Source organism: Anomaloglossus baeobatrachus, chromosome 1 (genome assembly GCF_048569485.1).
Source record: "Anomaloglossus baeobatrachus isolate aAnoBae1 chromosome 1, aAnoBae1.hap1, whole genome shotgun sequence".
NCBI lineage: Eukaryota > Metazoa > Chordata > Amphibia > Anura > Aromobatidae > Anomaloglossus > Anomaloglossus baeobatrachus.
The window spans coordinates 509,429,051-509,501,139 of NC_134353.1; the positions used below are offsets into that span (position 1 = coordinate 509,429,051).

Below are 72,089 nucleotides of genomic sequence, written 5' to 3' on the forward strand. Positions count from 1 at the left end.
TGAATCTCCTATGAAGAGTGGCATCATGGGCTCCTCAAAACAACTCTCAAATGATCTGAAAACAAAGCTTATTCAACATAGTTGTTCAGGGGAAGGATGCAAAAAGTTGTCTCAGAAATTTAAACTGTCAGTTTCCACTGTGAGGAACATAGTAAGGAAATGGAAGAACACATGTACAGTTCTTGTTAAGCCCAGAAGTTGCAGGTCAAGAAAAATATCAGAAAGGCAGAGAAGAAGAATAGTGAGAACAGTCAAGGACAATCCACAGTCGACCTCCAAAGACCTGCAGCATCATCTTGCTGCAGATGGTGTCAATGTGCATCGGTCAACAATACAGCGCACGTTGCACAAGGAGAAGCTGTATGGGAGAGTGATGCGTAAGAAGCCGTTTCTGCAAGCACGCCACAAACAGAGTCGCCTGAGGTATGCAAAAGCACATTTGGACAAGCCAGTTCCATTTTGGAAGAAGGTCCTGTGGACTGATGAAACAAAGATTGAGTTGTTTGGTCATACAAAAAGGTGTTATGCATGGAGGCAAAAAACCACAGCATTCCAAGAAAAGCACTTGCTACCCACAGTAAAATTTGGTGAGGTTCCATCATGCTTTGGGGTTGTGTGGTCAATGCCGACACCGGGAATCTTGTTAAAGTTGAGGGTCACATGGATTCAACTCAGTATCAGCAGATTCTTGACAATAATGTGCAAGAATCAGAGACGAAGTTGAAGTTACGCAGGGGATGGATATTTCAGCAAGAAAATTATCCAAAACACCGCTCCACGTCTACTCAGGCATTCATGCAGAGGAACAATTACAATGTTCTGGAATTGCCATCCCAGTCCCCAGACCTGAATATCATTGAAAATCTGTGGGATGATTTGAAGCGTGCTGTCCATGCTCGGCGACCATCAAACTTAACTGAACTGGAATTGTTTTGTAAACAGGAATGGTCAAATATACCTTCATCCAGGATCCAGGAACTCATTAAAAGCTACAGGAAGCGACTAGAGGCTGTTATTTTTGCAAAAGGAGGATCTACAAAATATTAATGTCACTTTTATGTTGAGGTGCCCATACTTTTGCACCGGTCAAATTTTGTTTAAATGCGGATTGCACATTTTCTGTTAGTACAATAAACCTCATTTCAATCCAGAAATATTACTCAGTCCATCAGTTATTAGATATATGAAACTGAAATAGCTGTTGCAAAAACCCAAATTGTTATAAAGAAAAAAGGTTAACATTAATAAGGGTGCCCAAACTTTTTCATATGACTGTATATGTGTTGCTTCAATATGGGTCTTGTTTTAATGAATTTAGGAGGCCGCATGGCACAATGTAAATATTAAATATAGAGTAGGACCACCCTATCGAGATTTGCCGTGATGTGGCAGGGGTGGCTCAAAAAATTGATCAATTATTTGCTAAAAATCTCATTTTGCATAATAGTACAGTTGGAATAATATGTGAATTTTCACTTTTAATTGTTTGCATGCCATTCTCAAGCTCCCCCTCTTTTTGTTGACAATTGTACTCAGTATACAGGGCAGGAGAAGTGCCATTGTGAATTCTAAGGACAGCAGAATAAAACATGTTTTTTTTGTTTGTCAGTAAATTTACAGATGGTTGGCCACCCAAGTGTACGCCTATCCAAGTAAAATTTAGTATGTCCAACCTGGATGTGATACATGGCTAGAATAGCAGAAGCTTATAGATTTTACATTTAATATAGTATTTTATCAAGTTACTTTAATTCTGTATCTTTACAGCTGTTATATAAATTGGTTTGTATACTTTTAGTGTCATTTACTGGGCACAGATGTATAATAAATGTCATAGTTTCCCTTTACCATATTATTTATCTTTATTTCACTAAATTTTCACTTTGGCAAACATATTTTTTAGTGTGGCATATAGACCTGCTAAAACATGATAAATGTGGAATGACTGTGCTAAAAATAAGACCATATGACTTATAATACGGTAGTAAACTGATAACAAGTTCTTGACCCTGCATCGCTTTTTTAGAGGCCGTTGATGCAAAGTCAGCTCAACATTTTCAATAGCTAGGGTGACTGAAATGCAACATTGTTAAAGCTAAAATTCAATTTGATTTATTTTAAATGGAAACTTTATTAAATGGAATTTTTATTTTAATTACTGTGTTCCTGAACTATAATTTTGTCCATTTCACCTAGCTATATAATACAAATATTGATTTGTATATAAATACACAGAGAAAAGTATAACTTACAAAATATATATCCGATTAGAAAATAAAAATGAATCTGCAAAACATGTGAAAACAAAATGATAGCAGATTTCTAATCAATGTAAGATATAATTTGGTTGCTAAGATGGAAATATTCATATAAAAATAAAATACTTTACATGAGGTGTCCTTGTTTTTTTCTCAACACTATTTACACGCTACGAGATCGCTACAGCAATCTCGTTGGGGTCACGGATTTTGTGACGCACATCCGGCCGCTGTAGCGATCTCGTTGTGTGTGACTGCTAGGAGCGATTTTGGATCGTTGCAAAATTGTCCAAAATCGCTCCTTGTTGACATGGGGGTCCTCTCCCAATTATCGCTGCTGTCGCTTGGGCGAAGTTGATCCTCGTCCCTGCGGCAGCACACATCGCTACGTGTGACGCCGCAGGAACGAGGAACCTCTCCTTACCTGCCACACGCCAGCAATAAGGAAGGAAGAAGGTGGGCAGGATGTTCGTCTCGCTCATCTCCGCCCCTCTACTTTGATTGGGCGGCCGCTTAGTGACGTCTCTGTGACGCCGATCGAACCGCCCCCTTAGAAAGGAGGCAGTTCGCCGATCACAGCGACGTTGCCGAGCATGTAAGTTCGTGTGACGCTGCCGTAGCGATAATGTTCGCTACGGCAGCGATCTTCACATATCGGCATAACGATAGGGGCGGGTGCTATCATGCTCGCCATCGCTAGCATCGGCTAGCGATCTCGTAGCGTGTAAAGCCACCCTATGCCTTATGACTATTTATATAAAGTACTGTGAAAAAAATCTTAGGCAGGTGTGCCAAAAATATTGCATAGTAAGAATGCTGTAAAACATATATGTTTATTTATTTTATAAAATGCAAAGCAAAATATTGAAAGAAAAATCTAAATGGAATCCAATATTTCGTGTAATCACACTTTGCTTTCAAATCAGCAATAAAGCATCAATTCATCTAGATATTCTTGAACAGAGTTGTTGAAGAAACTTAGCAGGGAGGTTATTCCACACATCTTAAAAAACTAACCACAGATCTGTGTGATGTATATTTGTGCAAGTCTTTTTGTCTCTTCATGGATACCCATGCACACGCGATGAATTTGATTTCAGGGCTCTGTGTAACCATATCATCACTTGGCTATTTTCACACTTGCGTTGAACGGCATCCGTCGCAATGCGTTGTGTAACGCATGTGACGGATGCCTTGCAAAAAGTGTTATAATAAAGGGTACGGATTCCAGTGAAATAACGCATTGCGTTAAGTTTTCTTTAGCTGAGAGAGCCCTCATCTTCACCGCACACATCCCGACATTACCGCCCACATCATCACCGCACACTTCCCGACACTACAGCCCTCATCTTCACCGCACACATTCCCGACACTACAGCCCTCATCTTCACCGCACACATCCCGACACTACAGCCCTCATCTTCACCGCACACATTCCCAACACTACAGCCCTCATCTTCACCGCACACATCCCGACACTACAGCCCTCATCTTCACCGCACACATCCCGACACTACAGCCCTCATCATCACCGCACATTTCCCGACACTACAGCCCTCATCTTCACCGCACACATTCCCAACACTACAGCCCTCATCTTCACCGCACACATCCCGACACTACAGCCCTCATCTTCACCGCACACATTCCCGACACTACAGCCCTCATCTTCACCGCACACATCCCGACACTACAGCCCTCATCTTCACCGCACACATCCCGACACTACAGCCCTCATCGTCACCGCACACATCCCGACACTACAGCCCTCATCTTCACCGCACACATCCCGACACTACCGCCCACATCATTACTGCACACATCCCGACACTACAACCCTCATCTTCATCGCACACATCCCGACATTATCGTCCACATCATCACCGCACACATCCCGACACTACAGCCCTCATCTTCACCGCGTACACACTGGCACTACCTCACCCATCATCACCGCACACGCAGGCACTAACCGCTGACAGCGCGACTCCCTTTCAGTCTCTGCGTGGAGCTGACAGTGAGCGGCGGTGTTCTACTGCCACTCCTGTCAGTTCATGTAGCAGAGCTGGATGCATCGCGGGACCTCGTGTAGTTTACGCTGGACCTGGAGGGGTATTTGTGGATTTTAATAAAGTGGTGAAAGAGGGTTTCTTTGTCTTTTATTCCAGATAAAGGATTTTTTCGGGTGTATGTGTTTATTTACTTTCACTTACAGGTTAATCATGGAATGTGTCCCATAGACGTCTGCCATGATTACCTAGGACTTAGTGGCAGCTATGGGATGCTGCCATTAACTCCTTATTACCTCGATTGCCACCGCACCAGGGCAATTCAGGATGAGCCGGGTAGAGTCCCGGGACTGTCGCATCTAATGGATGCGGAAATTCCAGGTGGCTGCTGGTTGATATTTTTAGGCTGGGGGGCTCCCCATAACGTGGGGCTCCCCATCCTGAGAATACCAGCCTTCAGCCGTGTGGCTTTACCTTGGCTGGTATCAAAATTGGGGGGGACCGCACGCCGTTTTTTTTCATTATTTATTGTACTGCACGATATAGACACGCCCACCGGCGGCTGTGATTGGTTGCAGTGAGACAGCTGTCACTCAGCGTGGGGGCAGGTCTGACTGCAACCAATCATAGGCGCCAGTGGGCGGGGGAAGCAGTGAATATGAGATTGAATAATGGGCGGCCGGCTTTTTCAAAAGAGAAGACGCCAAAGCTTTGTGACAACTGTGCAGCGTCGCACCCGTGATCGGTGAGTATGAGAGAGGGGGGAGAGAGACCAGGAGTGATTTTAAACGATTTTGATCGTTCGGCTGGCCATGCTGAGCATGCGCAGTAGAACGTGACGAAATCCGTCAGCAGATTCCGCCGCTTAGTACATAGCGTCGGAAACCGCCACCATAGACAATCATTAGACACTGTGGCAGATTCTAACGGAATCCGTCAAGGTGCGCTATTTTAACGACGCAAAAAACGCTATATGCAGCGTTCCTTCCGTCCGACGCAGCGTCAAAATAACGACGCTGCGTCATGCAGCGGATGCAACGCAAGACCATCCGTTGCTATCCGTAGCTAATAGAAGTCTATGAGGAATATAACGATTTCCTGCAACAGTTACCGTAAATCCTCAAGGCTGCGGATAGCAATGGAAACCATCCAACGCAAGTGTGAAAGTAGCCTTACAGAACTCCTTGCTTTTCTACGATTCTCAACATTGCCTGGCCTGTTTCTTGGTGTCCTCAATGTTGAGTAATACAGTCAGATACTTATTGTAACGCCGATGTTCCTGCAGGGATATACTCAACACCGTGGCCAGCCTGCAACCTCCCCCGCCTCTCTGCAGCCGTTCATGTGCTCTCCTGCTGCCTCCAGCTCCTGGGGTCTGCGCACGCTTTCCATGCTGTTAAAGGGCCAGTGCATTATTACCAATGGCTGAGAGGCACTAGGCACTTAAGGGATCCTACCACTAAAGGAGATGCCTGAGCAAAGTGTTCAGTTAGTTAGTTGCATGCTTGCTACCTAGTTGTCAATTCCAGTGTTTCCTGTCCCTGTGTTTGCTTTCTCATACCTGTCATTTCCTGCTATACCCTCCATACCTTCATACACCAGCTATTCTGTCTGCACCAGCTTCACTTGCCTGAGCAAGGACGTCGCCAGGATCCTCGAGGCCATGCAGCTCCAGCCAAAGACCAAGCCGGTGGCGAAGATCCAGCTCGCTGAGAGCCCTGAGGATGTCCCCTTGATGCAAAGAAGGAGCAGCAACCGGTATGGACAACCCGTTTGTTACAAGTGAAACAAGACCGGCCATTACGCCCGGCAGTGTCCTTTAAACGGGCAACCCCTGAGGCTAAGGGTCAATCCTCAGGAATAGACCAACAAGGCCCAGCTTATTGGCGTGAGCAGTATGCCGGAGGACGCCCCATCATCTCCCTCACCGTCCACGGGATTCCGACATTTGCTCTTCTGGACACCGCCTCGCAGGTAATGACTATACCCTATGTACTGTATAAGTGTTACTGGTCTGATGATGACCTTACCACGCCAGATTCTGGCATCACCATTATTGCAGCCAATGGACTCCCTATGACCCAAGTGGGGTATAAAGAAGTAACTCTTAAGGTGGGGCGAGTAGAGTTAGAGCATCAAGGACTTATAGTGGTGCAGAATGACCCTAGTGATCGTAACCCGAAAATGGTCCTAGGAATTAATGTATTGAAAATTGTATGGGGGAAGTATTGTACTTCAACAGCTGTCTGTAATGGCAGGAGTGGGGTGGCAGAGAGTCCTGCAACGTGAGATGCGAGCCCTCCTGCAGCGGCAACAGGTGAATCTGTCTGGTGGAGAGATTAATGGTGTGCGAGTGATGGATGTAGCTCCCCTTGTAGTGCTCCGCGAAGTGAGATGATGATTTGGTGTAGGGCAGCAGTAGGTTCCCGTGGACAAGATTATCAGGCAGTGGTGGAGCCCCTGCCTTCAGAACACTGGCCCACAGTTTTGACGGCCAGAGGGGTGATTGATGTCTGGAAGGGGAAAGTGCCCGTGAGGGTGATGAATTGCAGAGAGGAAGAGGTTAAGCTACCCAGATATGCCACTATTGCCAAGCTGTTCACAGTAGATACACATGCCATCCAAGCAGCAACATCCACCAACACTGCACCCCAACCAGTCAGTGACAGCTCACCAAGTCAGTCAGAGGAGTGGTGTCAAGAAATACGAACAAGTCTTCAGTAAACACCCGCTAGACTTTGGGAGAATGAAAGGGGTCCAACACTACATCCCCACAGGTGCACACCCACCCATCAAAGAGAGGTATAGGCCAATACCACCTGCACATTACCAGTGTGCCAAGGACATGTTGAGGAAGATGAAGGAGGCTGGGGTTATCCGTGACAGTTGTAGCTCCTGGGCAGCTCCGTTGGTCCTGGAAAAGAAGAAGGATGGCACCATGAGAATGTGTGTGGACTACCAAAAAATTAATCAGATCACCCACAAGGATGCATATTCACTCCCTCGTATTGAGGAATCGTTAGCTGCATTGAGAACGGCAAATTACTTTTCTACCCTTGATCTCACTAGTGGCAAGATAGAGATCCTGCCGTCAGATTGATCAAGACGCTGATTTCCCAGGGTGATTCCAGGTTGGAGCCCACTGCCCCGGCAGAAGCACAAAGACTGTGGAAAGAGAGAAGCCAGTTGTATCTACAGCGAGGCAAGTTGTGCAGAGGACTGATCAATCCCAAGACGCATGAGAGGATCTGCCAGATAGTCATACCTTAAGCATACGTGCCAGTGGTCCTGGAAGCCTATCATGATGGAGCTGGACACTTTGGCTGGAAGAAGCTGGAAATACTACTGAGGGACCGCTTTTACTGGGCTGGGATGAGAGAATCCATTGAAGCATGGTGTAGGGATTGTGGTCCCTGTGTGCTAAGAAGAAAGGATGGTACCAGCCAGAGAGCCCATTACAGCTGATCATCACCCGCCAGCCATTGGAACTCATTGCTCTAGATCATCTCAAACTCACACCAAGCAGGTGCGGATATACGTATGCGCTCACAATGGTAGACCACTACTCAAGATTTATGGTTGTGGTACCCGTCAAGGATCTAACAGCCGTACTGCAGCGAAGGTCTTCCAAGCACACTTCTGCAGACCTCATGGCTTGCTTCCCAGAGAGGGTCCTCACGAATCAAGGTCCTGCCTTCGAAGCGGAAATCTTCAAGGAGTTCTGCAGCCTGTACGGATGCAGGAAGATACGTACTACACCCTACCATGCCCAAACCAATGGGATGTGTGAGAAGATGAATCATTTAGTCATCAACCTGCTTAAGACTAGAGTTGAGCGATGTTCGATTCGAATGGTTCGCCAATTTCAAATTCGAATGATATTGGTCGGTGTTCGAGTCGTTCGACGAACTCGAACGATTTGCTTCAAGTTCGGATGTTCGAGTTACGTTCGATAACGGTTCAATCACCAAAAGCGTGGCTTTTCACAGTAAGGCTATGTGCGAACGTTGTGTATTTGCATGCACCCTGTATCCCCAGAACAATCCCTCTCTCTTTCCTACTCACCGATCATGGGCGCGGCGCTGCCAGGCTGTAACAAAGCTCTGGCGGCTTTTCCTCTTTTGAAAATGTCTGCCGCTTCATTATTCAATCTGGTATTCCCTGCTTTCCCCGCCCACCAGCGCCCATGATTCGTTGCAGTCAGACACGCCCCCACGATGAGTGACAGCTGTCTCACTGCAACCAATCACAGCCACCGGCGGGCTGGTCTATTTCGTGCAGTAAAATAAATAAATAATAATTAAAAAAAAACAAAAAACTGCTGTTCCCCCCAATTTTGATACCAGCCAGGATAAAGCCACACGACTGGAGGCTGGTATTGTCAGGATGGGGAGCGCCACGTTATGGGGAGCCCACCACCCTAACAATATCAGCAGGCAGCCGCCCGGAATTGCCGCATCCATTATATGCGACAGTCCCGGGACTCTACCCAGCTCATCCCGAATTGCCCTGGTGCGGTGGCAATCGGGGTAATAAGGGGTTAATCATGGCAGGCGTCTCCCCGAGATACCTTCCATGATTAACGTGTAAGGGAAAGTAAATAAACACACAACGAAAAATCCTTTATTTGGAATAAAAGACAAAAAAACACCCTCTTTCACCATTTTATTAAAATCCCCAAATACCCCTCCAGGTCCGACATAATCCACAGAGGTTCCGCGACGCATCCAGCTCTGCTACATGAAGCTGACAGGAGCGCAGTAGAACATAAGCGCTCTGTGTCAGATCCACGCAGCAGCTGAAGTGAGCCGCGCTGTCAGCGGGGACATCACTGAGGTAATGCCTGCGTGTGCGATGATGATGGGGGTTATAGTGCCTGCGTGTGTGCGAGAATGATGCGTGCGGTAGTGACTGCATGTGTGCGAGGATGAGTGCGGTAGTGCCGGTGTTTGCTCTTCCATCCATCCATCCCTCCATCCCTCCCTCCATCCATTCATCCCTCTCTCCATCCCTCCCTCCATCTCTCCATCCAGTCATCCCTCCCTTCATCCCTCCCTTCATCCCTCACTCCATTCCTCCCTCCATCCATCCATTCATCCTTCCCTCCATCCCTCCCTCCATCCATTCATCCCTCCCTCCATCCATTCATCCCTCCATCCCTCCCTCCATCTCTCCATCCATTCATCCCTCCCTTCATCCCTCCCTCCATCCCTCCATCCATACATCCCTCCATCCATTCATCCCATCCTCCATCCCTCCCTCCATCTCTCCATCCATTTCTCGATCCATTCATCCCTCCCTTCATCCCTCCCTTCATCCCTCCATCCATCCCTCCATCCATCCCTCCCTCCATCCATTCATCCCTCCCTCCATCCCTCTCTCCCTCCATCTCTCCATCCATCTCTCCATCCATTCATCCCACCCTTCATCCCTCCCTCCATCCATCCATCCATCCCTCCATCCCTCCCTCCCTCCATTCCTCCCTCCAGCTCTCCATCCATTCATCCCTCCCTTCATCCCTCCCTTCATCCCTCCCTCCATCCCTCCCTCCATCCCTCTATCCCTCCCTTCATCCCTCCCTCCATCCCTCCATCCATCCCTCTCTCCATCCATCCATTCATCCATCCTTGTAGCTGAATAATCTACTTCTGGATTCTCTACTAATCTAACCAAATCTTCCTATGCTTTTCATTACAGACAGTGGCTCAATGGATAGAGCTACTGCCTAAGAAGAGTTAGTTCACGAGTTCGAGTCCCGGCCGTCCCGGTAAAGAATTTAATTTTAAATTATAATTATTCTTTATTTATAATTATAATTTAATTTAATTATGCACAGAGGGGAGGAGCCAGATATCAGCTGTGAGCCGCGGGACACACCTCTAAAATTGGAGCAGTTCATGGAATGAGGCTGCATTGCTCTCTCCTCTCTCTCTCTCTTCTCTCTCTCTCCTCTCTCTCCTCTCTCTCTTTCCTCTCTCCTCTCTCCCTTCTCTCTCTTTCCTCTCTCCTCTCTCCCTTCTCTCCTCTCTCCCTTCTCTCCTCTCTCTCTCCTCTCTCTCCTCTCTCTCTTCCTCTCCTCTCTCTCTTCCTCTCCTCTCTCTCTTCTCTCTCTCCTCTCTCTGCTCTCTCTCCCTCTCCTCCCTCTCTCCTCCCCTCTTCTCTCTCTCCTCTCTCTCCTCTCTCTCTTTCCTCTCTCCTCTCTCCTCCCTCTCTTTTCTCTCTCCTTTCTCTCTCCTCTCTCCTCTCTCACTTCTCCCTCCTCTCTCTCCTCTCTCTCTTTCCTCTCTCCTCTCTGTCCTCTCTTTCCTCTCTCCTCTCTCTCTTTCCTCTCCCCTCTCTTCTCTCTTTCTCCTCTCCTGCTCTCTCTCCTCTCTCTTCTCTCTCTCTCCTCCCTCTCTCCTCCCTCTCTTCTCTCTCTCTTCTCTCTCTCTCCTCTCTCTCTCCTTTCTATCTTCTCTCACCTTACTCTCTTGTCTCTCTCCTCTCTCTTTTCGTTCTCTCTCTTTCTCCCTCTCTTTCTCTCTTTCTTTTTCTCTTTCTCTCTCTCCTCTCTCTCTTTCTTTCTCTCTCTTTCTCTCTCTCCTTCTCTCTCTCTTTTTATCTCTCTCTTTTTCTCTCTCTCTTTCTCTCTCTCTTTCTCTCTCTCCTTCTTTCTCTCGCTCTTTCTCTCTCTCTTTCTCGCTCTCCTCTCTCTCTTTCTCTCTTTATCTCTCTCTTTCTTTCCCTCTCTCTTTTTCTCTCTCTCTCTTTCTCGCTCTCTCTTTTTCTCTCTTTTTCCCTCTCTCTCTATCTCTCCTTTTTGTAGCTGAATAATCCACTTCTGGATTCTCTACTGCACTACAGAGGTCAAGATTACCAAATCTTCCTATACTTTTCATTACAGGCAGTGGCTCAATGGATAGAGCTGCTGCCTAAAGGGAGTTAGTTCACAAGTTCGAGTCCCGGCCGTCCCGGTAAAGAATTTCTTTATTTATAATTTTAAATTATAATTACTATTTATTTATAATTATAATTTAATTTAATTATGCACCGAGGGGAGGAGCCGGACATCAGCTGTCAGCTGCGGGACACACCTCTAAAATCGGAGCAGTTCAGGAAAAGAGGCTGCATTGCTCTCTCTCTCTCTTCTCTCTCTTCTTTCTCTCTTTCTCTTTCTCTCTTTTCTCTCTCTCTCTCTTTTCTCTATCTTTTCTCTCTCTCAGACCTGGCGATGATCAGCTGATGCGGTCACCTGACGGAATCAGCTGACACTATAAGTCGAGCGGTGAGGCCGGCTTTTTACCGCCTGGCCGGCTAAACTATCAGATGCTGCTGTCGGACAGGAGTCTGCACAGAAGTGTGTAGTTTTTTGGTTTTTTTTTGCACTGATGCATTAGCTGATTGTATAAAAGCCGTTTATACAATCAGCTGCTGTGTCATGTGATTCAGTCCCTTGAACCTGACACATCATCTCATCGCTTTGCCTTGCAGCAAACCGATCAGATGATATTGGATCCGGATTGGACGGCGCGGCACCCTTGACCCAGGATTACTGTGGAGGGTTTTTTTTTATTTCAATAAAGATGGAGTCACTAATTGTGTTGTGTTTTATTTCTAATAAAAATATTTTTCTGTGTGTTGTGTTTTTTTTTCTCTGTACTAGAAATTCATGGTGGCCATGTCTAATATTGGCGTGACACTATGAATTTCGGGCTTAGGGCCAGTTGATAATGTACAGCTAGCCCTAACCCCATTATTACCCAACGAGCCACCTGTCACCAGGCAGCTGGAAGAGTTGGATACAGCACCAGAAGATGGCGCTTCTATGAAAGCGCCATTTTCTGGGGCGGCTGTGGACTGCAATTTGCAGCGGGGGTGCCCTCAAAGCTTGGGCACCCTGCGCTGCGGATTCCAATCCCCAGCTGCCTAGTTGCACCTGGCTGGACACAAAAATTTTGCGAAGGCCACGTCATTTTTTTTTAATTATTTCATGAAATTCATGAAATACTTAAAAAAAAAGGCTTCCCTATATTTTTGGTTCCCAGCCGGGTACAAATAGGCAGCTGGGGGTTGGGGGAAGCCCGTAGCTGCCTGCTGTACCTGGCTAGCATACAAAAACATGGCGAAGCCCACGTAATTTTTTGAGGGGACAAAAAACTCCTGCATACAGTCCTGGATGGAGTATGCTGAGCCTTGTAGTTCTGCAGCTGCTGTCTGCTGTCTGTCTGTATGAAGGAGAGCAGACACCATCTGCATAACTACAAGGATCAGCATCCTCCATCCAGGACTGTATGCTGGAGGGAGAGGCAGGGGGAACAGAACTGCAAGGCTTAGCATACTTCATCCACTAGTGTATGCAGGAAAGCAGACAGCAACTGCAGAACTACAAGGCTCAGCATGCTGCATCCAGGACTGTATGCTGGAGGGAGAGACAGGGGGAGCAGAACTACAAGGCTCAGCATGCTCCATTCACTAGTGTATGCAGGAGAGCAGACAGCAGCTGCAGAACTACAAGGGTCAGCATACTCCATCCAAGTCTGTATGCAGGAGTTTTCTGCCCACCAAAAAAATGACGTGAGCTTCACCATATTTTTGTATGCTAGCCAGGTACAGCAGGCAGGTACGGCTGCCCCCAACCCCCAGCTGCCTATTTGTACCCGGCTGGGAACTAAAAATATAGGGAAGCCCTTTTTTAATTATTTCATGAATTTCATGAAATAATTAAAAAAAAAATGACATGGGCTTCGCCCTATTTTTGTGTCCAGCCAGGTACAACTAGGCAGCTGGGGATTGGAATCCACAGCACAGGTGTGCCCGAGCTTTCTGGGCCCCTCTGCTGCGAATTGCAGTCCGCAGCCGCCCCAGAAAATGGTGCTTTCATAGAAGCGCCATCATCTGGCGCTGTATCCAACTCTTTCAGCTGCCCTGGTGACGGTGGCTTGCTGGGTAATAATGGGTTAATACTAGCTTTGTTTTACTAGCTAGTATTAAGCCAGAGATTCTTAATGTCAGGCAAGTTTGACCCGGCCATTAAGAATCTCCAATAAAGGGTTAAAATAAAGACACCACACAGAGAAAAAATACTTTAATAGAAATAAATACACAGACACACTTAGAGACTCCATGTTTATTACTCCCTCTCACCCCTCCACGATCCTGTTCTTCTGTCTTCTTTCTCCTTCAACCCATGCAGCTCTGCTACATCAGACAGCACTGCATGGGAGGAAGACGCTGCTGCTCCCGTGCAGTCTAATTACTCAGTGAGTGAGCAGAGACTGCAGGTTGTAAGCTTTGATGTCACTGCTGCCACCGTTGCTATAGTAACTGACTGTGGCATCTAGTCCTTGCATATGGGCTGACTCTGTAAAGAGCGCTGACATGCAGGAACGAGGAGCCATGCATGTGCCCAAGCGTTTTGCCGGTACACGGAGATGCTCAAACGAGCACCGCATACCAGAGAGATGCACTGACAGGACCTAGCATGATGTCTAGCCATGTGACCAGTCTGTAACCAATGAGATAATACAGACGTGACTGGTCACATGCTTTGACGACGTCACGGAAGGTCCTATCATCAGTGCTGGTTACCGGGAGAGTGCAGCGATGATCGGAAGGAAAAGCGGCGGGAGACAGAGTGCAGGATGCGTCGCGGGGACCTGTAAGTGTAATGGCAATGTTTATTAACTGCATGTGTACATGTATAATGTGTTTGTATGTGTTTGTGTTTTCAATGGGGTTCGAAGGTGTTCGTCGAACGTTCGTTGAACGTTCACCGAACTAAGCTGCCGTTCAACGAACTGAACCGAACTCGAACACTAGGGGGGTGGCTCATCTCTACTTAAGATTCCACCCCTTGAAGAATGGAACCAGTGGCCTGAGAGATTGCCCGATCTCGTTAATATATATAACAACATTCCCGTCAGTTCCACTAAGTGTACGCCTGCTTATCTTATGAGGGCGAGGCCTGGAAGATTGCCGGTGGACTTGGACATGGACGTTGAAGTACCTGAGACCATCTCCCCAACCACTGATTGGGACTCCAAATGTCAGATGCAGTACAAACAAATTCAGAAGTATGTGGAAAGGAACCTGAACCAAAGCAGAGAAAAGCAAGAGCAGCACTTCAACAAACAGGCAAAAGCTGCCCCCTTTGCACCAGGAGAGATGGTGCTAAAGAGAAAAAGGAAGCTGCATAAATTGGACCAGTGGAAAAGATCCCCTATGTCATACAACCCTCTGACTTTGATAATCAGAAGACATGTCTTATCAGCAAAGACCAAGGAAGAACTATGGCTACAGTCTCCAGGGACCACTTGAAAAGGTGCCTGGAACCTCTGAAGATCTTGGAAGAAGTTCCCACTCCAGCCCTGGGTGTCGAGAAATGGAAGGAGGTGATCCACACTGTCCTAGGTGACTTCCCAGCAGATTGTCCTATGCAAAATGGATCAGTGATTGTTCCTGTTCTAACATTCCCACAACCCGTGGAAGAGCCAGAACCAGAGAGGCTTGCTGACATCACACCAATACACACACACCTAGAGTTACACTTGAACCCATGCCATGCCCCCGTAGGTCTCTACCTATGGTACCCATCACAAGGAGTGAGGAACCCTTTGACTTTAATCTCCTCACCTGCATACACATTTAAAGTCCCTTTGCTTTTGGTATGCTAACCTGCTGTTTTACTGTTGTATAATTAGTTAAATCCTGTCTGTATTTTTTTTTTTTTTTTTTCTTTGAGTGCTTCCTACCTGTTTGTAATTCTTTCATGTGCCTCACCCCTGCTGGTCAGCTGATGTTCATCTGGGTCAATGAGACATGTATATAAGTACTGCACTAGGTCTATGACCGTGGTCTGTGTGCTTGCCTCTGGATAAGTGCCTCATAAGTGTCAGAAATATACCAGAAATGAACCAGACATGACCAGAAGGTAAACTTCAGCTCTTTCTAACCAAGATTTCCACTGACACAACTTACTTGTTAAATCATATACTTACCACACTACCCCCACCATGTTCACCTATGCCCTCACAGTCTTTGCCCCTCTCCTCCTCACTCTCCTTCACTATCCCCACACCCCAGCACCCTATAAGCAAATATTCATCTCCCCCTCCCTCCTGCCTTCTCATCTGTCCTCATCTGCTGGCCTACTCCTGAACCTCAGGTCGCTCCTAATATCGCGCAGACCATGCCGTCCACTCTCCTTCTCCCACCTGCTCTCCCTTTCTCTACTCCTTCTCACTGCTGGTGACATAGCCCCCAATCCTGGCCCCCCGTGGATGGTACACCCCTCTTTATCACCCACCCACCACTCTCCACATAATAGTAACTACCGCAATCTATCCAACATAAAAACTATTCCCCTCTCACCCACTCTGCCGCCCCCTCTCTCAGGAGCGCTCTGGAATGTCCGTTCAGTGTGTAATAAACTGCACATCATTCATGATCTCTTTACCTCCAGCAATCTATCCTTTCTAGGCATCACCGAAACATGGCTGACACCATCCAACTCTGCCTCCCCAGCTGCACTATGCTACGGTGGCCTGCACTTCTCCCACACTCCTCGCCCTGGCAATAGACAAGGTGGAGGAGTGGGCCTCCTTCTTTCTAACAACTACAACTTCACCATAATCCCACCTCTACCCTCCATCCACCTGCCTTCCTTTGAAGTGCACTCTGTCCGAATCTATTCTCCCTCCAACCTCCAAGTGGCTGTCATATACAGACCCCCGGGCGCAACCACTGCCTTCCTCGACCACTTCTCTGCCTGGCTTCTACACTTTCTCTCTGCTGACATTCCCACCATCATCATGGGTGACTTCAACATCCCCACTGACACTCGCCAACAAGCTGCTTCCAAACTCCTCTCCCTTGCTTCGTCTTTTGGCTTAACTCAGTGGTCCACCTCTGCCACCCACAAAGATGGACACACACTAGACCTCATCTTCACCCGCCTCTGTCCCCTTTCTGACTTCACAACTTCCCCCCTCCCCCTATCTGACCACCATCTTCTGACCTTTTCAGCCCTGTCCTCCTCACCTACCCCCCCTGTCCAGCACCTAGCACATCCCCGCAGAAACCTTGCACACCTCAACATGCACACCCTCGCCGACTCTATCCTCCCACTGTCCTCCATATCGTCCCTCCACGACACAGACAGCGCCACCACTTTCTACAACACCACCCTCACATCAGCTATTGATTCAGTCGCTCCCCTTGTGCATGGCAGAGTGAGACGAATCAATAGACAACCCTGGCACAACAGCCTCACTAAAAAACTTAGGCAAAGGTCTAGGGCTGCAGAGCGGCGGTGGAAGAAAACGCACTCCCAGGAAGACTTCACCACATTCAAAAATGCAATTCACACATTTCGTTCAGTCCTCACCTCCGCTAAACACGATTACTTCAGAAACCTCATATCCTCTCTAACACACAACCCCAAACAGTTATTCAACACTTTCAACTCCCTCCTTCGCCCACCACTGCCCCCTCCAACCTCCCTCATTTCTGCAGAAGACTTTGCCACCTATTTCCAAGAAAAAATCGACCTAATAAGGCAAGTCTTCTCTGCTCAGCCACCACAACCCCTTCATGTAGCTGACCACTGCCCCTCCCCCATAAACTTCCTCCCCACCATCACCGAAGGAGAGCTTGCACGTCTGCTCTCAAAAGCGCACCTCACCACCTGCGCACTTGACCCCATGCCATCCCACCTCCTTCCCAACCTCACCACCATCCTTATTCCAGCCTTAACCCATCTCTTCAACCTATCTTTAACGACTGGAACCTTCCCCTCTGCCTTTAAACATGCAACAGTCACACCTATCCTAAAGAAACCTTCCCTCGATCCAACCTCTACTACCAGCTACCGCCCCATATCACTACTCCCACTTGCCTCAAAACTCCTGGAACAGCATGTCCATGCTGAACTTTCCTCCCACCTCTCCTCTAACGCTCTCTTTGACAACCTACAGTCCGGCTTCCGTCCACATCACTCCACCGAAACTGCCCTGACTAAAATCACAAATGACTTGCTTACTGCCAAAGCGAACAAGCACTTCTCTATACTCCTACTCCTAGACCTGTCCTCAGCCTTCGATACCGTTGACCACTCCCTCCTATTACAGACCCTCTCTTCCCTTGGTGTCAGAGATCTTGCCCTCTCTTGGATCTCTTCATACCTCTCAAATCGCACTTTTAGTGTCTCCCACTCCCACACAACCTCTTCATCCCACCATCTCTCTGTTGGCGTCCCTCAAGGCTCTGTCCTAGGACCCCTACTTTTCTCTATCTACACATTTGGCCTGGGACAACTCATAAAGTCCCACGGCTTCCAATACCACCTATATGCCGACGACACCCAGATCTACCTCTCTGGCCCAGATGCCACATCTCTGCTGTCCAAAATCCCGAAATGTCTATCTGCTATATCCTCCTTCTTCTCCTCTCGCTTCCTAAAGCTCAATGTGGCCAAAACTGAACTAATCATCTTTCCTCCGTCTCACCTACACTCTCCACCTGATCTATCTATTACAATAAATAACACCACGCTCTCGCCAGTACCCAAAGTTCGCTGCCTCGGAGTGACCTTTGACTCTGCCTTATCCTTCATACCACACATCCAATCCCTCACCACCTCCTGCCGTCTTCAACTCAAAAATATTTCCAGAATCCGCCCTTTCCTCAATTTGCAATCTACTAAAATGCTAGTGCATGCCCTCATAATCTCCCGCCTCGACTACTGTAACATCCTCCTCTGTGGCCTCCCTGCCAACACGCTTGCCCCTCTCCAGTCCATCCTTAACTCTGCTGCCCGACTTATCCACCTCTCTCCTCAATACCACCCCGCTTCTCCTCTCTGCATGTCCCTCCATTGGCTTCCAATCTTCCACCGTATCCAATTCAAACTTCTAACACTGACCTACAAAGCTGTGCATAATCTTTCCCCTCCGTACATCTCCGAACTACTCTCCCACTACACTCCAACACGTCACCTCCGGTCCTCCCAAGATCTCCTCCTCTCCTCCTCTCTCATTCGCTCCTCACGCAACCGACTCCAAGACTTCTCCCGAGCATCCCCAGTCTCCTGGAACTCGCTGCCTCAACACGTCAGACTATCCCCTACCCTTGCAAACTTCAAACGGAACCTGAAAACGCACCTGTTCAGAAATGCCTACAATCTACAATGAACTCGCTGCCGCCCGACCACCGTGCGGAGCTGCCGCCCGACCACCGTGCGGAGCTGCCGCCCGACCACCGTGCGGAGCTGCCGCCCGACCACCGTGCGGAGCTGCCGCCCGACCACCGTGCGGAGCTGCCGCCCGACCACCGTGCGGAGCTGCCGCCCGACCACCGTGCGGAGCTGCCGCCCGACCACTGTGCGGAGCTGCCGCCCGACCTACACCCCACCTATTGTCTCCTCCCCATAATCCTATAGAATGTAAGCCCGCAAGGGTAGGGCCCTCTTCCCTCTGTACTAGTCTGTCTACTGTAACTTGTATACGTATTTTGTATGTAATCCCCTTCTCATGTACAGCACCATGGAATTAATGGTGCTCTATAAATAAATAATAATAATAATAATAATAATAACCCGTAGACAGTACAGCACCACAGGGCCTAGAAGAGAACATAGGGCTAAGGAGGTCTACATGCCCTAACCTAGGTCAGCCACCACTCAGATACATGGAATGAGTGATGCCCGTATGTACTTGTATATAGCACAATGTATGTATATAAACAAACTGTGAATGTTGACTAGTTGTTAATGTTAAATTTCAATTAACCGTGTACCTCACCTGATTCACTTACATGAAAAGGAGTAACAGGTAGCGGAACCCAGCTACCCCCTTTCCCTGTTTTAACCCAGCCTTACCCCTTTTGTTGCTTATGGACCATGGACTCAGGACTGGCAGAGGCCACCCAAAGACTTTCTTGGGTTCTTGTAAATACTCCCCATTTTCCTTCTTGTTCCTCTGCCCACCAGGACTGTAACACCCACTGGAAAGAACGGGTTGGAGGAAGGGCATGCGGTGGAGTCGGTCGAGGCCCAGTCACTAATGAAACCAGTGGCTAATTTCCAGGCCAGAGGGTTCTGGACTTTGGGACTCTTTGGGGTGGACTGGTGGGAAAGGGACTCTGTTTTTGCAACGTTCAAGAAAAGTGCCTCCCTGTCAAGGAATGAAATGTCTAATGTTTTATATGTTGCTTTTATCTTCTTATATTTTTACAGAAGCAGTTAAAATAAAAACCGGTGCCGGACAGCCCAAGGACGGGCTGTGTTCTACCAAGGGGGAGTGTGACGCCCTGACAAAATAAGGTTGTCACAGGAGACTGCATCCATCTTCCAGATGCAGGATTCTCTCCTCCTTGGCCTTCCAATACAACCCCACACAGGTACATACACCAGCCACGAATGCCTAGTCACCCCCCCAGGACAATAGGGACACACCAGTGGGCGGGGCCAGGCAGATGGTGATGCCCACCTAGGAGTCCTTGGGTGTCAAGGGGAGGGAACAAGACAGTTCAGTCAAGGAGAGGAGTTGAGTGGAAGTGAGAGAAGTGAAGTGGTAGTTGGGGGTTGTAGCTCCCGGACTACCTGACTACTTGAGCTGACTAGGTGGCAGACGACAGAGCAGGGCCACAGGTGATGGAGATCCGGTTGCGGGAGACCTTAAGTGGACCGGGGCAGGGTTGTAGCCAGTCGGTGCCAACAGCGTGAATCCGGTCCAGAGGCCGTGCACAGTCGGGATACCTGGACCCTATATTGAGGACAGCTGCAAGCACCTTTCCAATTAACCAGCAGGGGACAAGATTCCACTTGGTTTACTACCTGGACTCACCCGGTCCATCTCTGCAGACTGCGTCCCAGCATTCCACTCCACCTACACCTGGGCCCCGGGACTACACCTCCCCTACCCGTGGAAGGGATACCATCCTACTGTTCCACTCCACAGGCCCGGGCATCCCATACAAAGGCAGCGGCAGTGTTACCAACAATCACCGCAACCCATGGGTGGCGTCACTGGCAAACTCTCCCCTGTAAATAACCCCTTTATTGAGTTGTGGTCGATGGGCTGCTGCACGAGCCCAGTATCCGGCTGCCACTCGAGCCACAGCCAAGATCCCGGATCTGAGCGTCTTGAGTAGCCCCCCTACCGTGGTCTGTGCCCCCGTCCGCTACAACTTTTCTTGGCGTCACAAACAGGATACTTACCCCATCCACTAACCTGGGTGAAGTGCGCCTTTCCTGGACTGTTAACTTGTGAAACGCTGACATTTTTCGGACGGCCGCCATCTTGCCCGCCATTTTGGCGCCAAAAACAACTTCACCATCTTCATCCCCGAAAAGAGCACGAGTCTGAAGCTCCGCCCACCTTCCTGTGAACGCAGCCAGAACCCGGTGATCTCCAGAGCAGGAAGCTGCAAAGGACAGTGAGTCCCACGAGACTGCTGTTGAAAACCAAGGGGGAAGCACCAGAAAGATGTCAGCGCCTGATGATGGTAGCGGAGCCGTGGCTCCCGCAGCAGTGCAAGAAGACGGAGAAGCAGCAGGTCCCGCTCCGGTCTCAAGAGCAGCGGACCCTCACACAAGTTATGCCGCCTCTCTGTCTATGACAGCCGCTGCTGCTGAGACACTGCCCGCAGTAACGGCAGTGGGTCCTTTGACTTTAGATGTAGGTGACCAGCCTGCGGCCTCTGACCAGGATGACCAGGCTGCCGAGGACTCAGAACCGGAGGAGCTGGAAGATGGTGATTCGGGTTCCAGTACCCCAGAAGCTGCATGGGTGCTACGTTTTGGAGGAAACGGCTATAGAATGTCCCTGTCGTCACAGGCAATACGTGAATGGGAAATGTTTGAAATGGAAACGGAGTCCACTTCTGAGGAGGAGCTCCCGGCCGCCGCTATTGATGTGGTGGTGCCTGTATGCCGTCGCTGTGGTCTACCCGGGCACTTTTCCAGAGTGTGTACGGGAGGAGCCTGACATTAAAGGGACCGGAACCTGCAAGTTTTCAAGTTATGTTTGGACTGTTACCCTTGTTAAATGTCCTCGTGTTCTGTGAGGAGGCCATCTAGATCCCAGGTGGAGGGTGGCAGGAGAGATAAAAAGTTGAAGTTCTTGTTGAACTTTTTACCCTGTCCGTTAAAGATAAAAAGGCCATCAGGGTCCGGAGCAGCGTGCCACGAGGAGTTGGTACCAGGGGCCCTCGGTGGAGGATGGTGCAGTATGTAACCAGTTAAAAATTGAAAAAAGGAAGGCAGCTACACCCGCTACCGCAGGCAACTTGAGGGGGTCCAGGACAGTGTGGCACCATGAGTGAAGGTGGCACTGGGGATCTGTGTTGTTTGGGTGGCGGGTTGTGAAGGGAGAAAAGCTGCAACAGGAGGCTGCCCCGGAAGCGTGGTAAAATGTTGTTGTTGATGGAGCATGGCCTCAGGGCTGGCAGAGGCCGCCCAAAAACTTTCTTGGGTTATTGTACATACCCCCATTTGCCTTCTTGTTCCTCTAACCACCAGGACGGTGACATCCACTGGAGAGGACTGGTTGGAGGAAGGGCCTGCGGTAGAGCCGGCAGAGGTCCAATCAGTAACAAAACTGGTGGCTAACCTCCAGGCCAGAGGGTTCTGGACTTTTTGACTTTTTGGGGTGGACTGTGTTATGCAACGTTTAAGAAATGTGCCTCCCTGTAAAGGGACGAAATGTTTTAAAGTTTAAAATGTTATGTTTTTACCTTTTACAGAAGCAGAAAAATAAAAACCGGTGCCAGACAGCCCAAGGATAGGCTGTGTTTTACCAAGGGGGAGTGTGACGCCCTGACAAAATCAGGTTGTCACAGGAGACTGCATCCATCTTCCAGATGCAAGACTCTCTCCTCCTTATCTTACCAACACAACCCCACACAGGTACATACACCAGCCACAAAACCCTAGTCACCCCTCCAAGGACAATAGGGACACACCAGTGGGCGGGGCCAGACAGATGGTAACGCCCACATAGGGGTTCTGAGGTGTTAAGGGGAGGGAACAGAGAGACAAGACAGTAAAGGGTACTTTACACATAACGATATCGCTAATGATATATCGTCGGAGTCACGTGTTCAAGACGCACATCTGTCGCCGTTAGCGATATCGTTGTGTGTGACTAAAAGGAGCGACGATCAACGATCGCAAAAACATCCAAAATTGTTGATAGTTGACACGTCGCTCCTTTTCATAATATCGTTGGTGGTTGTTCGTCGTTCCTGCGGCACCACACATCGCTGTATGTGACACTGCAGGAACGACGAACATCATCCTACCTGCGTCCACCGGAAAGGAGGAAGGAAGGAGGTGGGCGGCATTTTCCGGCCGCTGATCTCCTCCCCTCCTCTTCTATTGGGCGGCTGTTTTGTGATGCCGCTGTGACGTCGCTGTGAAGCCGAACGCACCTCCCCCTTGAAGGAGGGATTGTTCGGCAGCAACAGCGACATCGCTGAACAGGTAGGTGAGTGTGACGCTGCCGTAGCGATATTGTTCGCTACGGCAGTGATCACCACATATCGCAGGAAAGATGGGGGCGGGTGCTATCGCTCGCGACATCGTTTGCTAGTGATGTCTCAGCGTGTAAAGCACCCTTTAGTCTAGTGCTGACAGAGGAAGTGAGAGGAGTGAAGTGGTAGTCGGGGGTTGTAGCTCCCGGACTACCGGACTACTTAAGCTGACTAAGTGGCAAACGGCAGAGCAAGGCCACAGGCGACGGAGATCCAGTCGCGGGAGACCTTAAGTGGACCGGGGCAGGGTTGTAGCGCGCCGCTGCCGACAGCGGGAATCCGGTCCAGAGACCGTGCACAGTCGGGGTACCTGGACCCTAGGGCGAGGACAGCTTCAAACACCTTTCCAATTAACCAGCAGTGGACAAGATTCCAAGTCTTGTCCTACTAGCAGCCCAGATAGAGCGAGACGGAAGCCCAACGCAGGGAATAGGGCATCTGCAAGTGCCTGCAAAAATCCCAAGGGTCAGATCTCGCGGGCGACAGCTCCCACAGCAAAGACACCGGGAGTGAACTTTTCCCGTTCCATGCGGACTAGTCAACACACGAGACACCAAATTAGAGTGCAGGAGGAAGGGCCCCTGTTGTGTTTACCAGTGTGTGGGACCCGAACACACCCCTCAGGAGGCTACCGGTATCCGGCACTTGGTTTACTACCTTGACTCTGTGTGACTTTATTCAAATAGTGAGTACACCGGTATCACCCGATCCATCCCGGCAGACTGCGCCCCAGCATTCCACTCCACCTACACCTGGGCCCCGGGACTACACCTCCCCTACCTGTGGCGGGGATACCATCCTGCTGCCCCGCTCCATCAGCCCCGGGCATCCCATACAAAGGCAGTGGCGGTGTCACCAACTATCACCGCAACCCACGGGTGGCGTCACTGACAAACTCTCCCCTGTACATAACCCCTTTATTGAGTTGTGGGCGACGGGCTGCTGCACGAGCCCCGGATCCGGCTGCCACTCGAGCCACATCCAGGATCCCGGATCTGAGCATCTCAAGTAGCCCCCCTGCCGTGGTCTGTGCCCGCACCCGCTACACATACGCTTACTTGAGTCCGACCTAACTTGTATCTACATATTCACCTAACACATTCAGATACTCTTTGAAGTGCTAGTGGCAGAGGAAAGCTTGAGAAATGGATATGTAGGTAACCCATGTGACACCACTATTGATTGAGAGACCACCACCATTTATTATTTACAGATCCTTTGCTTGTACAGCAAGGCAATGGACCTGTAAGGCCACATTCAAACGTTGAACATTTGGTGAGGTTTTTTTTACCTCCAGTATTTGTAAGCCAAAACCAGGAGTGGATAATAAATACAGGAGTGGTGCCCGTGTTTCTAATATACTTTTCCTCTGATTGCTCCACTCCTGGTTTTGACTTACAAATATTGAGGTAAAAAAACTGACCAAATACTCAATGTGAGCATGTGGCCTTACATATACTGAGGTAAAAACTCACCAAATACACAATGTGTACATGTCACCTTACAAATACTGAGGTAAGAAACTGCCCAAATACTCAATGTGTGCATGTGGCCTTACAAATACTGAGGTAAGAAACTGACCAAATACTCAGTGTTTGCATGTGGTCTTACTGAGGAAAGAAACTGACCAAATACTTAACATGTGTGTGTGGCCTTAGTGAACACCTATTGTAAAGGGATAGGCAAATTTAAACTTTAAAGTGAGACAGCCTGACAGTTAATGGCATGTTATGAAAAAAAAATCTATAAAGTGGGCAGCCTATTTTAGTTGCCATTTGGCTTGATTTTTTTTTATAGCTGGCTGTAAATCTTCAGGTATACTGTATATGCTACAGGATAGGTAAAGAAAATGTATGATTGCTGTGGGTCTTAGTAGTAGGGTGCCCACTTATTATGAGAATGGGGCTCCCCTGTTGGGATGGAGCAGTGATCACGCATGTACACTACTACAACAGGAAGAGAAAAGAGTAGGTATAAAGCACTCAACTCACCAGATGATGTAGAAATAATCAAAATATTTATTATAAAGATATCAGTGCAAAAAACACCATTAAAAGCAATTAAAAACACCAGGACACTTGTCCCATGAAACAAACAATAAAGTGCTAATGCAAAGGCACACAAATACATGCATGGCAGTATAATAGCAATATACAAATAGCAGGTAAAAAATACAAAGACCTGAAAAAGACACAAGGACTTTATGAGAGAGGCAAAAGGCCCCTAACATACAGGTCAGATGACAGAACTAAATTACCAAAAGAGGTCCATGAACCAATAGCCACCTAAGTAGGATCAAAATTAAGTCATAAGGTGTCTAGAAATGTGCCCCAACCAACCTGTTACAGTTGTTAGTAGGTGTGCACCCTCACCTTTCTTTGATGCTTTATTATTGATTCAGCTGTGCAGCCCTGTCCTCCTTTTTGCATGTACACTACTACTCCATTCAGTGTCTGTGGGAGCACTGTACCTATCGCTGTATAGCTGACAGACAATACAGCATAGTGTGAATGCGTGACCACAGCTCCATTTAAATCAGCAACAAGGTATCCCGATTCTTATAATCCTGAGGGTCTCTGCATTGAGTCCCCCAGTGATCATACATCATCTATTTTATAGATAGATGATTAGTTTGTTCCTTGGCTAACTCCTAGGATAAAATTATTATAAGATGTTACATCTATAACTACTAAGATGATAGACAGACGTGCATGTCTAAAGTTCAGTTATAGATCATATATTTTAGACCTTTGACAATGCTTTTCAGCATTATTCAAAAACATTCACATCACTTTGACGATAACAACAACCATCATAATTAACCAGCATGTTGAGCCACGAGCCAATGACCCAGCCAAGATGCCAAACACACACCTATTTAGCATGCGATAAGGAATCTTTATTGGCCTTCTGTAATGGCCAGAACTGATAAGACACATTGGGCGGGAAGGAAAGTTTGCAATGGGCACTCCTTTTTTTTTCAAAATGCAATCTTATTTGGAAATAACTGTGCAAATCACTTGGGAAAAGAGACCAGAGCAGAAGTCTCAGTAACTATGGCTGACCTCGGAAAGGACCATCAGTATTCGGAGCTTTCTGGAACTGAGCATCATGAAGTAAAACATGAGAGTTCAGGTAAGACACGGTGGAGGTCTTCTTTGCCAAATTTATGACTCTTCCTTTATTTAGCCTGTGTTTATATGGTTACGTTTTATTACATAAAACACAAATGAAGCTTATCTAAAAGTTGTCATGTTGCAAAAAACTTGAACAATATTCTGTCAGTCTTTTTTCATTGGAGATATATATACTGTACATGTACAGTATATACTGTGTATATGTATGTGTATATATATATTTTTTATTTATTTATTTAGCAAGACTGTGCATGCTATGTCAACTAATGCATTTGACAGAACAGTGAATATATTGTACATATGTGTGTATATATATATATATTTTGGATACTTTAGTTAACATTATGGCACAGTCAGACAGCCGTATAACGCAGACAACAATCGCATTGCAATGCTTGGAGACTGGCTGGCAGCTCTCCTGACATTGTGCATTTCTATGCAGCTGATACTCTCAGGTCAGGAGAGCCAACGGCCAGTCCAAGCATTGCAATGCAATCGCCTTTCATGTTTTACGGCTGTCTGACTGCACCTTTATTGGTACAATATCATTAACCATAACATAGTAGATGGGAGCAAGCATGTTGTTTATGTTTTTTGCTATGCAAAAAAAGCTTTTATTTTCTCATCTGCTTCCTATGCCTTGTTCTTTTCAATTTCCAATGTAATTTTACAGTCCGCATATAACAATATATAATTTTGCAAATTATTATACTTACATTGCTCATGAGTGACATTACGGATTCTACCATGTTCATAATGTTCAAAATGTTCAATCAACAGCATAGTAGAAATATGATCCTATGAATACTACCAATAGGGGGTGCTAGAATAAAAGTAATCTTAACCATGAAACTTACTGGATTTGCCGCCAATATTGTTTGCTTCACTGGATAATAGATAAATATAAATTGTTCAATAGCTGAGTGATTGCATGCTATAAATACAGTATATTCGTAAAATTTGAATTCATGTTTAGACTTTTTATTTAGTATGATATGTATAGCAGTTCTACTACCTTTCTTTTGCTCAGCTAATATCGATGGTAAAGCTATGGCAACCTAACCAAACAGTCCATAATATATAGATACATAAATTCATTTCTAATATACAGTATATAGTGATGAGCGAGTACTAAAAAGCTCGGGTGCTCGAAGCTCGGGCCGAGCCTCCCAAGATACTCGTGTACTCGGCCCGAGCAACGAGCCCAATGTTATCCTATGGGAGACCCGAGTATTTTTGTGAAATGACCTCCCGGCAGCATGGAGAAACCCTAAAAATGTCACAAAAGTCTCAGAAGAGTGCTCAAATGACATGGCAACAGCATGAGGAAGACCCCTTGAAGCATTTATCACTCAAAAGTCACAGCTGTGAACAATTTTGTCCGCGTTTTACGCCATTTTTACGGACTCACCAGAAAACCTTCCAAAATGACCCCAAAATGATTTTTCATGGCGGAAATGTTAAGGGCACATACCCAATAGTGAGATAGATCTGGTGTATGTTACTTTTTGAGATCAATACATGAAAGATTTTACGTGAAAACATTGTGTGGCACTCCGATGTCCCTGAGAAGAGACGTACATGAAGGCCTCTTGAGTCTAATGTGCCCATTTTGAGGAAGTGAGTCTTTGTAGTATTTTCCTTTGCCAGGGCAGTCCTAAATTGTGAGGTTCACCAATGCCCCTGCATACAGACGTGCATGAGGGCCTCAAAACATTAAGTGTCCATTGTCAGGAAGTGGGTGTATTATAGTATAGCCCTTAGGCAGGGCAGCCAAAAATTGGGAGGCTCCACATTGTCCCTGGGTAGAGACGTGCATGATGGCCTTTAAACCTGAAGTGCCCATTGTAAGGAAGTGGGTCTATTTCAGTATAGCCCTTTGCCAGGGCAGCCAAAAATTGGGAGGCTCCACATTGTCCCTGGGTAGAGACGTGCATGAGGGCCTCAAAACATTAAGTGTCCATTTTAAGGAAGTGGGTGTATTTCAGTATAGCCCTTAGGCAGGGCAGCCAAAAATTGGGAGGCTACACGTTGTCCCTGGGTAGAGACGTGCATGAGGGCCTCAAAACATTAAGTGTCCATTGTCAGGAAGTGGGTGTATTATAGTATAGCCCTTAGGCAGGGCAGCCAAAAATTGGGAGGCTCCACATTGTCCCTGGGTAGAGACGTGCATGATGGCCTTTAAACCTGAAGTGCCCATTGTAAGGAAGTGGGTCTATTTCAGTATAGCCCTTTGCCAGGGCAGCCAAAAATTGGGAGGCTCCACATTGTCCCTGGGTAGAGACGTGCATGAGGGCCTCAAAACATTAAGTGTCCATTGTCAGGAAGTGGGTGTATTATAGTATAGCCCTTAGGCAGGGCAGCCAAAAATTGGGAGGCTCCACATTGTCCCTGGGTAGAGACGTGCATGATGGCCTTTAAACCTGAAGTGCCCATTGTAAGGAAGTGGGTCTATTTCAGTATAGCCCTTTGCCAGGGCAGCCAAAAATTGGGAGGCTCCACATTGTCCCTGGGTAGAGACGTGCATGAGGGCCTCAAAACATTAAGTGTCCATTGTCAGGAAGTGGGTGTATTATAGTATAGCCCTTAGGCAGGGCAGCCAAAAATTGGGAGGCTCCACATTGTCCCTGGGTAGAGACGTGCATGATGGCCTTTAAACCTGAAGTGCCCATTGTAAGGAAGTGGGTCTATTTCAGTATAGCCCTTTGCCAGGGCAGCCAAAAATTGGGAGGCTCCACATTGTCCCTGGGTAGAGACGTGCATGAGGGCCTCAAAACATTAAGTGTCCATTGTCAGGAAGTGGGTGTATTATAGTATAGCCCTTAGGCAGGGCAGCCAAAAATTGGGAGGCTCCACATTGTCCCTGGGTAGAGACGTGCATGATGGCCTTTAAACCTGAAGTGCCCATTGTAAGGAAGTGGGTCTATTTCAGTATAGCCCTTTGCCAGGGCAGCCAAAAATTGGGAGGCTCCACATTGTCCCTGGGTAGAGACGTGCATGAGGGCCTCAAAACATTAAGTGTCCATTGTCAGGAAGTGGGTGTATTATAGTATAGCCCTTAGGCAGGGCAGCCAAAAATTGGGAGGCTCCACATTGTCCCTGGGTAGAGACGTGCATGATGGCCTTTAAACCTGAAGTGCCCATTGTAAGGAAGTGGGTCTATTTCAGTATAGCCCTTTGCCAGGGCAGCCAAAAATTGGGAGGCTCCACATTGTCCCTGGGTAGAGACGTGCATGAGGGCCTCAAAACATTAAGTGTCCATTGTCAGGAAGTGGGTGTATTATAGTATAGCCCTTAGGCAGGGCAGCCAAAAATTGGGAGGCTCCACATTGTCCCTGGGTAGAGACGTGCATGATGGCCTTTAAACCTGAAGTGCCCATTGTAAGGAAGTGGGTCTATTTCAGTATAGCCCTTTGCCAGGGCAGCCAAAAATTGGGAGGCTCCACATTGTCCCTGGGTAGAGACGTGCATGAGGGCCTCAAAACATTAAGTGTCCATTTTAAGGAAGTGGGTGTATTTCAGTATAGCCCTTAGGCAGGGCAGCCAAAAATTGGGAGGCTACACGTTGTCCCTGGGTAGAGACGTGCATGAGGGCCTCAAAACATTGTTCCCATTGCAAAGGAGCGGGTCTCCTGTCGTTGTAATGTCCATTCTGCAAAGAATGGGCGAAAAAATTTACCACTGGGGGTATACCTGAAACAAAGACCTAACTATTGTAACGGTCATCATGATGGCGCATGAGGAGAAGGAGGAGCAGTCCAGCGATTATCCAAAGTCGAGAAGTGTACCCATGGGTGAGTGGAGGTACATGGCAAACTTTAAATTCCGCTCTCATTTGCTGGTGGTGTGGTGAAGTCTGGCCCAATCCAACCCTTGTTCATCTTTATCAGAGTCAGCCTGTCAGCATTTTCAGTTGACAGGCGGGTGCGTTTATCTGTAATGATTCCACCTGCGGCACTAAAAACACGCTCTGACAAAACGCTAGCAGCAGGGCAGGCCAGGACTTCCAAGGCGTAGAGAGCCAATTCATGCCACGTGTCCAGCTTGGATACCCAATAATTGTAAGGCACAGAGGAATGTCGGAGTACAGTTGTTCGATCTGCAAGGTACTCCTTCAGCATCTGGGCAAACTTAGGATTTCTTGTGGCACTACCCCGCACCTCAGGGGCTGTGGTACGTGAGGGGCTGAGAAAACTGTCCCACATCTTAAAGACTGTTCCCCTACCTCTGGCGGATTGGACTTGTGCCTCTCTCGGCTGTACGCCTCGGTTGTCCACTGATTCCTGACCTATGCCGCTAGCGTTTTGTGAGGGGAATGCTTTGCCTACTTCCGTGAGTATGGCCTTCCGAAACTGCTGCATTTTGGTTGACCTCTCATCCACGGGAATAAGAGACAAAAAGTTCTCCTTGTAGCGTGGGTCTAACAGTGTTACCAACCAGTAATGATTGTCGGCCAAGATGTTCTTAACGCGAGGGTCACGAGACAGGCAGCTTACCATAAAGTCAGCCATGTGCGCCAGACTCTTAACAGCCAGGACTTCAGTAGCCTGACCAACAAGATGACTGAACATGCTGTCCTCCTCCTCCTCCTCCTCCTCCTCCTCCTCATCTACCCTGTCCTCTGGCCAGCCACGCTGAATCGAGGATATGACTGGTGTGCATGTCATATCCTCAATTTGGCCGGAGAGTTGCTCCATGTCTTCATCCTCCTCCTCGTCATAGTCCTCCACTGCACGTTGTGATGAGACGAGGCTGGGCTGTGTGTTATCACCCACACCCACTACTGTTTCTTGCTGCAACTCATCGCGCTCCGCCTGCAATGCATCATGTTTGTTTTTCAAAAGGGACCGTTTTAGAAGGCAGAGTAGCGGTATGGTGACGCTAATAATGGCGTCATCACCACTCACCATCTTGGTGGAGTCCTCAAAGTTTTGGAGGATGGTACATAGGTCTGACATCCATCTCCACTCCTCAGGTGTTATGTGTGGAGTTTGACCCATTTCCCGACGGCTTAGGTGATGCAGGTACTCAACAACTGCCCTCTTCTGCTCACATATCCTGACCAACATGTGCAGAGTTGAATTCCAACGCGTGGGGACATCACACACCAGTCTGTGAGCCGGAAGATGCAAACGGCGCTGAAAGCCGGCAAGGCCGGCTGAAGCAGTAGGTGACTTTCGAAAATGTGCAGACAGGCGGCGAACTTTTACCAGCAGATCAGACAGCTCTGGGTATGACTTTATAAACCGCTGAACCACGAGGTTGAGCACATGGGCCACGCATGGAACATGTGTCAGCTGGCCTCGCCTCAAAGCCGCCACCAGGTTCCGGCCATTGTCACAAACGACCTTTCCTGGCTTTAGGTTCAGAGGTGTGAGCCAGTGATCTGCCTGCTGTTTCAGAGCTGTCCACAGCTCTTCTGCATTGTGGGGTTTGTCACCTATGCAGATTAGCTTCAGCACAGCCTGTTGCCGCTTCGCCGAGGCAGTGCTGCAGTGCTTCCAGCTTGTGACTGGTGTGGAGGGCACAGTGGATGAGGATGCGCAGGAGGAGGAGGAGGCTGAAGAGCATGACATTCCAGAGCTGTAGAGTGTGGGTGAAACACTGACTGAGGTAGGGCCTGCAAACCTTGGTGTGGGAAGGACGTGTTCCGTCCCTCGCTCAGACTGGGTCCCAGCTTCCACAATATTAACCCAGTGTGCCGTCAACGAGATGTAGCGGCCTTGCCCACAAGCACTTGTCCACGTGTCTGTGGTTAGGTGGACTTTGGGTGAAACAGCGTTGTTCAGGGCACGTGTGATGTTTTGTGACACGTGGTTATGCAACGCGGGGACGGCACACCGGGAGAAATAGTGGCGGCTGGGGACCGAGTAACGTGGGACAGCTGCCGCCATCAGGTCACGGAATGCTTCTGTCTCCACCAGCCTAAAAGGCAACATTTCCAGCGCAAGCAGTCGCGAAATGTTAGCATTTAGAACTGTGGCATGTGGGGTGTTGGCAGTGTATTTGCGCCTGCGTTCAAAGGTTTGCTGAATGGATAACTGAACGCTGCGCTGGGACAAGGACGTGCTTGATGATGGTGTTCTTTCTGCGTAGGCAACTGCAGGTGCAGGAGTGGAGGAGGCTTGTTCGCAGGCAGCATGGACAGAGGATTGGCTCGCATGCACAACCAGCGAAGACGTAGCAGTGACATCAGCAAGCACTGCTCCTCGACTCTGTTGTACTTCCCACAAAGTCGGGTGCTTGGCTGACATGTGCCTGATCATGCTGGTGGTGGTCAGGCTGCTAGTTTTGGTACCCCTGCTGATGCTGGCACGGCAGGTGTTGCAAATGGCCTTTTTTGAATCATCTGGATCCAACTTAAAAAACTGCCAGACTCGTGAAGACCTAACATTTGTACAGGCACCTTGTGTCGTCGTGTTGTTACGGGGAACGGTTGCCTGACTTCTGCCTGGGACCACCACCCTGCTTCTTACTGCCTGTTGTGATGCTACGCCTCCCTCCCCCTGTGCACTGCTGTCCTCGCTCTGCATATCCTCCTGCCAGGTTGGGTCAGTTACTGGATCATCCACCACGTCGTCTTCCTCTTCCGCACCCTGCTCCTCCTCCTGACTTGCTGACAATTGTGTCTCATCATCGTCCACCACTTGTTGAGACACGTTGCCAACTTCGTGAGAACGTGGCTGCTCAAATATTTGGCTATCTGTACAGACGATCTCCTCATGACCCACTTCAATATGAGCTGGCGAGAGGCCAGAATGTGTGAATGGAAACGTGAACAGCTCTTCCGAGTGTCCAAGTGTGGGATCATTAATGTCCGAGGAGGACGTGTACTCAGCCTGGTGGTAGGAAGGAGGATCAGGTTCAGAAATGTGCGGTGCAGTATCACGGCTACTGACACTTGACCGTGTGGAAGACAGAGTGTTTGTGGTGGTGCCAATCTGACTGGAAGCATTATCCGCTATCCAACTAACAACCTGTTGACACTGGTCTTGGTTCAAGAGCGGTGTACTGCTGCGGTCCCCAAGAATTTGGGACAGGACGTGCGAGCGACTAGATGTGGCCCTTTGTTGTGGCGAAATTAGAGCTTGCCCACGACCTCGGCCTCTGCCTGCACCACCATCACGTCCACTTCCTTGTTCCTTGCCAATGCCCTTGCGCATTTTGCAATGCTGTGCACTGCTGACGTGTATATTCACTACTTGTGCGTTATATCAAAGTTTCTGGAAATTGCACACCAGTGCACCTGTACGCTGCCACCAACAGGCACACACGTGCGGTTTTAAAAACCAAGCACGGACGCAATAATAACCTAACACAGGTTTTAGGAGCAAAAATTAAGAACTCTGACACTATCAGCCACTGCTGACTGACGTGTATTATACACTACACTTGTGCGTTATATAATAGTTTGGTAAACGCACACCAGTGCACCTGTACGCTGCCACCAACAGGCACACACGTGCGGTTTTAAAAACCAAGCACGGACGCAATAATAACCTAACACAGGTTTTAGGAGCAAAAATTAAGAACTCTGACACTATCAGCCACTGCTGACTGACGTGTATTATACACTACACTTGTGCGTTATATAATAGTTTGGTAAACGCACACCAGTGCACCTGTACGCTGCCACCAACAGGCACACACGTGCGGTTTTAAAAACCAAGCACGGACGCAATAATAACCTAACACAGGTTTTAGGAGCAAAAATTAAGAACTCTGACACTATCAGCCACTGCTGACTGACGTGTATTATACACTACACTTGTGCGTTATATAATAGTTTGGTAAACGCACACCAGTGCACCTGTACGCTGCCACCAACAGGCACACACGTGCGGTTTTAAAAACCAAGCACGGACGCAATAATAACCTAACACAGGTTTTAGGAGCAAAAATTAAGAACTCTGACACTATCAGCCACTGCTGACTGACGTGTATTATACACTACACTTGTGCGTTATATAATAGTTTGGTAAACGCACACCAGTGCACCTGTACGCTACCACCAACAGGCACACACGTGCGGTTTTAAAAACCAAGCACGGACGCAATAATAACCTAACACAGGTTTTAGGAGCAAAAATTAAGAACTCTGACACTATCAGCCACTGCTGACTGACGTGTATTATACACTACACTTGTGCGTTATATAATAGTTTGGTAAACGCACACCAGTGCACCTGTACGCTGCCACCAACAGGCACACACGTGCGGTTTTAAAAACCAAGCACGGACGCAATAATAACCTAACACAGGTTTTAGGAGCAAAAATTAAGAACTCTGACACTATCAGCCACTGCTGACTGACGTGTATTATACACTACACTTGTGCGTTATATAATAGTTTGGTAAACGCACACCAGTGCACCTGTACGCTGCCACCAACAGGCACACACGTGCGGTTTTAAAAACCAAGCACGGACGCAATAATAACCTACTAACAGGTTTTTTTGGGGAGCGACAATTACAGTACAGACAAGTCAGACACTATCTGGACTGTTTTACACTGTGTACACCAGCCCCAGATATGAAGGCTGGTATACGGTCACCACTACCCTGCCTGCCTGCCTGCCTGTATACTGCTACAATAGTCCTGACAAGGACTCTTTTGGTCACTAGCCTGTATTCAGACCTGGCTATACCCTGCCTGTATATAGCAACAATAGTCCTGAGAAGGACTCTGCTACTGTACTCCGACCTGGCTATACCCTGCCTGCCTGTATACAACTAGAATAGTCCTGAGAAGGACTTTTGGTCACACTGTTTGCAGCCCTGCAACTGAAAAAGCTATAAAGGGCCGCAAAGCTTTCCCTGAATCAGCGACACTCTCCCTACACTCACTGTCAGAATAGCTGTGAGCAGAGCACAGCGCGCCGGCCGATATAAAGGCTCGGTGACGCTGTGCAGGCCGGCCAATCACTGCAATTCCACAACTAACAGGGCTGTGGCATTGCAGTGGTCTGCCAGCCAATCCCTGCATGAGGGCTGGCTCTCAAAAGAGCGCCAACATGCAGAAATGAAGACCACGAGTAAAGCACGAGTATCGCGAGATTACTCGGTCCCCGCCGAGCAGCCCGAGTACAGTGATACTCGTGCGAGTACCGAGTAGTGACAAGCATGCTCGCTCATCACTAACAGTATATACAGTATCATTGGCTGTGCACCTTCAACACAAGACCATAGCAACACAAAGTGGAGTTTGTTTGCTGCGAGATCTGTATACAGTATCTAAGAAATTAAGGGGCATGGACACCAGTTAACACTAGCTGTGTGATTCGACCCTGTAGATAAGCTTCTGTGCAGTTTACATTTTACAATATACTCTACAGGAACATTTCAGTGCACAGTAATTAGTAGTTAAAGGTGTTTCAAGAGATAGTTTGGGTGTGTTACTGAACAAACATATGTTTTAGCTAGAAGTACATGGAGTCTTTATCTCTATGGAACAAACTACAGGAGCCTAAATAAGTTGTCCGGGCATATAATATTGATGTACTATGCCCATGGAAAAATGAATTAACTAAGATTATAAAGAGGTTGGGCAGCACTTTAACATTGATGGCCTATCCTTAGGATAGGTCATCAGTCTCTGATCGGCTGGGTCAACAACCGGCAGCCCCGCCGATCAGCTGTTCTCGGTCCCAGTGGCGGCAGCAGGCAGCCAAAAGGGATCACTTCCGGAACTACCCCATCAACTGAAAGCAGCCGCAGCCAGGTACTGCTCATCTGCATCCATTCAAATCAATAGGTGGCAGATATGCAGTACCCGGCCGCGGCAACTATCAGAAAACGGAACAGCTTTGGAACTGAACATTTCCGGCTGCCTACTGCCGGCGATAGCACGGAGCAAAACTGATTGTTGGGGGTGCAGGCTGTTGTACCCCAGACGATCAGACATTGATAACCTATCCTTAGGATGGAGGGCTATGTGGAGCCCATTAGTCTAAATGGAGGACTATGTGGGGCCCATTATTCTGTATGGAGGACTATGTGGGGCCCATTATTCTGTATGGAGGACTATGTGAGGCCCATTATTCTGTATGGAGGATTATGTGGGGCCCTTTATTCTGTATGGAGGACTATGTAGGGTCCATTATTCTGTATGCAGGGCTATGTGGGACCCATTATTCAGTATGGAGGACTATGCTGGGCCCATTATTCTGCATTGAGGACTATGCAGGGCCCATTATTCTGTTTGGAGGACTCTGTGGGGCCCAATATTCTATATGGGGCTCATTATTCTGTATGGAGGACTATGTGAGGCCCATTATTCTGTATGGAGGATTATGTGGAGCCCATTATTCTGTATGGAGGGCTATGTGGGGCCCATTATTCTGTGTGGAGGACTATGTGGGACCCATTATTCTGTATGGAGGGCTATGTGGGGCCCATTATTCTGTATGAAGGGCTATGTGGGGCCCATAATTCTGTATGGAGGACTATGTGGGGCCCATTATTCTGTATGGATAGCTATGTGTTACGAGGGGGACCCGGGGAAGCGTGCCAAGATGGGAGATGGACTGCTTCCGCCGGTCAAGGTCCACTGTGCGGTGTAAGGGACCGCCGCTATGGTGGGTGAAGAGTGAGCGGGTTGCTGCTAGCGATCGTCTGGAATGTCACAGACGATCTATGTACACCGATCTGCCCTAACCCGTGAGGGTTGTATGGCACAGATCTCACGGCTCGGTGTACCTGTTGCACGGGGAAGCACAGAGGTGCCCACGCACGTGTGCCAGTGGAAGTCACGAGAATATGGCACGAGGGTAGCACAGAGGTGCCCACGCACGTGTGCTTTCAATAACCAGGTGAGTCCAATGGAGACTTGAGGAGCTCACCTGGGACAGGAACATGGCCTGTTGACGGGGGTACTGCCGGACCAGCAAGGCAGGAACACGGCCTGCAAACGAGGTACTGCCGGAGCAGCAAGGGCCAAGCCCACAAGAGACAGTAATGCCTGAGCAGTGGCGTGGCAGCACGCTGCCAGACATCCAAACATAGAAGGACGGTCGCGCGCCGCCATGATGGCAGGGGGAGCTTTTAAGGAGGTGCAGCTCCACCCGAGGGCGGGCGCGAGGCGGAGATGACGGACTTGACCCAATCAGGGTCCACGACGTCTCAGCCTGGCCAGTCAGGATTCACCACGTCACCAGCCTTGTCATCAAGCCGTGTGACGTCAGTGAGCGAATCAGGACCCACCACGCATTGCACATGCTCACCCTCCTGCCTCTGGGAAATAGAGGCGGGATCCTCGGTCTCACAATGTGGAGAGATAACGGGAATCTCACTGCTTCCCTGAGCAGTAAACCTCTGCACATTGCGCAGCCTCGCAGACCTTCGGGGCCGCTGAGCAGGAGAGTCTGCGGCAGGCCAGGAATGGGAGACCGCTTCACTCCTTTTAACAGGAGAACCACTAGGTGTCACCCTTCTGCTGCCTCTCTGAGAAGGTATCTCCTGCACACTGCGCAGTCTGGCAGACCTTCGGCGCTGCTGAGCAGGAGTGCTCGTGGCAGGCAAGGAATGGGAGACTGCCTCAGTCCTTGCCTCAGGAGAGCCACGAGATGTAACAGCTATGTGGTGCCCATTATTCTGTATGAAGGGCTATGTGGGGCCCATAATTCTGTATGGAGGACTATGTGGGGCCCACTATTCTGTATGGAGGGCTATGTGGGGCCCATGTTTCTGTATGGAGGACTATGTGGGCCACATTATTCTATATGTAGGACTATTTGGGGCCAATTATTCTGTATGGATGGCTATAAGGGGGCCCATTATTCTGTATGAAGGGTTATGTGGGGCCCATAATTATATATGAAGGGCTATGTGGGGCATATTCTTCTGTATGCAGGGCTATGTGTGACCCATTATCCTGTAGGGAGTTTAATGTTCGCTGTTGCGAGTGGGAAGTAGACCTGCTAGGCCACAGCACACAGTACACCTGAGGCGTATGAGTTTGACAGACACCGGGAGTTCACCAGAGCCTCTGATGGTGAAGGTGGACTTGGTTGCTGTTAGCAAACAAGTGCCACTCAGGGAGACACAGTGCTGCGACAGCTGGCCCCAGGGGTATGGACACTAATAGTTTCAAATATAACAGTTGCAGCCAGGAAGCCTGATGCAGCAGCGGTTACAGCAGATTGAGCTGGTAAGGATAGGTGTGGCAGCTGATACAACAGGTACAGCTAGGATGATTAGGTGCAGCAGTGGTTACGGCAGATAGAGCTGGTACAGATGGGTGCCGCAATGGATACGTCAGATACTGGACTACAGATGGGTGTTAGCAGTACGGCATAAAACAATAAAGCAGCAGCTGCAGCAGCAGCACAAGGGACCTGATAACTAGCAACATATCACAACATACCACTTTGCCCAGGCAACTCCCACAAGGGGAGGAAGCCTTAAATACCAAGTGCTGCTCAACCACAGACACTTCTGGGCTAGGGCGCTGGCCATTTAAGAATAAAGGCACCCACACCCTAAGTATGCTCCTAGGAGACCTGTGTGGTGTTTGCAGGCCATGGGAGCCAGTAGCAGGGACTGTGGATGGAGCAGACACTGCTGAGTGGCTGGGAGGTTGAGCGTGTCGTGCGTCCCCATCGGGGGAGGAGGGTGGGACAGTGCAGGAACGCTGATAATGGCATTACCGTACCACCCTTATGCCCCTCTTTTTCCATAAATCTCTAAAGGAGAAGAAAGGCACTGATATTCTCCTTGTGCTCCTGTGATCTCTCCTCAGAACCAAACTGCTGTCCATATACTATGTGGAATGAAGAGTTGGTGGAGGACTCACTCAAGTGATTATTGTAGAAGAACTCCGCCCATGGAAAAAGCTTGACCCAATCGCTGTGGTGCTCGGTGACAAAGTGCCACAAGAAATTCACTAGGATCTGGTTGACGAGCTCCACTAGGATAGTAGATCGATGAGAAGTCCAAAGTGACATCCAGCAGCTTACAAGTGGCTCTCTAGAAACAAGATGTGAATTGGATGCATTTATCAGACACAATGTGAAGAGGTAGACCATGCAGGTGGAAGATGTGTTGCAAGAAGTGCTCAGCAACTATTGGCGCAGATGGCAAACAGAACAGCAGAGTGAAATGAGCCATTTTAGAGAACTTGTCCACTACCACCGAGAAGACAGAGCGACCAAAGGACCTCGTCAGCTCGGAGATGAAGTCCATAGATATATGCTGTCCAGGAGCAGATGATGGCAATGTTAGGGAAAGTAGTCGTCCAGCAGGAAGCTTCATAGGGGTCTTGTTGCGGGCACACGAGAGACAGGCCGCAACAAGCTTCATGATGTCTTGACACAGCAATCACTCCCAGTAATGCTGAGAGTTCAGCTGAATAGACTTCTGTTCGGCATGACCGGCCATCTTGGATTAATGGTTCCACTGAAGAACACAATTCCTGTCTGCCTCTCTGTGACAATTGTCTTTCCGGGAGGTACTCAAGGTACGTCTACTGGAGCCATCGTGAGCATCTGGAAGGCTCAATAATGTAAAGAGGCTTCTCCTCCTGGTCGGGCGACATAGAGGATCTGGAGAGTGCATGCGGACTGATGTTCTTTTTGGCTGCCTGGAAATGACGAACAGAGTCAAAGCGAGCGAAGAATAGCAGCCTCAGGCTTCATGCGGGTTAAGTCTCTGAGCTGACTGTAAGTAGGCAAGGTTTTTGTGGTTGGTGTAGATGATTACAGGATCCACTACCCCCTGCAGTAGGTATCACAACTCTTCTAGAGCCATCTTGATTGCCAATAATTCTTGGTCGCAAATCGAGTAATTATGCTCAGAGGTGGAGAAGGCCCTGAAAAAGAAACTGTAGGTTACCATCTTACCAGATGCTGATTTCTGTGTGAGGATGGCTCCAGCCCCAGAGTAAAGGCCCCGTCACACTAAGAAACATCGCTAGCAACATCGCTGCTAACGAACAACTTTTGTGACGTAGCAGCGATGTTGCTAGTGATGTTGCTGTGTGTGACATCCAGCAACAACCTGGCCCTTGCTGTGAGGTCGTTGGTTGTTGCTGAATGGCCTGGGCCATTTTTTAGTTGTTGCTGTCCCGCTATGAAGCACAGATCGCTGTGTGTGACAGCGAGACAGCAACAACTAAATGTGCAGGCAGCAGGAGCCGGCTTCTGCGGACACTGGTAACCACGGTAAACATCGGGTAACCAAGAAGCCCTGTCCTTGGTTACCCGATATTTACCTTCGTTACCAGCCTCCGCTGCTCTCACTGTCAGTGCCGGCTCCTGCTCCTTGCACGTGTAGCAGAGTACACATCGGGTAATTAACCCGATGTGTACTGTAGCTAGGAGAGCAGGGAGCCAGCGCTAAGCAGTGTGCGCTGCTCCCTGCTCTGTGCACATGTAGCTGCAGCACACATCGGGTAATTAACCCGATGTGTGCTGTAACTAGGAGAGCAGGGAGCCAGCGCTAAGCGGTGTGCGCTGCTCCCTGCTCTCTGCACGTGTAGCTGCGTGCGCTGGTAACCAAGGTAAATATCGGGTTGGTTACCCGATATTTACCTTAGTTACCAAGCGCAGCATCGCTTCAGTGCGTCGCTGCTGGATGGGGGCTGGCCACTGGTTGCTGGTGACAGCTCACCAGCAACCCTTGTAGCGATGCTCCAGCGATCCCTGCCAGGTCAGGTTGCTGGTGGGATCGCTGGAGCGTCTGACTGTGTGACCTCTCACCAGCAACCTCCTAGCAATTTACCAGCGATCCCTATCAGGTTGTATCGTTGTTGGGATCGCTGGTAAGTTGTTTAGTGTGACGGTACCTTAAGATGCATCCACCTCTAAGAAGAATTGTGTGTTTATCTCTGGTCTATACAGTGCCAGAGCTGATGAGAAGGCCTGCTTGAGGAAGACAAATGCACTTTCAGCTTCAGGAGTCCACATCTTGGGATTCTCCACCTTGTAGGTCAGAGCTGAGATAAGAAGAATCCAAGAAGAAAACTGCTGAATGAATTGGTGATAATAATGTGCAAACCCCAAGAACCTCTGAATCACTTTAATACCATCAGGAGGAGGCCACTTAAGAACCGCTAACACCTTTTTTTGGTCCATCTTTGGGCTGGTGTTACAGATTATGTAGCCCAGAAAGGAAAGGGATGTCTGTTCAAAGAAACACTTCTCGAATTTGGTGTATCAGTGATTCTCCCGCAGCCCTTGTAGTACCAGGTGAACATTCCTCCTGTTGGTTGGCAGATCGGGAGAGAACACAAGACAAGATTGTATGCTCCCCAGAGGTCGAGTTTGGAGAAGTTCCTGGAGCATGGGAGACAGTCGAACAATTTTGGTATAAGCATCATTGGATACTTATTCTTGACCAGGATTTGGTAAGACCTCTATAATCGATATAGGGATGTATGGCGCTATCCTTTTTCTTTACAAAGAAGAACTCAGCTATGGCCAGTGAGGAGGACTTCTGAATGAATCTCCTTGTCAGGTTCTCCTTAATGTATTCAGACATGGCTAGGATCTCCACCTGTGACAGAGGGTAATTTCAACTGCGGGGAGCTGAGGAACCAGAAAGTAGATCGATTGGGCAATCGTTCTGCCTATGTGGCAGCAGTGTCTCAGCCTCCTTCTTGTCAAAGACATCCATGTACGCCAACTAGGCAGACGGCAGACTCAGAAGATTAGAGGGCATCAGAGGAGGACGAGCAAGACAAACTGGAACGAGTCATTTTTCGTGACAGGACTGACTCCATCTCAGCACATCTCCGGATCTACAGTCCAAGACAGGCAGGCTCATGTCTCTGAAGCCACGGCAGAACCAATAGCAGAGGGTGAGACATCCATGGTAGCATGTAGAAAGCAATTTTCGCTGGGTTCAGCATTCCCACCCTAATCTCTACTTACTCATTGATGAACTGGATAGCCTTGCACAAAGGCTTGCTATCCACAGATGACACCGCTATAGGAACTTGTAGTCGATGTATGGTAATCCATTGATATGGATAAGGAGGAAGAGGACTTGCTCTCACCTAGAGTAGCTTCTCCCATAGACCCTAGCCCTGGACGCTTCTTGGCTTTCTAGGACAGAAACTGGTCAGGTGAGTAGGACTTCCACAGTAGAAACACCCCTCTCCGATGCGACGGACCTCTAGGCGGAGCTTTGCTGGATGCACCTGATCTACCTCCATGAGCTCAGGAAGAGTATCGGAGACAGTGGGTCACAGCATGATGTGTCTCTGGAATGAAGGAGCCAGGCACAATGACCTCTTCTTTTGGTTCGCCTCTCTGGATCATTCTTGGAACCTGAGTTTGATGTGGATAGTTAGAGATACCAGGTCGTCCAGAGTAAAAGGCACATCTCGACAGCCAGCTTGTGCTTGATCCTACTGGACAATCCTTCCCAGAATGCAGCCAGCAGTGCTTCATTATTCCAGCCCAGTTTGTAGGACAGTGTGCGAAAACAGACGGGCTGCTGGCCTACGGTGAGGCTCCTCTAGTGGAGTCTAAAGATTGAGGATGCTATTGAGGAGACTCAATCCAGCTCGTCGAACACCTTGTGAAACACCTCTAGAGAGATCTGCAGGTTGGATGATAAGAGCACTCCTCTCCCATAATGGATTGATCCAGACAAGAGCCTCGCCAGTCAAGTGCGACATCATAAAGGCCACTTTGGCCTAGTCCGAGGTGAACCAATGGGAGAAACGTTTAAAGTGCAAGGAGTACTGATTTATGAATCTTGTACATTGTTGGGGATCGCCGTCAGAATGCGGAGAGGTAGACATACAGGGACCAGAGCTTGGAACTGGATTTACTGCCAGAGTAGAGACCACAGCTGGAGCAGAGGTGGATGGAGACGCTTGTGTCAAAGTGTGCACAAAGGTGTCCACCAACCGTAGATTGGTCAGAATCCAGTGCTGTTGGTCTCGTTGTCGGACTATCTCTCTTGCTGCAGGCCGGTAAGCAGGACATCACTGGAGCCAGTAGGATCCATGGCCTGAGCAAACTGTAATGCTTGCAGGGGAGAGTGGAAGTGGACTCACTGGGCCACAGCACACAATACACCTAAGGGGCTTGACTTTGGCACGCACCAGGTATTCACCAGAGCCTCTGATGGTGAGGGTGGATTAGGCTGCGGATAGCAACCAGGTGCCATTCCGGCAGGCACAACCGGAATGGATGGATGGATGCATCAGTGGGTTCAGCAGATACACCTGGTACGGATTGGTGCAGCAGCAGGTACAGCAGTTGCAGCTGATAAGGATAGGTGCAGCAGTGGATACAGCAGGTACAAGTGGGATAGTAAAGTGCAACAGTGGGTACGTCAGGTACAGCTGGTACAGATGGGTGCAGCAGTGGATATGTCAGGTACTAGAAAACAGACAGGTGATAATACGGCACAACAAAAAAGCGGCAGCAGCCAAAGCACAAGAGACCTGACAACTAGCAACATATAGACAACGTTGCCCAGGAACTTCCCATAAGGGGAGGATGCCTTAAATACTGATTTAGGACACTGACCCTTTAAGAATAGGTGTGCGCACCCTAAAATAAGTGTGCTCCCAGGAGACCTGTGCACCCTGGGAGCATCAGGGACGGAGCAGATACCTCTGAGCGGCCAGGAGGGTGAGTGTGCTGGTGTCCCTGTTGGGCGAGGAGTGATGGACAGTGTGGGGAAGCCAGTAACAGCGTTACATTGAGGACGACGTGGATCACATTATTCGGTATGGAGGGCTATGTGGGCCCCATTATTTTGTATCTAGGCCTATGTAGATCACATCATTCTGTATTGAGGACCATGTGGTACACATTATTTTGTGTGGAGGCATATGTGGGGCCATTTATTCTGTTTGGCAGACCATGTGCAGCTTGTTATTCTGTATGGAGGACTATTTAGGGCCCATTATTCTGTATAGAGGTCTATTTGGGGCCCATTATTCTGTATGGAGGACTATGTGGAGTTTGCAACTAGATTGGCCTGCAACTTTGTCCAAGTTTTTAATTTTGACTCTATGTATTTGAGTTTGACATCCATCGGTTATAGCCACAAGATACTACAGTAATGCTCAAGATCTTGCATTCTGAGTGCATATGCTGCAGTAGATCCTGGGCACTTGGGTATCATACAATCCAGAAATTCCAACTCGAGTCCTGTATTAGACGAGTCCTTTACATACTACTAAGCTCATTAAGTCTGTAGTTCCATCATATTTACAAAAAAAATAGATTTTTTGTTCCTATTGTTTTTGAAATATAAATGTATAGCCAGGTTTGTGACGATAGCTTCTCTAAGGATCTGTAACCAGATTTTACAATACAAGTGACATACTAAATAAATGTAAGGGTTTGCTCACATCTGCATATAAGAAAAATCGCACCAATATTTATCCAGTAAAGTAAGATGAGAGAAATCCATTTGGTATTCCATATGTAATGCGAGTGCTATGCGAGTGTACAGTTTTCTTTTCTCACTTAGCATCCATACGACATTTCCACCAGCAGCTGTTACTCAACAATCATTTACAGGACCATTTATTTCATTCTGTGCTACAGAATGGTAATGTATTCGTAAAAAATGGACGGAATATGGGTGGTTCTTGTGCCATCCATTTATTTTCTCAAACCCATAGACTTGCAACGGCAAGTTTTGAAAAGTTTTATGCAGCGATACGCAGCATGCTGTGTTTATGTTCCTCAGGCCGATTGGAAAGACTCACAGATCATCACTGACTCATTGGATAACATTGGTCCAAGTGCAATACAATTTTTTAGAAAATTTCACTCTGCAGATGTGAGACCCTTATAGGGTAATAATATCCATAGTTTGTACTGTAAAATCTGACAACAGATCCACTTCAAATACTTTCTCTGAGTTTACATTTGTGCTGCTTGAGAGAGAAATACAGATGCATCTCAAATAGTCTCCCAGTAGTGTAACTGCAATAGAAGATCTGTTATTAAGTACAACAGATGGGGCCCTACAACAGGACTACAGGTGCATCTCAATAAGTTAGAATATCATCAAAAAGTTAATTTATTTCGGTAATTCAATGCAAAAAGGAAACATAAATTATATAGAGTCATTAGAAACAGAGTGATTTATTTCAAGTGTTTATTTCTGTTAATGTTGATGATTATGGCTTACAGCCAATGAAAACTCAAAAAATCATTATCTCAGAAAATTAGAATAATTACCACATAACACCTGCAAAGGCTTCCTAAGCATTTAAAAGCGTTTAAAATGATCCCTAAAGCTGGGGTCACACATAACGACAACGACGTCGCTGCAACGTCACCATATTCTATGACGTAGCAGCGACCATAGATGATCGTTAGTAAGCTGTCAAACATGTTAGAAAAAGCAGCGACGGAGCAGCGATCATAGCGACGTCGACGGTCGTTGTGTGGTTTCAGACGTAGCGTAGCGTCGCTGCTGCGGTGTCAAACACAAGGATTATCAGCTTATCAGCATGGCGCAGCGGGATAGCAGCGATCAAAATATGACTTCGAGCATTTAGGAGCGAGCAACGATTTCGCAGCAGGGGTCTGATCGTTGTTATTTGTCACACACAGCGACGTCGCTGTTGAGGTCGCTGCAACGTCACAGAATATGGTGACGTTGCAGCGACGTCGTTGTCGTCGTCGTTATGTGTGACACCAGCTTTAGTCTACACAATAATGTGGAAGACTGGTGACTTGACAGATATCCATAAGGCAGTCATTGACACACTCCACAAGGAGGGGAAGCCACAAAAGGTCATTGCTTAAGAAGCTGGCTGTTCACATAGTGATGTGTCCAATCATATTAATGGAAAGTTGAGTGGAAAGAAAAAGTGTAGTAGAAAAAGGTGCACAAGCAACTGGGATAACAACAGCCTTGATAGGATTGTTAAGAAAATGCCATTCAAAAATTTGGAGGAGATTCACAAAGAGTGGACTGCTGCTGGATTCAGTGCTTCAAGAACCACAACACACAGACATATCCATGACAAGGGCTACAACTATCACATTCCTTGTGTCAAGCCAATCATGACCAATAGACAATGCCAGAAGCGTCTTACCATGGCCAAGGAGAAAAAAACTGGACTGTTGCTCAGTGGTCCAAGGTGTCATTTTCAGATGAAAGTAAATTTTGCATTTCATTTGGAAATCAAGGTCCCAGAGTCTGAAGGAAGAGTGGAGAGGACACAATCCAAGCTGCTTGAGGTCTAGTGTGAAGTTTCCACAATCAGTGATGGTTTGGGGAGTCATGCCATCTAATGGTGTAGGTCCACTGTATTTTACCAAGATCAACGTCAGTGCAGTCGTCTACAGGAAAGTTTAGAGCACTTCATGCTTTCCTCTGTCAACAAGCTTTTTGGAGATGGAAATCTAATTTTCCAGCAGGACGTGGCACCAGTCTTCATTGCCAAAACTACCAACCACAGCATCACTGTGCTTGATTGGCCAGCAAACTTGCCTGACCTAAACCTCATACAGAATCTATGGGGTATTGTTAAGAGGAAAATGAGAGACACCAGAATCTAGAATGTTGTCACGCTTCCCGGTCCCCTGGTCCCGCTCTCCGGTCCCCGTGGCCCGCTCCCCGCTCCCCGGCGACGTCCCCTGCTCACCACTCTGGTCCCGGCCTCCTCTTCCCCGCCTGCGGCCTCCATGCGTCCAGCTCCCCGCTCCCGGCGCTCCTCTGCGACGTGGGACTCCCAGCCGGGCACCCCTGCTTCCTCTGCACCGCTCCCTGGACTGGCTTCTGATACTCGGGCCTCGCGCATGCGCATTAGGGCGCGCGCGCGGTCATTGACTCTTTCTTAAAGGGCCAGCACCTAGAAACAGGAAATTGCATAGACAGGTACAGGGTATATTAAGATTCACTTTCCTGGTGGGCGGGGCCTGTTCTACGTGTTTAGCAAGCTAGTGTTCAGGTCCCCGTATTGCTTTGCCCTGTGCTTTGCCTTGTATTAACCCTGTCCTGTCTCGTAGAGCCTGTCCTGCCACGCCAGTCGCTCCGAACCAAGTCCATCCCTGGACCCTGACGGTGACTTCGGCGGATGTCCCACCACCTCTGCAGCTCCGTCAGTCTCCAGTCCCTGGCTCCGTTCGGTGACCCGTTCCATCGCTCAGCAGGTTCCGGATCCCGCCTGACCCTACAACCCGGCCTCGGACCCTGAGCTTCGTCACCCGGGCTACCGTCCTGAACTTCGTGTGCTCAGCGTCATCCACCTTTCCTGCTCCTCTACGGACTGTCCAGCTACCTATAGTGCTTCGGCTGCCGTGCATCAGGACCCTCTGGCGGGGTGACCGGCCTGGCTGCCTCCTCAGGGGAAATCGGTGTACGGTCCAGTGCTTCCACCACCTGGTCGTAACAAATGTAGACAAGCTGAAGGCTGCTATCAAAGCAACCTGGGCTTCCATAACACCTCAGCAGTGCCACAGGCTGATCACCTCCATGCCACGCCACATTAATGCAGTTATTCATGCAAAAGGAGCCCTGACCAAGTATTGACTGCATTTACTGTACATACTTTTCAGTAGGCCAACATTTCTGAGTTTAAAATCATTTTTTCAGTTGGCCTTATATAATATTCTAATTTTCTGAGATAGTGACTTTTGGGTTTTTATTGGCTGTGAGCCATAATCATCAACATTAACAGAAATAAACACTTGAATTAGATCACTCTGTGTGTAATGACTCTATATAATATATGTGTTTCCCTTTTTGTATTGAATTACTGAAATACTATAACGCTTTGATGATGTTCTAATTTATTGAGATGCACCTGTAGTCCTGTTGTAGGTCCACATCTGCTGTACTTAATAGCAGTTCTTCTATGGCAGTTACACTACTGGGATTAATTGGAAGTTTCCTTTGCTAATTTAAGGAGTAACTGTCACTTTATGTTTTACATTTTTTTCATAAATTATTGGTACGTGTGAAAATAAGAAAACTTTATAATATATTTTGTTGGCGAAATCTGCTTCTTTCTCCTTCTGGACTTTTCATTCTTTCTCAATTCACATGTAATATTTTTATTCATTGAATTCGTATTTTTTTCTATTACTGAGATAGGAAATGGCAGTTCAATGGAAAACTGTAAATGTGATTTCAGGAGAACTTGCAGCAGAATGTCTGTGCCTCCAGCTCCCCCCTTCTCCTCCATAGTGTTGTAAAAGCACCAACTGTCATCTCCTATCTTATTAATGTTAGATATGTGATCACTGAATACAGATTTTATCTATGAACTGAGAGTGAAAAATTAGTCCAAGATCAGAAAGAAGCAGATTTCTCTGATAAGACATCTTACAATTGCAGAAAGTTGCTTATATTTTATGTGAACTCTTGATTTATAAGATAAAAAATAAAATGATTAAGCTTTTTTATATATATAAATTTTATTTGTTTATTTCATAAAATACATATGTAGAGATCTAATTTACTACTGTAATACTGCAATTATTGTTTTGTATTTCTAAAAAGGTGATTTAGATTTTCTTATCTTCTTTCATTATAATTTTGTTTCCTCATTTTCAATTCCATAAGTAAATTCTATCTAAAAATGTAAAATAACAGAACAAAACAAAAGTCTCAATTCTGCTGGTCTTTTAGAAATTATTTCACTAACACGCCATGGAGGCGAACATATATGTGGACTAAGATTATAGTCTAGTCTTAATAGCATTACAGATCCATAGTGAATTAGCTGAATGATTGATGCACTTTAATTGCTGCATACAATACCTGAATATTATGCATTCACAAAAAAACAGTCAATGATTGATTCTTACATTCATAACTAAATGCACAGTGTTCTATCTAATTCTTTAACCCTAGAACGCATACCTGGGGCCTCGCAGGCCTGCTGGGTCATTTGTTTTCTATGGTAGATTGAATTGCTTGCGCGTTCTAGGGTTAATCTGAAAAAATACACATTACAATTTACTAGCTGAGTACTTCATTTCATCACAATGGCTGCATGTAATCAAAACACTGATACAGAGATATGATTGGACTCCTATTTGTAATAAACAATATTGCCCTATAAAGCCTCTGCTCAGAATATTATATTTATAATATTCTTTTACACTATATAACTGTTAATTGTCACACACCAAGACCACAGCATGGAGATTTTTATGCTATTTTACATTTTTAATTGTGGACCTTTTCTTACAGGGGTTGAAAATGAGGAAGTTTACATGTTTTGGGAACTGTGAACCTTAGGAAAAGGTAAGGATTGTTATTGTAGAGGTACATGTTTATGGATGGTGTGACTATATGTGTACAGTGTTGGACTGGAGTGACAAGGGCCCACTGTTTAGTTATTTGCAATTATACATTGCCCTCTTTCATAAATTTAGCTATGCTTCAATATAATAATAAACTAGGTAGTTTGTTGAATGAATGAATTAATTAATGATGAGAAGCTGTTTTTGTCTGAGCATGGTGAAGCAAATGTATTTGGCCAACTACTTGTCACCGGAGGGAGGGAAAGGAATGGGGTGGTGACTGGATGGGAGACCCAACACTGACCCTCAGACTAAGAGTACCCTAGGCTTTCCCTTAACCGAGAGGTACGCTTAAAGGTAGCGAGGTCTGGGCCCCCAATGTCTTCCTGTTTTTTGTCCTTGTCCATTTTTAGTTAAACGAAAAAGGTTTTGGTACCGTGTTAGCCAGTTGAAAAAAGATTGATTGCTCTCAGTGAGAGAAACAAAATTAAAATTTTGTAGTTCTGATACCTTTTAATGGCTAACTAAAATAAAAATAATTAAATAATAATTAATAATATAATAATATTAATACTAATAATTAAATAATAATTAATAATAATAAAAATAATAATTAAAATAAATAATTACCATGCCTGAGGAAGAGACCTGAGATGTCTCGAAAGCTTGCTTTATAACATCATATTTTATTTTTATTTTAGTTAGCCATTAAAAGGTATCAGAACTACAAAATTTTAATTTTGTTTCTCTCACTGAGAGCAATCAATCATTGTCCTTGTCCATAATGGTAAGACCCCCCCCCACAACCCACCACCCAGGGGAAGGTTGGGCAGAAGTAAAAAAAAAAACCACTGACAAAACTGATAGACGAGTACAAACAAAATTGACTCACACCTAATACCAACAATAGGGAACAACAGAAGGTATACAGAGAGGGGAAACATAGAAAGTAGAAAGTAACAAAACAAGCTACACCACCACTGTAACATACAGCAGCAGCAGCAGCAGAAAGCACCTACTCACAGCTCCAGGCCTAGCTCCAGACTAAACTGAATAACCAGCACCCTCTGCAGGAAGCAGAGGATTTTTATCCAGGACAGAAGTGGTCATCAGAGAAATCACCTGGGTAGAGTTAATGAGCTTGCAGCTAACAAGGAAAGCTGATATTAGCTCTGCGACTGCCAAAAACCCCCCATATGTTTATTGTGTAAGGCCTCTGATGATAAACAGACCCTGAGCCTCTTACTAAACTTACCAAGAGACGACCGTGACACTACTGTTCATGTTGGGGGCTAAGTGGCTTACTCCTCGAAAGGGGCCTACCGGAAAATTCACCTGCTCCACTGCGGGCCAGTCCATGCTTGTATGTATATACTTCAATGTGCCCTAAGACCCACAGGTGTAGTTGGAGATCATTAGGACTAAAGTGAGTGGGACAATACCCAGCGCAGCTGCTATTAAGCGAAACGCACATATATCCGCCCATCAAAGTCTGCTATGTAGTTATGGCCTTCAAATTGTTTTCAGTTTTATTTATTGTTGTTTTTAAATTTGAAATAATTGTTTTCTTTTTTTCAGTGACTACAAGACGTTTACGAGATCGAGAATTGCTGAAACGGAAGAAAGAAGAGGCTCAAGCAAAAGACAATTATCAGTGGGTTTTTGGGTAAATTTTCAGGGGATAGCCTTGGTACTTTATGCTATCACTGAAGTATTTAGAAGGTTGTGTAATATATACAATTAGGTAACATAGAAAGTATAAAGCCCTGCAGTTAAAATTAAAAGCCCCTTAAAAATGCTTTGCTTTTCAATAGTAGTGAACAGAACACAAAGGTAGTTGTCTCATCTCAGCAGCTCCAGTCAGATTAAAGCAAGCACAGATAAAAACAGTCCAAGTGAACAGTCTTGGGGGAAGCGGCTGATCTCTCCATTTGACTATACATTAATTAGCAGAGGACTGGATAACCATATAATAGAGCACATAGTAGAAGAGAATCTGGCACTCAAAATATGTTGCAAACATATTTCTTTAATGATAGTTCAAAAAAGTGTACAAACGTAACGTTTTAGTCAGAGACCTTTATCAAACATGCACCTAGCGGCAAACCACAGGTGAGTAAATTAAATGAAAGGCGCTTGTGGAAGTGCAATCTCTGTCTCTATGAGGCACATTTTGGCAAATGTGGATATTTAGAATATTCAAATAGAATTCAATTCCACTCAAATATATTTACTCATTTCTAGTAGTAACCAAGACATTTGTTTTATTAGTTTATTGCAATATTTTTGTAAATAAGTTTAAAAGCAACATACATGTTTTAGAGCTAATTTTCAATTATTAGAGAGCAGGCTATCAGCAAACGTCAAAGGAAAAACAAAGGAACTGGTCGTGGAAAAAGGAAGCAAGTTAAGGAACCTGAGCCAGAACCAGAGCCTGAGCCAGAACCACAATCTGAAGCTGAACCAGAATCGCTCCATGAACTCGAAAATGATCCAAGACAAGAAGAGCATCCATATGAAACAGAGGCAGAAAATAAATTTGAGTTACTGTCCGATGTACCACACGAGCACATTGAACACGTGCAAGAGCAAGAACCTCTGGTGCACCATGAAGATTCAGTGCCAACTGTGCCCGAACGAGAAACTGCTGACGTGACTCTTCTCATACATGAAGATGTTGATGGACATTTACCACATGAGACTTCCTCTTTGCTAAAAGGTAATACGTTGACTAAAGTGCAAAATAATTTTTAATTAATAATGCTTAAAATTTATACATAGTAATATTTTTTTCAGCAGCCAATTGGTCATATCTTTGATCCCCATGTAAATTACACATCATTTAATAAGTATATTTCCTTGTCTTCATGAAGGTGTTCCATTAAGTTAATATGATTATCCTTTCTTACGTGTAGTACAGGGAGGGTCTCTTACTGAGTCAAACTCTTTTTAAAGATGTTTGTTACATTGGTGGATTAGGAAGGCGCTACCACCGAAATGTGTTGTCCTCACACTGAGCCATAACGCAATGCCAGTACTAATATGCCAGTGCCGCTATTGAATTTTTAACACTAGAACTACTGAGATAGTCATTTTGACTACTTTGCACCATGTATTTCTATATAGGTGTCACGAGTCCAGTAGTTCTAGTGTTAATGCTATAAATAAAAGCTAATTTTTACTTTCATCCGTGGATGCCCAGCTGGAATTTTTCTCCTGGTTTATGGTTTATTTATGCTAGTGTATACAGGGACAGTTAGGCAGGGATTAGCAATATGCACCCAGAACTGCTCGTGGTTCTGGGTGCATATTGCACTTGACAGGTTCCCTTTAAAGGGAATCTGTATAACATAAAAAAAGAGCTTTTATTATACTCACTGTGGGTCAGTCCGGTTCGATGGGCATCGATGGTCTTGATCTGGCACCTCCTTTCTTCTTGAGATCACTGACCTCTTTCACTGCTTCATGTGGATGACTCCTTCTACGTCATTCACACAGAGTCCTCTATTGTCCTCTTACGCACATGTACTTTTCTCTGCCCTGCCGAGGGCAGAGCAAAGCATCGCAGTGCGCATCTTTTGATCTTTCCCCGCACCTGTACATTACAGTACTGAGGGCAGAGAGACGTGCGCAGGAGCGCAATGGAGAATACTGTGTGGATGACGTAGAACAAGTCATGCACACGAAGCAGGGAAAGAGGATGGCGATCACAAGCAGAGAAGAGTCGACAGATCAAGATCAGCAACACCCATTTGACCAGACCACAGGTGAGTATAATAAAAGCTCTTTTTTTTATGCAGAGCGGCCTGGGGACCTATATACAGTATTCTAGAATGGTCTATATAAGGCTTACTGGGGTTGACCACAATTTATAGGGTACAAATGTAGTGACAGGTTCCCTTTAATTACTTAGATGCTGCCGTTAATTTGCGAAGGCGATTAGCAGGCCTAGCATATGAAAATATAATTATATGCTCAGGTGGAGAATAAGATTGAGTGATGAAAATTGTACATTTATTGTCACTATATGAGCAATAGAAAAAAGGAAAATATGAAGTAGCCACCAAGAATTTCAGGGATTTTTGTACATCCTTGTTCAAATAAGAGTCTGTTCGATGTATATCATAATTTATGAAATTTATCATGTATAATTTTTAGGTTTTATTAAAGAGAACCTGTCAGGTGCAATATGCACCCAGAACCACGAGCAGTTCTGGATGCATATTGCTAATCCTTGCCTAACCGTCCCTGTATACACTAGCATAGATAAAGAGATCTTTAGAAAAAGTATTGCTAAAGATCTTTTATCATATGCTAATGAGTGAGGGCAGAAGTTCCCTGGTCATTAGTTCCCCTGGCCAGTTGGCTCCATTAGCATGTTAGTACGTCCCTGTGGGCATGCTAACATGCTATTGAATACGCAGCAGCACAAGATGATCTCACTCACCTCTCTGCCGCCATTGCGTCCGACGCTAGATTTCGGCTCAGTGCGCATGATCCCGGAGTTTGGCTTCCCTTTAAGCACTCTTACTTATTCCTGTGTTATTATTTGTAGATCAAGAAGAAGAAGAAGCAGCAGTGTCTGATTTTGGCCCAGCTACAGAAGCACCTGAAGTTCTTGCCTTTCCTTTTGAACAAGAACAAGTTGAACATCAGTATTACACACCACTGCTTTAACTTTACCGTTATACAATTTCCTATATTAAATAAGTTGTATGTTTTAGAATAGAATATACATTAAGATACATTAAGTCTAAAGCTGGTGTCACACTAAACGACAGCGACAACGACGTCGCTGTTACGTCACCATTTTCGGTGACGTAACAGCGACCTTGTAAGTCACTGTTATGATCGCTGCTTAGCTGTCAAACACAGCAGAAGCAGCGATCATAAGGTCGCTGTACTACATGTTCAGAGAGCAGGGAGCCGCGCTTAGCGCTGGCTCCTTGCTCTCCTGCAGCACACATCGGGTTAATTAACCCGATGTGTGCTGCAGCTACATGTCACAGTTCAGAGAGCAGGGAGCCGCGCGCACTGCTTAGCGCTGGCTCCTTGCTCTCCTTGCTACAGTATGCATCGGGTTAATTACCCGATGCATACTGCAGCCACATGTCACAGTGCAGGAGCCGGCGCTGGCAGCAAGAGCGGAGGCTGGTAACCAGCGTAAACATCGGGTAACCAGGGAAAGGTCTTCCCTTGGTTACCCGATGTTTACGCTGGTTACAGCTTACCGCAGCTGCCAGTGCCGGCTCCTGATCGCTTCATTTCGTCGCTCTCTCGCTGTCACACACAGCGATGTGTGTGTCACAGCGGGAGAGTGACGACTAAAAAATGAAGCTGGACATTCAGCAACGACCGGCGACCTCACAGCAGGGGCCAGGTCGTTGCTGGATGTCACACACAGCGACAGCGACGGGACGTCGCTGCAACGTCACAGAAAATGGTGACGTAGCAGCGACGTCGTTGTCGTCGTCGTTATGTGTGACACCAGCTTAACACCTATAACAACCATCACCTACAGTGACTGCAATACATAGATTTCTGTATATGAAACATTCATTGTACTATTAGCTTTCATTATTTCTTTTATATAAAAGGTGGTATTTTGATACTTAGCATTTATGAAATGAGATACATAACCAGATAAAAAAAATAATAAAGTGATGCATTTATTACCTTCAAAAACTTATTTTTATGTCTTTTCTATTTTTTCTAACGTGTAACAGTCCTTTTGAATTTTCCCTACTCTGACATTCTTTCTTCTAGTTAGCCAACAGCTAAAATATAAAGTATTTTCCTAATTTGCAATTAGGGGGTCTATATGAAGTCCCTTTATAGGTCAGTTGCATCCAGATGATGGGGACAGGTAGGTTGGTATGTGTAATAAAACAGAATCTGGACCTCTGTACTGGTTCAGCAGGACCAGTATTTGCACCAGGAAAACAGCAGCAATCCCATATGTAAATGCAAAAAAAAATTAAATAAATAAAACTGCTGATTTTTGATCACTTTACCTATATATATATATATATATATATATATATATATATGTATAAAAATGAAAAAAAAAGGATCCAAAAGGTTGAATGAACCTAAATATCAATAAAACTTTAGCTCGTACAAGAAAAAAAACACACCTTCATACAGCTATATTGAATGAAAAATATATTTATGACTCTCATATTTTGACATAAGCCATTCTTTGAATTTTTTCTTATTTTATTTTTTTTTAAGTAGGAAATCGTAAAAACCTATATAAATCACTATAACCTAACTGATTGGTAACTCAACGTTAATTAGCTATTTTTACTGTACAGTGAACATCACAAACCCATTGCCCCCCCAAAAAAACCCCAATGGTGGCATTACTAATGGCTGTATGAAATAAGATAGTCGTGTAGATGATTGAACAGTACATGGTAGCAGAAAATCTAATCTAGATGGAGTGTACGTCTGGAAGAGGTATGTCTCTTGGAGAGGTTTCACTGTATACTGCTGGTTTCTTGCACTATTATATTTCTTTGGAAGACGTGGGGGTTAGATGAGTCTTGTCGCCAAGCAAAATACAGTGAGACAAGATATGAAAAACCAGCAATGCAGAACAGAAGTATTGCTCTTGGGCCATATTCACATATCAGGGATTCTTCGAATCCATGAAAAATAAACTTGGCTGGCTTAGATTTTCATTATTTTTTGAACAGTATGTCAGTTTTAAAGCAGTGTTTTTTTTACCGCTGGAGTGGTGCTTTAAATCTCAAGGCCCCGTTACACACAATGATATCACTTGCGAGCGTACTCGCCCCCGTCGTTTGTGCGTCACAAGCAAATCGTTGCCCGTGGTGCACAATATCGTTAGCAGCCGTCACACGGACTTACCTGCCTAGTGATGTCGCTGTGACCAGCGTACCGCCTCCTTTCTAAGGGGGCTGTTCGTTCGGTGTCACAGCGGCGTCACTAAGCTGTTGTTTGTCGGTCCCAAGGTGTCACATGTAGCGATGTGTGCTGCCTCGGGAACGACGAACAACCTGCGTCCTTCACAATCAACGATTTTTTTGAAAAGGAACGATATGTCAACGAAGGACGATAAGGTGAGTATTTTCCATTGTTAACACTCGCTCATTGGTGTCACACGCAACGACGTTGCTAACGATGCCGGATGTGCGTCACGGAATTCCGTGACCCCAGCGATATATCGTTAGATACGTCGTTGCATGTAACGGGGCCTTAAGTCTTCTTCTTTTAGTCTTATACTCACCTTCCAGCATCTACACCATTTTTCGGCGTTGCTCCTGACTCTCAGCGCCATCTTATAACCGCAACTTCTGACTGTCTGAAGTCACACCTGAAGCTCTCAATGCAAGTCTTTCAGAGCTATAACAATCCTCTCATAGACCTGCATTGCTTTGTGACCTCTCCATGAAACACTGGCGCTGCCGGCAGGTCAAAAAACCACCGGAAACCAACTGAAGTGACGCAGATAATAGATGAAGATGTCGGAGGGTGAGTATAAGAGTAGGGACAGAAGACTTGAGTCAAAGCACCACTTTAGCAGTGAAATAAAAAAAAATGCTGGAATGATGCTTTAGAAATCATGTCATTAGTTTTTCTCGTAGAAATCAGTCATTAAAAATTGGACAACACATAGATACAACTAGGAAAGCATTACTATGCTGTGCATTTTTCTTACTGACTCACGGATTCATTTAAATGAATGAATTTATTCCATAAGTTGTACCAAAAAAAAGACTCCTACATTCCTTTTTATGGAAAATCAATTAACAAAAAATATCCCTTTTACATTACTCACAAAAAGTTAGGGATATTTGTTTTTTGGGTGAAATTTATGTAAAATGTAAAAAGTTCATGCTACAATGATTTTTTATCATGAAAGAAGGACATTTAAGTAGAAGCACCAATGGTGATTTCTTCATCTCAAACTATTTATACAAACAAAAGCCAACAACAGAGGTATACCACCAAAAATGTCAGATGTCTCAATAACTTCTCATGGGGCCTTGAGCATCAATTACAGCTTGACAACAATGTTACATGCTGTTCACAAGTGGAGTTATTGACTGCTGAGGCATGGCATCCCACTCTTCTTGATGGGTGGCCCTCTAGTCATTGATATTCTGGGGTACAGAGTTATGAGCTTCTACATGGCGACTCAGCTGATCCCACAGGTTTTCTATGGGATTCAGATCTAGAGAAAGTGCATGCCTCTCCCTCCATTTGAGGTACCCCAGTCTCCAGTAGCCGTTCCTTAATGATGCAACCTTGATAAGCTGGAACATTGTTGTCCATGAGGATGAAATTAGGCCTGTTTTGTTCATGCAGCAGCACAATGACTGGATTAATGATGTTATTCATGTAGTAGGGGCTTTTCACTATACCATTGACAAATTGTAGGGCAGTTCTGTATTGACTAGACACACATGCCAAAACTGTAACACCACCACCACCAAAGGCTCGTCTTTTGACAACAGTGACTGATGCATAGTGCTCGCCTTCACTTCTCCAACAATGTTGATGGCCATCATTTCTGCTCGGCATGAATTGACTTTCATCAATTAACAGCACTAAGGCCCACTGGTCCTTTGTCCAGCTAGGCAACACCTGTGCCTATTGGTATGGTCAGGTACCCTTGCAGGTCATCTGGCATGCAGACTATGCTGATGTAAATGGTTTAGAATGGTCTAACATGACACTTAGGTGCCTCTCACCTCCCTTAAATGTACCTGGAGTTGTGTGGCATTCATCATCTGGTTCCAAAGGGCATTGTTTACAATAATATGGTCATTAGTATGGCATGTGGCCTGGCCAAATGAAGTCCACCTCTATGCCTTTCTTTTACTCTGCCAATCTCTTTGTATCTCTGTTGCAACTTGCTCATGACACTCTGTGACACTCTAAGCTCAGTAGCCATTTCCATCTGGGAACATCCTGCTTGAAGCCTCGCAATGTAGAGGTACTGTTGATCAATTGTTAGGTGTTGTCTTGGTCATGATGTCAAAATGTGAACAACATGATGAGGAGGACTGTTCAAATACCAATTCTAATTGAACCCTGAAATTTATTAGGCGATTTATGGATCAAACACCTGTTGTGCATTTTGCCATTAAGCTCCTTGTTAGAGAACAGAAAGTTGTGCAAAAAGTACTGGAAGATTAAACAGTTGGACATTTGCATTCAAAAGTTTAGAGGTTGCATAAGTTCACCTGAAAGCCAAATATCCTTACATTTTTGTGAGTAGAGTATGTGAATAGCCTCACAGAATATTATGTGTCAGTGCCTTGTTAGAGAAAAACTAACCTGTGAATGAGACCTTCATGGGGATTTACTGTGATAGTAAAGGAATTCTGTATATAAGATTTTTGAAAAGTAATAACATTTTAAAAATGCAATTAATTTTCCAAATTGCATTATTTTCTTATTATAGGATGCTACAGTTATAGGCCAGGGATCCCCAACTTGTGGCTCACGGGCTCACAGGACTATGATGGATGGCTCACGGCTGTCTACCAATTAAGTGCATTAGCACTAGGTTTAGAAAGCAGTTATAAATAGCAGGTCTCCAGATTATGGCTTTCGTGAGAAGCCCCACATAGAAGAGTAGATCTGTATGCTCATATACTGGCCTTGGGGTTGCAGAGATAAATTACATAAGTGCTAAACTGGACATAGGATGATGCTGCCAGGTGGGAAAGGTGCTTGAATCTGGATGCAATAGTGTGGTAGGAGTGCTTAATGCTGGAATACTGAATGATGGTAAGGTCGGAACCCCGAAATGTATCTATACTGCCTCAGTGTGATTTCTGTGACAAAGCGTTTGCTATCTTTATATCTACAACGGGGGCTCTGGGTGTCACTGCTGTGTGAGAGACAGGTACTGCATGTCGCTTTTGATCCTCTTTTAAAGTTGAATGTGGCCTTCAAGGTAAGAAATGTTGGGAATCACTGTTATAGGTTATATAGTAGAAGGCTTCTTCTCCCCTAATTGAGCATGCACAGGTGTTTTTCTGAGGAAATGGGTTGTGTGTACGTAAACTGAGGAGCGCACATAACCAACTGTTAATAGCGCTTCTAATATTGCTGCGAGAGGAAATTGTAACATCTATATGAGAGAGGCAGACAGCGTTGTTTTATGCACGTGTCTGCCTATGTTATTGCCTGGAACTCACAGTGAGCGATTCTCCTGTGACTGTGAGTGACTGTTGACCTGCACTACACATGCCAATTACACAGGATTGTTCTATATAGCTGTCTGGCTACACTGTACAAGCCAGTCTTTACTCATTGACACATAAGATATACTCATCATCAATTCTCGGTGATACTGCAGGTAGACAGCATAGAATAAAGCTGTTTCTCCCTCACATGAACAGTATGAATTGCTTTCTGAGCAGTGTTGTTATATACAGCTGTCTGCCTGTCTGCATTGCTGACAACTGATAATAAGTGCTTTAAGATGCTTATTAACATGCTGCTTTTCTTTCCGCACCGATTTTTGGCATCCAAAACGCTGCGTTTAGAAACGCAGCATGTGCACTGATTTTTCGGCTTTCTTATACACTTTGCTGGGAAAGCTGAACACATGCAATTTGCCACCGAAACGCTGCGGTTCTAAACGCAGCGTTTCCGCGGTAAAAAACGCAACGTGTGCACACAGACTTAGTGTGACGGCTCTCTTGTATTGTGTAGAAAGGCAGCTATATAGAACGTGGCCTGACTGGGTCATGTGCAGTACAAGCCAGCAGTCAATAAAGGCTGCTTTACACGTTACAACTTCATATGCGATCTCGTATGCAATCGCACACGCCCCCATCGTATGTGCGGCACGGTCAATTTGTTCCCGTGTCGCACAAACGAGTAAACCCCGTCACACGCACTTATCTTCCTAATGACCTCGCTGTGGGCGTCGAACATCCACTTCTTGAAGGGGGAGGGACGTTCGGCGTCACAGCGACGTCACACAGCAGCGACTTTATTGGATCCCCAAAATAATAACGACACATAACCAGCAAAACACACAAATGTAACAGGCAACAGAGTCTCACCCTTCCGCTGGCTCACCGGGGATTTAGAATGTCCATGCCTCAGATGTTCCAGGGCTAATTACTCCAATCCAGCAGCACCCCGCTTTCGGCGGGCACCCACCGTGACTGGAATAACGCCAGATTTAGGAAGCTGGCTGAGGTAGGCAAAGTCTGTACCAGGTGACCGATTTGTCCCAACCTGGGTTTCCTCCTTAAGTAGTCTCTGGTATGATGATATAATCCTGGCAGCCGGAGTCGAAATCCCTAGACTGTGGATATGGTCTCCAATCGGAACCAAAGTCCCTAAATTGAAGCCAAAGGTATCCTGATCCTCTAGCCAGCTCCTAAGAGCTTAGACTGGATCATGCACATCCATCAACAACAACCTGGTGACTTAAAGAAATTCCCTTTTATAGCCACAGCCTTCCCTTTGGGTACACTGCGGCCTCATCAGATTGGTTGGACAAGATTGCTTCTCCCATTGGATGAATTTCAAGCTGCATGGATAATGTTCATTTAAATATTGTGGATAGGAAGACTGAGGTTATCTACATGGAGTCTGCAAGTCACAGACTAGACAATGGCTACTAAGGTAATTACATTAGCAATACACAACTACATTACAATGATTACTGGAACGGTCTGGAGAAACAATAGCTAAGCAAACATGAGGTAATACACAAAAGAACAATACGTCTGGCTGAATGTTAAGAAACTTTAACCCATGAGAGTCCATGTCGTCACAGGTGTCACATACTACGATATCACTAACGATGCCGGATGTGCGTCACTTATGACATGACCCCGGCGACACATCGTTAGATATATTGTAGCGTGTAAAGCCCACTTTAGTCACAGAAGTAGTGGTAATGCAGGTAGACAGCTGTACAGAACAGAGCTGTCTGTCTCCTTCACATATACACTCCGATTTCCCCTATTAGCAGTATTATGAGCGGTACTCACAGAGAGTTTTATGTGCTATCCACATACATAACTCATTTATTATAGGTCATTCACATTTACTATTATCAGGTCTTAATAATGTCAGACAGACCAAAGTAATTTTAATGAATTTACTGTAACGTCAGTACCGTCATCCTCACAGTGTCCTGAGCCCCGCCCCCAGGGGGGACGCCAACACACCCTCCTGGCCGCTCAGTGGTGGCTTCTGTACCTCCAGTTCCTGCTACCGCCTTTCAGGGCCTGTGCATGCCACACAGGTCTCCTGGGAGCGCACTTGAGGAGTGCATGTGTGCACTCCTATTCTTAAGGGGCCCATGTGCTCTAACCTGGAAGTGCTTCTCAGCCTATGGCTATGTATTTAAGGCATCCTTCGTCTATGGGGGTTGCCTGGGCAATGTGGTCTATCTTAGTGATGCATGGCTTGATTTTCGGGTCCTTTACCTGTGTGCTGCTGCTTCTGCTGTATCGCTAACACTTGTCTGTTCACTAGTACCTCTTCTACCCACTGCTGCACCTATCTGAACCAGCTATGCCCACTGTTCCAGTTGTACCTGCAGTGCCTGCTGTATCAGCCGAAACCTTCATTTCTGCTGGACCCTGCCATCCAGTCTACAACAGCCGTCCCCGCTGCACCTGACTATCACAGACTGTCCGTATCCCTACCCCAACCCCTGGGGTCAGCTGTAGTAGTATTGCATCTCCCTGAGTAGCAGCTGTTTGCTCCCGGCAGCCCATTCCATCCTCACAATTATAGACTCTGGTGAAAACATGGTGTGCAACTAAGTCATGCCTCTTTAGGTGAACTGGTACTGTTGCCAAGTGGGTCCACTCCCACTCACACCTGCTAGCATTACAGTTTGCTTAGGCCATTTATGCTGCTGGCGCTTGTGGTCGGTGGACACCCATCTGTACGCTTTGTGATAAGTGTCTCCACCCACCCATTCTGGCTGTAGTCCCTATTCTGGCTGTTAATTCAGCTCCAAGCTTTGGTCCTCATTTGTCTACTCCTCCGCGATTTGACGATGATCCCACACAAATCAGAGGATTTCTAAATTAGTGCTCATTGTATTTTGAACTTTTGTCCTATCAGTTCATCTCAAACCAGGCCAAAGTAGCTTTTATGATGTCGCACCTGAATGGCAAGAATCTTGCTTGGATCAATCCATTATGGTAGAGAAGTGATCCTATCGTCTTCAACGTGCAAACCTTTCTAGAGGCGTCCCACAAGGTATTCGACATGCCAGGTCGAGCCTCCTCAGCAGCATCTTTGGTCCGTAGACTCCGCCAAGGGAGTTTCACCGTAAGCCAGTATGCCCTTCGTATCTGCACCCTGTCGTCCAAACTGGGCTGGAATAATGAGACGGTGGTGGTTGCATTTTGGGAAGGCCTGTCCGGTAGGATCAAGGAAGAACTGGCCGGTCGTGATTTGCCTTCTACCCTGAATGACCTGGTATCTCTGGCTATCTGCATCGATCTCTAGTTCCAAGAATGGTTCAGAGAGGCGAACCCAGAGAGTAGGTTGTTGCACCTGGCTCCTACATTCTAGAGACCCATCATGTCACAACACGTGATCCCTGATTCTTTCTCTGTGCCCATGGAGGTGAATTAGTTGCCTCTGGCAAAACCCCGCCAAGAGAGAGGGGTGCTTCTACTGTAGAAGTCCTACTTACCTGATCTGTTTCTGTCCTAGAAAGCAATAAATTGGAAAGAAAACAGTAGCGCAAATAGGGTCTTATCTTAGGATAGTGGATAACGTGGAGAGACAAAAACAGGCTTACCTGGGGTAGTTTTGAAAGCCACAACTATTGAGAAGGCAATGACGGCTGCTGTAGCATCCCTGGCGTTAGAAGTATTCCTTAAAGAAGCAAAGACAGGATATCGCTGTGCGACCGTAGAAAAAACCAGATGAGGTGATGAGATGGTGATTTTTATTGACAATAAAAATCACCATCTTATCGTCTTATCTGGATTTTTCCATGGTCGCGCAGCAATATCCCATCTTTGCTTTGTTAAGGTGTCCTAAAAAGCAGGGAACCTTCCAAGCCTAGGGTCCGTAACAGAGGCTACCCTAGGTGAGAGCAAGTTATTTCTCTCCTTATTCATATCCGTGTTCATATCTTGTGGCAGCACCTGATTCACAGAGTCGGCCTATCTGGATTCCAGTTTTACAGGGAACTTTATTCAACAGGCCATTTTGGATCACTAATGAACTCCCAATCAACGACTTCAAGCTCCCATAGCAGTGTCGTCTGTGGATTGAAGGCCTCTGTCCGAGGCTATCCTCTTTATCACCAAGCAAGTTAAACTTCGGGTGGGAATGCTGCACACAGAGAAGATTACTTTTAACGTGCTTCCAGGACTGTTGCACCTGCTGTTATGCCTGCTGGGTCTGCCATGGCTTGAGATGCACAAGCCTTTCTTGTACTGGAGATTCGGAGATATGCTCAGATGGGGCCAGTCCTGTCACAAAAAACGTCTCGTTACAGTTAGCCCTGCCTGATCACCTGTGATGCCCTCAAATCTTCCAGATCTACTTTTTGCCTATTGGAAAAAAAAACCCCACAAAAAAATGAACCAGAGCATGAGTTGGTGTACATGCAACTTATAAGCGCATGTTCACACTGGCCACAAGAAAAAGAGAACTCAAGATGAAAATAATATGGACGTATACCCTTCTGTAACTAAATAAAAGCACAGTGCATTTAAATAAACATAGGGTACTTAGCAAACACTATTTTTGATCAAAAAAGCGTAAAGCCATCCCACTGCAATGTGATTTTTGTGTAGTCTCTTGTACTCAGAACGAATAGGGTGTGGCCCCCTTTTCAGTGAGCTGGACATTTCATCTATAGTGCCTTTGTCGCGGGCGGAGGAGGGAACGCCACGCTCTCCCACTGCTCGGGTCTGGCTGCCGCTGCGGCTGCTGCGGCCTGCTGCTGCTGCTCGGTGGCTCGAGCGATGGGCCGGATCCCGGGGACTCGAGCGGCGCTCCTCGCCCGTGAGTGAAAAGGGGATTAGGTGTTTTGGGATAGTTTATTGTCCGTGACGCCACCCACGGTTGTGGTGATTTGTTGACACCACCGCTGCTCTGTATGGGAATCCCGGGAGTGATGGTATGGAGCAGCTAGATGTTAGTCTTCCCCTCCGTGGGTAGGGGGTAGTTGTCCCGGGACCCAGTGATGAGGTGGGTGATGCAGGGCTTGGTGGGGTGCAGGGACGCGGGGGCAGCGCTGTGCCTTGCGGCACTGTGGTACTCACTCAGCCTGAGACGATGACACAGTTCTCGGTAAAACACACGGCTGGAAAGATGGTTCCCACGGACGGCTGCACTTGCTTTTCCCCAGTAGTTGACGGTGACGGTCCCTTTTCCTGCACCTAAGATGATGATGGTTGCGATGGGTTCCCACCGGTAACCCGCTCCCCGGCTTGGATATGTGCCGGAGGAGCCCTACTTTGCCCGCAGGCGCTGGCCCTGAGAAACTGGTGCCCTGGCGGTGGCGGTGTCTCTCTGTAACGGTTGGACTGTTGCCTTCAATCGGGACTTGCTTGTTGGGAGAGCCAGAGGTCCCCTTCACTAACGGATTTGGCAAATTCACGGCGACTCCTAGCCTTGCCGGGATCCGAAAGGCCCCTGCCACTGGTGCTGACTGCTCTTCGTATACCGCTCCGGTACCGCCGGGCCACCACCCGTCCGCGGTCCTTCCAGCAACCTCCAAGCAGTCACCCCTGCAGACAGTCACCGCCGTCTGCTGACCTTGCTGTCTCAGTCCGGGGCACACACCCGGACCAGCTTCAGGCTTTCTTAACTGTTCCTTTGCACTGTCTCTACTCTTACTGTCCTCCTTTACCACTTCCTTCTACTTCCTCCTCCTAAACTGTACTGCCTGGTTTTCCCGCCTCCAGGGCTGTGAACTCCTCGGTGGGCGGAGCCGACCGCCTGGCCCACTCCCTGGTGTGGACATCAGCCCCTGGAGGAAGTCAACAAGGATTTTAGGTTAGCCTTGGTGTTCCTAACTGGGGTGTAGGGTGTGGTGGTGTTATGACCTGTGACCCCTGGCTTGCCCAGGGCGTCACACCTTCCATGGCTGTGTGTCCTGTTGGGACCCGGTCGTTCTCTGCCCTTATTCAGATTGAGGTCTGTTTTGACACATGGTAAGGTTTTAATAATAGAGAGCGTTAGGTAATCTCCTGTCGCGGTGGCATGACTTAACACTTTTTTGATCAAAAATAGTGTTTACTAAGTACTCTATGTTTATTTATATGCACTGTGTTTTTATTTATTTACAGCAGGGTATACATAGTTACATATTACATAGATACATAGTTACTTAGATTGAAAAAAGACCTAGGTCCATCTAGTTCAACCTTCCTCCACCAGTTCTACATTTGGTCACTTAAGGGTGCTTTACACGCTGCGACATCGCTAGCGATCTCGTTAGTGATGTGACACGCCAGATCGCAGATGCGATCTGCCGAGATCGCACATGTGACCGGCGCTATAAAAACAACCTATGTGCGATCTCGTCAGATCGCAGATGCGATCTGGCGTGTCACATCGCTAAAGAGATCGCTAGCGATGTCGCAGCGTGTAAAGCACCCTTAAGTCATTTATAACCAACAATGTTTTGTGTACTGAGGAAATCATCAGGCCCTTTTTTAAAAGCTGTTATAGTATCTGCCATTACTACCTCTTGTGGTAGGGCATTCCACAGTCTGACTGCTCTAACTGTAAAGAACCCTTTCCTATTTAGCTGCCGGAATCGCTTTTCTTCCACTCGCAGTGGATGCCTTCTGGTCCTTAGTATTGTCTTTGGAATAAATAAGTCATGTGCCAGTCCTTTATATTGACTACACATGTATTTATACATATAAATGATATCTCCTCTGAGACGTCTTTTTTTTTTTTTTTTTTAAACCAAATTTGTATTTATTTTCTTGCAATGGTAAAATAGGGTACAGAATGAAGAAAATAAGGGTCAACAAATCAAAATAGCAAATAACATAATCTCTACAATTTATCAAACAAATATCTGTCACTGTCATCAAATTTGCTCCTTCCCCTTCTTCGTCAGTATATATTTCCATTATTCAGTCTCCGCTACCCCCCTTCAGCCTTCCTTCGTAACTTGTTACAAACATTACTTATAAACACTATCCCTCCCATCCCCCCCTCCCCTCTCCATGCGACACGACCCAGACTCTAGCCAGCTATACTTTCAGCTCGCACAGGGACCCTGACAGATCTTCCTTCATGTACCATTCCATAGACATAAATGTGGACATTATTTGTATTATTTCTTCTCTAGAACATATAACGCTTATGAATTTTATCAATTTACTAAAAAATGTTGCTGTCACCCTTTCTTTACATCTCTCCACCATCACCTTCTCCAACATGAGCGTTAATTTCAATTGATTAACCAGTTCTTCTTTTGTTGGTATTTCCTTCACCAGCCACTTCTGAAGAATAGCCCTTTTACTTATCATTGCTATATCATGGAAAAGATTCGGTAACTTGTCTCCCCCTTTCTCTCCCTCCTCCCGATGCTGATAGTGAAATAACCAAACCATTGAATCCAACTCCACATTTCTATTCCAGATTTTCCTCACTACCCCCTGGACTTCTTTCCAAAATCTTTCAATCCTCTCGCACTGCCATATCCCATGATATAGATCTGTTTTTTTCCGTACCACAATTTGGACAACTCATCATCTTATCAGGATGTCTTGCATTCAATATATTAAATCCATAGATAGCTCTATGTATGATCCTGAATTGGGTATCTCTTAAGTTCTCATTCACAATCTTCTTCCTCATCACCATCCAACCATTCAAAATCTTCTTCTCCCCCTCTTGATCTCCCACTGACTTGCCCACCCTTCCAACATTCTTCCTGATATGTTAGGGACTAACACTTCTTTCATATTTCCATAAGGACTTGATATATTTGTGGCATGGATGTCCCTATATATGATTGCATCCATCTGATTTGCCTCATATTCGTTATTTATGTTGTATAGTTTCTTCATTATCCCATGTTTCACCTGTTCAAACTGGAGAGTCTGGAATTGGCGCAAGTCATACTTTGTTCTTAACTCCTCACATGTCATCCATCTCCGTTCTGTATCATGCATCAGGTTTTTTAGAGTTCTAATCCCTTTTTCCCTCCACTATTTAAAGAGATCGTTTTCTCTTCCCTGTGGAAAGTCAGGACAAGCCCATATATTAAGAAATTTGGAGATGGTCCAGGCTAACCCAAACTTTTTCCTAACCGCCTTCCAACTCATCACTGTGTCTCTACAAATCAGTGAGTGTTTAATATTGGGTGGCAAAATTGGAATGGAGGTATGTAGGATTGAACTCAGGTCCCAAGGTTTACAAAATTCAGCCTCTATATCCCAGTCAGAATATCTACTTGTTCGTCTAATCCAATCGATTACATGTCTTGAGATACAGGCCAAATTGTACCCCCTGATGTTAGGTAGTCTAATCCCTCCATTTTCCATTGACAACATTAACTTTTTGGCACTAATCCTTGGCCTATATTCCTTCCATAAAAAACGTGAGAACGCTTTTGGCAATCTGTTCACATTCGAGTGTTTAAGAAGCAATGGGATTGTCTGCATTGGATAGAGAAGCTTGGAAAAGCTCATCATTTTTATTAGATAATTTCTTCCCAGAAGAGTCAACGACAAATTTGCCCAACCTTGCAGTTCACGTTCAATTTTCTCGATCAATGGGGAATAATTTAATGAATATATGGTATTTGTATCCCTCCCAACCTGTACTCCCAAGTATTTAATAGTATTTCTAGCTATTGGAATGTCACATAATGCACCCCTCTCCCCCTCCTCTCTCTTTCCGTCCAAGAAGAGAATTTTACATTTGTTTTTAAGTATAAACCCCGCTAACCTCCCAAACTCCTCAATTTGTTCTATGACTCTACGCAATTGCATTTTAGGTTTGCTCATGAACAGGATTATATCATCAGCAAATAAGGCTGAGTGCAATGACTACCTCCCTACCTTGATCCCTTCAAACCACCCCCCCACTCATTCAAACTTGAGACATCTTTTTTCTAAGCTAAACATATCTAACTTTTTCAACCTGTCATCATATCGGAGGCCTTCCATTCCTTATAGTAGTCTAGTTAGCCGCCTTTGAACTGACTCTAACTTCTGAATGTCCTTTTTAAAATGTGGAGCTCAAAACTGGATCCCATATTCCAGATGTGGCCTTACAAGTGATTTATAGAGTGGTAACAATACGTTGGGATCACGGGATCTAATCTCTCTTTTTATATACCCTAAAATCTTGTTTGCTTTTGCAGCTGCTGCTTGACATTGAGTACTGTTGCTCAGCTTATTTGTAATAAGAATACCCAAGTCCTTCTGTTCTGTAGTCCCGAGTTTACTTCCATTTAATGTATACGCAGTTATAGGATTACTCCGTCCTAGGTGCATTACTTTACATTTATCAACATTAAATCTCATTTGCCAAGTATCTGCCCATTATGACATCTTATCCAGATCTTTTTGTAATATTGAACTATAAAGGTCTGTTTTTAATATCCTACATAGTTTGGTGTCATCAAAGACTGACACTTTACTATCAGTCCCATCCACAAGGTCATTAATAAAGAGATTAAAAAGAATCGGTCCTAGTACAGATCACTGCGGCACCCCACTGCTGACTATAGCCCATTTAGAGAATGTACCATTTATGACTACTCTTTGTTTCCTATCTTTTAGCCAATTCCTTACCCAGTTGCATATAATTTCCCCTAGTCCTTGCTTCTGAAGCTTTAGTATAAGGCCATTATTATTATACGTCCATATTATTTTCATCTTGGGTTCTCTTCTGCCTACTGGGCCTAGAAAAAAAGGAGCCAGCACGATCTGAAATTGGCATGCATCATATAAAAAGTGCAAATTCACAGATTTATTCCAACTGTACTATAATAAAAAAATGAGATTTTTAGCAAATAATTGATCAATTCTTTGAGCCACCCCTGCCAACATCACGGCAAATCTCAATAGGGGGGTCCTAACCTATATTATGTATTATCATGTGCCATGCGGCCTCCTAGATACAGTTAAAAGCAGAACCATAATGGAGCACACATACCTGTAACCTGTATATAGCCGCTTCCATGTTGCAAAAGAGGCAATTATGGATAGAGGCCAGCCCAGGTCCCAGTATGTGAAGCAAGCTCTACACCTACCAGGACTATATCAGAACTGACCCTCCCAGTGCCAGACAGCAACCATTGATAAAGGCAGACCAGATCCAAGTATGGTGCTTAATTAGCATTGCCTGTGGAAAGGGGTGAGGCAATTTGCTAAAAATCTCATTTATATTACAGTACAGTTGGAATAAATCTGTGAATTTGCACTTTTTATATGATGCATGCCATTTTCAGATCGTGCTGGCTCCCCTCTTTCTCTGTTTGGTTGTAGTTATGCTACAAATGTCTGGTGGCTGGTCACCACCATGCTATGCACGCCTGATCTTGTTTTGCAATATATTCCTCCTGTTGGTAGCTGTTCACATTCAGTTGCCTCACCCTTTCCACAGGCATTGCTAATTAGGCACCATACTTGGATCTGGTCCGCCTTTATCAATGGTTGCTGTCTGGCACTAGGAGGGTCAGTACTGATATAGTCCTGGTATGTGTAGAGCTTGCTCCACATGCTGGGACCTGGGCTGGCCTCTATCCACAATTGCCTTTTTTGCAACATAGAAGCGGTTATATATACAGGTTACAGGTATGTGTGCTCCATTATGGTTCTGCTTTTAACTTTATCTAGGAGGCCGCATGGCAGGAGTGGCTCAAAGAATTGATCAATTATTTGCTAAAAATCTCATTTATATTAAAGTACAGTTGGAATAAATCTGTGAATTTGCACTTTTTATATGATGCATGCCATTTTCAGATTGTACTGGCTCCCCTCTTTTTCTACTGGGTCTAGGCAGATGCCTTTAACAAGAAAGAGGCTGAGACACTGCCACCACATAGACCGTATGACTGCTTTATTGATCTACTTCCTGGTTCCACCCTTCCATGTGGCCGTATCTACCCTCTGTCATAGATGGAGACCCAAGCCATGTCAGAATACATAAAGGCGAATCTGGCAAGAGGATTCATCCAGAAGTGCTCCTCTCCAGCCAGAGCTGTGTTCTTCTTTGTAAAAAATAAGGATGGTTCTCTGCGCCCCTGTATCGATTATAAAGGACTTAGCCAAATAATGGTCAAGAATAAGTATCCACTGCCGCTTATGCAGGAATTGTTCAACCGTTTCCGGGGTTCCAGGATCTTCTCTGAACTCAACCTCCGAGGTGCATACAATCTTTTCTGCATTCAGTTTGGTGAGGAATGGAAAACTGCTTTTAGTATCCGTGACATCCACTATGATTATCAGGTAATGCCATTTCGGATCAGTAATGCTCTGGCAGTTTCCCAGGAATTTGTCAACGATATCTTCGGAGACTTGCTCTACTCATGCACGGTCGTGTACCTGGACGAAATTCTTGTATTCTCTCCCAATCTGTTTACACACAGGAGGAATGTTTGCCAGGTTCTACAGAGACTAAGGAAAAATCATTTATGATCCGAATTTGAGAAATGACGCTTTGAACGGTCTTCTCTGTCTTTCCTGGGCTAAATAATCTCTGTCACCAGTTTAAAGATGGATATGGAGAAGGTGTCAGCGGTCCTCAAGTGACCTCATCCCAATGGAATAAAGCCGATTCAGCGGTTCCTTGGTTTCACCAATTATTACCTCAAGATCATTCCGCAATTTCTGTCCCGGATTCTTCCCATCTCAGCCCTAACCCACAAGGAGGCAAATCCTAAAATGTGTACTCATGAAGCAGCGTATGTGTTTATAGCCCTCAAGCTGGTCTTTGCTTCAGCTCTGTCACTGTATAGATCGGAGATTAACAGACAGTTCATCCTAGAAGTGGATGCTTTGTCCTCCATTGTTGTTGTGGTTTCACACAGAAGTCTGCTTCCAGTAAGATGGTAATCTGTAGTTTTTTTTGCAGGTCCTTCTCTGCGCCTGAGTGCAACTACTCGATTAGTGACTGAGATGGCTCTGGAGGAGTGGAGGAGTGCAATATCTACTAGAGGGGGCGGTGCATCCAGTTGTCATCTACACCGACTATAAAAACATGGCCTACCCACAGTTGGCTCAGAGGCTGAATCCACACCAAGCCCAGTGGTCACTGTTCTCTGCCTGCTTTGCATTTGTTCTTCATTTCCGTCCAGCTAAAAAGAACATCAAGGAGGATGCACTTTCCAGGTTTGTTCTGTCAGCCGACCAGGAGGAGGAGCCTCAACACATTATTGAGCAGTAGCTCTGGCAAGCATGTCGCGGTTACCACCAGGAAAATTGTTTAGATTGCAGAGGCGGATAAAAGGCACGTGTTGCAGTGGGGTCACTCCTCTAAGTTGGCTGGTCACACTGGACAGAAGAATAATACTCTGCTAATCTCTCAGTACTACTGGTGGCCAACGCTATGTCAAGACGTCGTGGAATTTGTCTCTGCGTGTCCCTCGTGCACACAACGAGACATTAAAGAAGTTTAATGCTGGGTGACTATTTCCCTTGCCGATGCTGCCTGCTCCTTGTCCACACATATCGATGGACTTTATCACTGACCTGCCCAAGTCCTCTTGTTGCTCTGTTATCTGGGTAGTAGTGAACAGTTTCTCTAAGATGTTCACTCCACTGACCAGTTTGCCTTCTGCTCCAGTGCTCGCTGAGCACTTCAACCAATATTTTTTTCTCCTGCATGGCCTACCTCCCCACATTGTGTCTAACAGAGGCGTCCAACTCACATCTTGGTTTTGAAGGGTCGCCTGTCAGCCTACTATCCGCAGTCCAAAAGCAAAGTGGAACAAGTAAACCAGATCCTGATGAATTTATTGGAGTACTTTGTCAACGAATACCACACCGATCAGGTCAAGCTTCTTCCATGGAAGGAGTT

At 46.3% G+C, this 72,089-nt stretch overlaps 1 protein-coding gene across 2 annotated transcripts; it reads left to right on the forward strand.

Moving 5' to 3' along the window:
* The first annotated feature begins 25,771 nt into the window (after positions 1-25,771).
* HEMGN (hemogen) lies at positions 25,772-54,492 on the forward strand. Of its 2 annotated transcripts, none has more exons than XM_075338802.1 (4): positions 25,772-25,912; positions 50,676-50,763; positions 51,440-51,816; positions 53,653-54,492. In XM_075338802.1, the coding sequence occupies exons 1-4, from the start codon at positions 25,834-25,836 to the stop codon at positions 53,772-53,774; spliced, it is 666 nt and encodes a 221-aa protein (XP_075194917.1). In that variant the 5' UTR covers positions 25,772-25,833; the 3' UTR covers positions 53,775-54,492. The 2 variants fall into 2 exon arrangements, with proteins under 2 accessions (XP_075194917.1, XP_075194921.1); XM_075338806.1 differs by having other exon boundaries at positions 50,676-50,751.
* The last annotated feature ends 17,597 nt before the right edge of the window (positions 54,493-72,089 follow it).

What these genes read in the sequence shown, in the direction of transcription:
- HEMGN (XM_075338802.1), top strand. Translation starts at nt 25,834, where the DNA reads ATGGCTGACCTCGGAAAGGACCATCAGTATTCGGAGCTTTCTGGAACT. An exon ending in AGTAAAACATGAGAGTTCAG is followed by an intron (nt 25,913 to 50,675) that starts GTAAGACACGGT and finishes TCTTTTTTTCAG; the next exon opens with TGACTACAAGACGTTTACGA. An exon ending in GACTTCCTCTTTGCTAAAAG is followed by an intron (nt 51,817 to 53,652) that starts GTAATACGTTGA and finishes TATTATTTGTAG; the next exon opens with ATCAAGAAGAAGAAGAAGCA.